General features: G+C 40.2%; 1 protein-coding gene across 1 annotated transcript; it reads right to left on the reverse strand.

Moving 5' to 3' along the window:
• Positions 1-23,965: 23,965 nt before the first annotated feature.
• Positions 23,966-35,088, reverse strand: RCN1 (reticulocalbin 1). Its single transcript, XM_063397956.1, has 6 exons — positions 34,798-35,088; positions 31,183-31,376; positions 29,457-29,635; positions 28,873-28,933; positions 26,075-26,274; positions 23,966-25,192 (listed from the first exon to the last, which is right to left on the reverse strand). Exons 1-6 carry the CDS (start codon positions 35,010-35,012, stop codon positions 25,085-25,087), a joined length of 957 nt encoding a protein of 318 aa, XP_063254026.1. The 5' UTR covers positions 35,013-35,088; the 3' UTR covers positions 23,966-25,084.
• Between the last annotated feature and the right edge of the window lie 37,001 nt (positions 35,089-72,089).

The following is a 72,089-nucleotide window of genomic DNA, read 5'->3' on the forward strand; positions in this document are numbered from 1 at the left end:
TATGCTCCTATTAGCTTTCCATCCCTAATGTTGGGTTTAGTGACCAGTTAGCAGTCTTCCCTTTGTACAATGCTGCCATGGAGGACATTCACACTGCTTCATTCTCCTCATGTGAATGCTTCAATTTGCCTCCTGTAGTTCTGCTGATAGTAGATAATGTTATTGTTATAAATAAAAAAAAAATTATATGTATTTGGTATATATTTGTATTTTTGTATATTATCTAAAAATATATATTTTATATACAGATATAATAAATGTTTACATTTGAAGCCCAGGCAGCAATGAAGCCCAAGGCTAGCCACTCACTCATGCCCTCAGGGTAAGATGGGGGACAAAATCAGAAGACCAACAGTGAGGAAACTTAGAGATTGTTATAAAGCCCATTTAATAAGCCAGACAAAGTAGAGCAAGGAATGAATTTCTCACTTCCCATTGCAGGCAGGTGCTCAGCCATCCCCAGGAAGGCAGGGTTCCATCACGCGTGACGTTACTTGGGAAGAGTCCATCACTCCAAACATCCCAGCTTTTCCTTCCTCCAGCTTTCTATGCTGAGCATGACACCAGATGGTTTGGGATATCCCTTGGATCAGCTGGGGTCAGCTGTCCTGGCTCTTTCCCCTCCCAAGTCCTTGTGCACTCCCAGCCTCCTCACTGGTGGGGTAAAGAGCAGAAAAAGCCTTGGCTCTGTATAGGCACAGATCAGCAGTACTGAAAACATCCCTGTTTTCAGCACAAATCCAAAATGTAGCCCACATCAGTTGCTATGAAGAAAATTAATTCTACCCCAACCAAAACCAGCCCAACCCATCTTATATAGTATTGATCTATGTGTAATTTTCAGTGTGAACCTATGGGAGTCCAAAAGCAAAATTGTCCTGACTGAAAATAGTGCTGATATATCTGAAAAAAAATGCAAAGAATATGAACACTAATCTCCCAAATTAATATAGATATATATATAAAATTATTATAAAAGCTAAGTTCTTCCACTGAAATCCTCTGAAAACAAAGCAAAAAGAATGACACTGCCAGGAAACAAGAAAAATTCTATTTGATACAAAACAGAGCATGCAATTGTTTTTAATCCTATAGCCTTGCATATCATATATGTATAAAGTTAAAAATTCCTTTGTATTGCACAAAATAAAAAAAGAGAAAGGGAAGAACTTTAACAGAGTTTCCTAAAGTAAATTTATATTACTCTAGTAAACCCGGAATTTTTTGCTGTGTATTTTATCACAGAATGGAAGTAACAGTCAGCCTTGTCATGCACTGCTCATTTTGCACTTTAGATTATTGTCTTTTCTCTCCCCTTGTTGTTTTTTTAATTAAAAAAAAGCTCTTTTAATCTGTAAGATATTCTTGATGTTGACACTGTGTGTGCACATTAACTGCTGTTGCAGGTCTGGCTGAGCTCTTTGGATGCTACAGCTTCCAAATGATTAATACGAATGCTGCTGGGGAGATTATTACAGCAAAGGCAGCACCAGATTAGGGAGAGAAGTGCAGTAATGGCATCCAGGAATTCCTGAGCTTTAGGCTCAGCCTGGCTACCAGCCCCCTTCAAGTAAATTTCTTCACATTGCTGCTCTTATCCTCATTACTTACAGAAAATAATACTTTCCCAGGATAGTCTAAGATGACGATGGATAACAGAGAACCTCTATAAGCCTTTAAAAGACAGAAACTGCTATTAAGCAGGTTTTTTACTATCATACACGTTTTTGTTTTAAGTCTTATTTTCAGGGAAAAAACCACCACATTGCTTAAGAAATGACACTCACTGTCTTCTGAATGAATTAGTCTGGCATTGTTTAAGCGTGAGACTGCCATTAATAACCTGGGGTGTGGTTTATAGGTGGGCACTACTGCACACAGTGGAGCAGTGAAAACAGAGGAATCCCCTTCAGATCACCAGTGAGGACTGGAGAGCAGTGCATCCTGAGCAGCACATCCAATATTCTGCTCGTATGACTACATCAAATATCTTGTGGTCAGCTGCAGAGCAGCACAAGTATCCTCTGCTGATTTCCTTTCTCTCTGCCCCCAAAATGATTTTGTACCACTACCAATGTGGGTATGGTGAATTTGAACAAATATATACATTGTTCTTTTGCAAAGAACTTCCATGTACCATTTCTAATTAAATTATTTTAATCATTCCAATTCAATCAACCTACATAAACATCAAATATTAAAAAGGAATCTCTGTTTCTGTAGTCCTTTGCTACCTCCACAGAATGGTTCTCAGCCATATAAATGATGTTTGTTCTCCTGTTACTGCATCTCCAGATAATGAGCAGTTTTATTATAGCTGAAGCATTATCCCAGCAAGAAGTATATGACAATGAAATAGTAAATTTTCATTATTTTTCTTAATACTTTTAGACCGTCTATGCCTCTGATAAATATTTATACTCAGCTTTGTATAGAAATATATTCCTTTTTTCTAAATAACCCTCAACAGCAGTTGCTTTATATGACTTTTTTTTTCTTCTTTTAATCTATTATAAAGCTGTTTTTAAGGTCATCTCAGTATTTTGCATGAATGCTTTTTCTTCTCTGTGTTTGTTAGGAATGTGTGCTATGGACAAAGAAAGCATTATTTATCCAGGGTAATTTTCAGTTTTACTTTAGATCTGTTGCAGGCTACTGCAGAGCATTTTGTTTTCTTTTAATCTATATCTTAGTGATGAAATTATAATGACACTTTTAGAAGAATTACTTACTGATCTTGTTTTCAAGTAGACTGTATCATAAAAAAGGGGTATCATGAGATACTCAAAAGGATTCTGTTTCTTACACGATTTGTCCCATTTTTGTTTAAATGTCCCCTAGCACACAAGGTTCTTTACAACTAATTATTTTGGTTACACTTAGAGTTATGATGGTCCCAAAAAGAAAAAAAACCAGCTCTATTTTATCATATTGTTTTCTTCAAAGAGAAAGTTTGGCTGATCTGGTGGAGTGACTACACCAAAACACTTCCTGTAAATAATAATGTCTTCATCATTTTCAGGAGTAAAAAAATGAGAATGAGAGTTGAGTGCCAGAGGGATGTTTGTGAATCTCCTTTTTCTCCTTATTTTTTAACCTATATCCTCTTTCACAGCAAATGTTGAAGATGAAACCAGTTTTGATGTGGGCATTTTTTCCTTTTACTGCTTTGTTACATTATATTGGTGATTGTTAGACATGAATTCACATGAAATGAACTCTCCCATTTTAATTTTGGTCTCATCTAAAAATAGAGATTCTGTATCAGAAGAGTGTAATAGAGGATAATGAGATGGTATGTAGAAGGGAAACACTAAGCAGCAAGAGAAAGACCAGAAAAAAAAATCCATGCAGCACTTATGTCCTGGTTTAGGGTAAATTTGAGAGAAAATTTGGAAGAAAACCTCTGGAATAGCAAATCCAAGCAGCCCCTCCCCCAACTTTTGGGAAAAGATTTTTGTTTTCTGGGGAACAGACCCAGGTGTGGAAAATCCTGAGTGGTGTGGAGAATGGGAGAGAATGGGCAAAACCTTGAAGGAATTTTCTGATCCTCCTGCTTGGGAATTTTCGCATGAACAAATTCAGAACCCAGATCAAGTGGGGATACAAGCGTCATAGTGTCACCCTAGGACAACTTAGCAGTAATTTTGAGGAAATAAAGACATTGCCCTTTAAAATCTTGACAGTTAACATCCAGCTCTTTGTTGCTGCATTCTAATCCTTTTTGCTTTATAGGTTTCTGGAATGATGGAATTTGAAATTTAATGGGTTTTTAGTGAGTCTGTTTTCAGAAATGTGAATCTCCCTGTCACAAATCTTGTTTGCACAGATTAAACTTGAGGAACTGCCTTAGTGACCAGAACAGAACAGGCTCACTTGGCTGCCCCTTGTTCCACACAAGGAAAGAGGCACCATCAATCTGGGCAATATGGAAAATGTACATGCAACGGACCTGTTTTCTTTCTAATTTAAGAAAGTTAAGAAGTGTGTCTTCATTGCAGACCTTTTCAGGCAATTTAAACTGCAAGATGTACGTATCTCATAAATATTTGTGATAATTTTCCATATTTTTTATTAATATACTCTTAATGTTTGGATAATTCTCAAGCACTTGTTATTATCTTTTCTCCTCATGTATATGTTAAACATGGCCTTGCACAAATCTTGGTACATTAAATATAATTGGCAGTATTATTGATATTTGCAGGTATGCACTGTTTCAAAGGATTGCATTATAATGAGTAATTTTTCACTTAATCACCCTTTTTCCTCTGCCGGTGTAGGCTAAGTTAACCCCACTGAGCGCAAAATGAGAATTTGAACCTGCATTCTTAATGCCAGTGATGTCAGAATTCATATGAAAGAATTAATATCAAGCCTTTAACATACCGAGAAGAAAAATATAGTGCAGTGAAAGCGACCTGTTTACATGGTGGTCTTGGTATTGAGAAAAATCTGTTCTGCTTCACAACTTCTTATTGGAGTTTTTTATATATATATATATATATATATATATATATATATAGGACCCAGGAGAGTTTGATTCCATTAGCAAGTGTAGGAATAAATGCACAAATGTTTCAACAGATGTCAGAATTGTGCATTGTTTTGTATTTCTGCTGTTTTCAAATATTTTTCATTTAACAACACCTTTGTTCTGCCAGGAGAAAAAAAGCAAATGGGTTTTGTGTGGAGGTACAGTATTCACGTACACGTTACAAGGCAGCCTTGTCTCCTTCCATGGTGCGCTTCACATGAGCAGCACAGAGCTCTGTGGCAGCTGTAGTGACACAAAAATAGTTTAAAACAACAGCCCAAAGATGGGATTTAAAATTCCCAACAGGTGGAGCAGATCTTATTGCATTTACCAAGGTATTTCAAGGCTCTCTAGCTACTGTAATGAAAATCCTTTTGTTCCTATTTTCAATCAGAACATAACATTTGCTAAGGAGTTAATTGTGTAAGAAACATCAGTAGTTACTAAACAGAAAAAAAGTCTAGCTGTGTGGCAACTGTAAGTGAAGAAAGGAAATCATGTTAAAAGGTGGCAGAATAACTTGGCATGTATATGGGGAATATTGCGAGCCTTGTATGTGGCACGTTTAACAAATCAATAATTTCCACATTTCCCAAAGCACATTCATTTTGCTTTAGTCTACTTTAAAATAATGAAAGTGTCATAATAGTTGTGATTTTATTTAACTTAAAACGATGGCTGTTAGCAGAATTATCTTAAATCAGAAGTTTGGAGATGTTGAACTGATGTTTTATAAGTCATGAACCTGATTTTTTGTTTTGCAAGGAGAAAGATTTTACATCAGAAATATCTTCATTATTATAGAAGACAATAGGATGATACATAGAAATACCAGGCAGAAGGAGAAGCTTTATTTTTTAAAAGCACCTAATTATAAGCTGATGTTTTTATGAAGTTGTATTTTGTCTATAAATTCATGTTACAAAAAGTTATGGCCTATGCCTTAAAGAGAGATTTTTAGGTTCTTTTGGAAATGTATTCATTTTTCCTTTTGTGCTTAGATTTGAACACGGTGTTGATTATAAAGTGTATTTTTATGTTTTTACTTTCTGTTACAGGACTGGGTGGCTTTTGCTTGTGCTGATTAACAGAACACTTCAAGGTTTACCTTCATTCAGAATTCTGGTTACAGACTACGAGTTTATAGACTTGAAAATTTGAAGTAAGGATATAGAGATTATTGAATAGTTTGAAGCTGAAATGGTACCATTGACTAATATTACCTCCCTTTCCTCTTGCTGTGTCTATCAACTTTCCTTGAAGAGCTGTGTGTACTCTTGATGCCCACTGCAGAACATGTTGAGGTATCCTTTGCCTAAGGCAAAAACTCTGTAGTTTTTGTTCTTTCAGGCCAATGCCTCTAGCTCCAGAGTAAGGCTTAAGATCTGAAATGAGTTGCAATGATCAATGTTTCTTTCTTCCCTCAATAATTCTTACAGAACTTTGAAAACTGAAAAACTGACTCCCAAAGGCAATTGAAACTTGTAATTTAGTTTTGCTCAACGTGAAGTTATATAATCCTTCAGCACATTACATGGTTCTCCCGTGGCATTAGGGTATTAGTACTAATGGAAAGACATAGTTATTACAAACAATTCCAAATTTCACGGTGTGTATCTTAATAGCAGAAAGAGATTTTCTCCTGATTAAAAGGAAAAATGGGTGGCAAAATAAGGAAGGAATGCTTGTTACATAGGATGATCCCCTGGGGGCTTAATTACTGAAAAAACAAATAGGAGGTAAATGTTCAAGATGTTTACAGGTTAAACATTCCAGGAGTATCTTTTAAATAAGAGTATCTGCAACCTTGGAGCAGCTAATTGCTCAAGAATCACAACCATTTGTGCTGCCTCATTTTCCCCTGGGATCGACACTCACAACAGGATAATTCTTACCCTGATATAAGTGTCACAGTAGGGACTCAGTGTAATTTGCTGATATGATATCAAAAATAGCATTAAGATAATTACATTTTACACTTGTAATGTTTCACAGGCGATAATATAACTGAAAATTACTCTTTTTTTTTTTTGCTTAGAGTGACCTGGCCATTCCCCACCAGAACCACAGTTTTCTTCTCCTTTTCCTTCTAAGGTTGAGCAGTGAAGTTACTCAAAATTTTGGTGCTTTTTAGCATCTTCAACACAGAATTGTATCCAATAATCAGAGATGAAGAAGAAATTGGAGTAAGTATTACACTGTTTGACTTAGGACATGTTCTGTAGACTAAGATGATCCATTGTGTGATCTGTCTTCAGTACTCTTCCAGTGCGGTTTAAATTGAACTCTTTGTTACTCTCTGTTTCTGGCGAAAAAGTAAAACAAGTAGATTGTTTTGTTTTTGTCACTTGGATGTATTTCAGTTGATAAAATTAAACCTTTTTTGTGTTGAAAAATTTAATTCCCTGTAAGACTAACCTTAACTTGTGAATTGTGAAACCTCTGCAAGGAATATCAGTATTTGGAGCTCTTGGAATTACCTGGTCATACAGCTGTTGTAACAGTCCAGTGGAAAAGTGACTACAGAAAGAAAACCAGACCTTAGTTTGTTGGAAATTACCACAGAGATCTGGATTTAAATTGAGCTCCTCCTGAATTTACATCAAGTGACAGAATGACCCAAGTGCTGCTCACCTGGGTCACCAGAGAAAAAAGAAATGGATTTAATTGTGATATAGACTCAGCTCAACCAGAGATTTTGCAAAGCTTTGTGATAAGTTGGTGGTGTTTCTTTCAAGTCTTGTACCAGTTTCTGGGAAATGCCCAAGTCCTGGGAAGCACTTTCTTATTTCCATGTGATATCTTACAGAGGTGGCGCCTACCATCTTGTTTAGACATTTCAGATTAGATTTACAGCTTTGGAATTACAGAAAGGATGATAAATCCTAGTCCAAACAAGCAAAGGTTTCCCAGAGATGACAAACATGGGGGATCAGAATTTACGCTTTTGTAACTACAAACTACAGTCAAGTTGAACTGATGGCAGCTTTCAAACCAGCTGGTGTAACTGGTATGGAGATTGGCCCACAAAGCCTCCAGAAAGCTGCTCTGCAACTGTTCTGTGACTTGGCTCTGCTTCACCCACATCTCCACTGAGTTCTTGCAGGAAAAAGTTTTATTTGTCTACCTGGCTTTGAGGGGCTCCCTGACCACCTTGCCCATGAGCGAGTGTTTACTGTTAAAGACTGGTCATGAAAATGTGTAGAGGAGCCAAGCTGGACTGATAATTTATCTTTGCAGCTGTTATAATTTCAATATACAGAAGCAACCATTTAAACAGAGATTTTTCTTCAATAAAAAAGGCACTCTGAGCATCTCAGAATTAAAGCCTGGAAATGAAGGTGAATTCATTGAGGGCTCTCCTGCAATGGGCTAAATCACACAGAGTAAAAAAAAAAAGAAAGGCACATTTGAATATAATTTTATTTTGCCATTGAATACTGCTAGAGACCCTTTTTTTAGATAGACAAATGCTTGTCATTACTTTATGCTCAAAGGCAACATTGAAAGTGACCTGGAACAGGCAGGAACTGACTTTTTTCTACTAATATGATATGAAAGTTTTATCGTATTAGGAATTTTCTGTCATGGTGGATTAGTATCAGGTCATATTAACGTTTGTTTTTACTAACTTACAATGAAATGTGCTAACGTGACTACACTTCACTATCACATGAGAAAAAAAGCAGAATGATTTTATATTAATGTGATACCATAGAAAGATTTCAATACCTCTGTCCCATGGCAAGTAGGAAGAAGTTAAAAATAAAATAAAATATAATGGTTTGGGACAAGGAGTTTGTGGGGGGTTTTTTTCCCAGGGATGAAACTCCTTCCCTCATCCTCCCCACCCCCAACATCATGTCTATATTTGTTTAATGGTTTCTGGATTTCTGAAGTGATTAACTTTGAAGCAGTTTGGGCTTGATTTCATAATTATGGTTGCTCTCTCATTTCTAACTAAAAGTCATTGGGAGCAGCAAATACTGAATACCTATATAAATCAACCCAGGATGTTCCAGGCTGATTATCCCTTTATTTTCAACAAAGCAAGTGTTGACTTCTCAAAATGTTGATCTAGAAGCAAAATTTTAAAAAAAAATATAGAGAAAGTGTGGGAAAAAATAAGTGGGAGGAGGGAAAAAATGGAAAAAGAAAAGCCATCATATTGTGTCCATGCTCGATTATGCACAGAATACTGTGGCCAGAAATAATTAACAGGCACAAAGGGTGGCAGTTAGTCATTTGGCTGTATGATTGTACCTGCAAGGTTTCTTTCATCTGGAGCCAAAATCTGATAAAAATGGATAATGTTTGAAATGTTCAGTCTTATCTAAATTATGACCACAAAAAGCTGGGTTAATCTTGGCTCCAAACTTTTACAGGACAAAGCAGATGAGTTTGGCTCCTAGATTCAAGATTCAAGAAATTCAAGTCATCTCTAATTCTGTAAATCTGTTATGCAGTTTTCAATGTTTGCTTTTTAACGCAGTTAACATTCCTAAAAGCCTTGGTCTAAAATAAAAGGGATGAAAATCTTTCAAAAACTCTAATGAGGCGATAAATTAAAGCAGTGTTACTTTTAAAAGGGCAGGATTGTTTCATTAGATGACACCCATGAAGAAGACTGGGTTCCCTGCTGCAAGGTGATGAAACATTTACACCAGGTCAGAGGACGTGTGGACTCTTCTTGCTGCACGTACAGCCCTTTGCTTCAGGCCCTTGGCAGGTAAGGGGAAGAGAGCAGACCCCATCACGCTCCCTTTTCCAGTGAGAACAGTTTTATTTTTCAGTTGTTACTCTAAGCAATAGCAGTGCCCTTGTGACTGGTCTGAAGCCCCTTCTCCAATTGCTGTTTGTCGTCCTGGCCCTGCGTGGGTTGTGCAGTGCCGGCTTCCAGGAGCGCTGTGCAGCGGCAGGGCTGGAGATGTTGTGCCAGCCTTTTTGTTTGAACAAACACCTACAAATGAGACAGGCCTTTGTACTCCAAAGCGCGGCAAGGGCAGGCAGAGGTGTGGGCTCCCTCTCTCCACCACTGAAATAGGGAATTCAGCGCTGCTGTCAAGCTGGGGAACAAGTCTCCCACTGATCCAGGTTGTTAATGACTAGGTCATGGTTTTGTTGATCTGACCTGCACTCAGAGATATAAAAAAAGGTGGACTCTACCCCAGGAATTTGGAACCTGAAATGCTCTGCATCATTCAAAATACTGATTTGGGAATCTAGCGCAAGCAACGTTAATCCTAATCCATGGCTCAGCACAACAGTAACAGCCAGCTGCTAATGGATACTGGGGAGAAAGTGTGGCTAGCCAAGTCAAGCTTGTTCTTTCTGAGACCTGCAGAAGAACATTGTATTAGGAGGAGAAACTCTGAAGCTTTTATGTCAACATATTAAAAATATGTTTGTTAATCATGTGTAGTCATTTAAAAGCTCCTGTAGGTTAGAGAACCTGGGCTTCTCATCCTAATGCTGTCCCTGTGAGGTTCAGAAGCTACTCATCAGAATGGCCTCAATTAAAACAGCAGCACCGCTATCTGTAGATTACTGCTCTCCATCATTTATATTGTGTTATCTCTCTCTTCAGACTGGTTTTTAATTTTTATGTTTGCAATTATAAGTGATTTATAGGAAAATTCATTGCACGACCTGTCCAGAGTAATTAAATTCATCTAGGTTGAATAACCTGATGCTCACCTGGAAATAACCACATCAGTGACATTATCTTACTGAATTTTCAGCTAACTTAGAAGTACAGCACTTATCTTTTCTTTCTTTTTTTTCTTCCCTCTCAAGTGTAATGGTGGGGGAGGGGGGAACATTTTTAATTCATAAGAGATAATTAGCCAAGTCTGAAAGGTGTGCACTAATTACAGAATGCTGTATATCTCATGTAGGTGATTGCAGCACAGGTTTCTGAATAGTAGATATGATTTTTTCCAAACACTGTTCAGTAATTTGAAATGTTATTAGGGGATTAACTTTCCATATGAAAAGCTAAACTAATACTTATTATACAGATTATAACAGCCAGCGGCCTACGAAGCTGCTGAGGCCAGCTTTGCAGGCTGCCCTCACTGCCAATGACCGAGAAGAGTGCTGGATACCCATCCCAGCCAGGGGAATACGCAGAGCAGCATCCTCTGCTGCTCCTCATCCTTCCCACCTCTGCCAACACAAGGCAAGCTAATGGGCTCCATCTAGGAACGTGACTCCAAAATGAACAGCCAGAGGAGAAAAGGTGTGGGGGTTGTTTTGTGCTGCATTGTTCTGCTATGGTTGCAAATCAATCGAATCATGCTGATTTTCTTGAGTTATTCTGAAGCCAATCTTTGGGAAAAGGCTATTATACATTTACTATTTTGAGGAAACTAAGCAGTACACCTTTAAGTATCTATTTTAGCTTACTGGACATAGTGTAAAGTTAGTTTCTGCATCAGTATTTTTTGTTTTGATTTACTGTTTATGGTGGTAGGTACTAGTTGTTGTTGATTCTTCTTCCCTCCACCCCAGTATTTATGCTCTTACAGAGTCACATATTCTCTCTTTGTGTGACTCTGATATTTGTCCAACACATGGGAAATCTATCTGGATTCCTGCAAGCTAAAAGCATGAACCTGTGCCTGGAGCTAAAGGCTTGTAGTTCCAGTGAAAACCTCCCATTCCCTATGAACGAGGCAACAGCAAATGCAGACCTGCTTTTAAATGGAGGCCATGCAACTGTGACCATGGAGAATGGGTGTGTGGGAGTATGTGGAGCAGGAGAAGGAAGCTCTTAGATTTCTCTGCTGAATAAGTCATCACTTAAGTGTAGGGCTCACACTGGAGCTGTAAAATGCACACTAATAGTGGATGGAAAATACCTGTGTACAATTTGTGCTTCTGGGGGAAATGTAACCTTGTTTTGGAAAAGAAAGAGATAAATGATAAAGGTTGCTTGTCTTTTTAATTCTGTACCCTGGTTTAGTGTTAAATTCTAACGCCAACTTCACCACCAGCACCAATGCCCCTGCAAAGCCCCCCAAAAGAAAATAACCCTTCCATTGTTTTAAAAAAAAATATTTTTATGTAAAAGTGTACTAGTTGCATCATATTATTTACATTGAGTTGTATTCTTTGCTTTGGAAAGTACTTGGTCAATTTTTCATTAATGATTTAAAGCAGATTTCATTATGACTTTCTTATATGCCTTTTTGTCTTCATTTGGCATTCTTTGAGAGATCAACCAGAAGAGTTCTTCCTAAGAAGACTTGCATCTTCTCTTTAACAAATGTCCAAATTATTTATTGAAAAACAAATTATCTGTTCTCACATCTGCCTACCTTATTAATCAATGCTTCCTTTGCTTTGCTTTTTAGTGCTCTTTCTGTTTGTGAAATTATAGCTTCAGCTCCTCTGTTTCTGCTGATATGATTGAATAGCTTATTGAATGCACTTTGTCCACATTTCTGGAATACATTTGCTGTTCTAAATTTTTTAATGCATTTAGCTTTCAATATGAAACTTGGGGAAATGGATCTGAACATCTCCACATCAGGTTCCCATTGCGTCCCTTTGTCTATCCTAGCAGTAATATCCTCTGAGATTTTCTCCTACAGGCATCTCTGAAACCCTTAATTGAACCACTAGTGTGCTTGTTTAAAGTGTTTCCCTCACTTGGCTTTCTAAAATGATTTTTAAGCTTTCCCTACACACATTTTCAGCTTCCCCAGCCTTTCCCTTAACTAATGGCATCATGATGGTCTCCTGCCTTCAGGGATCTCTCTTGAACTATATGAATTTGTGAAGTGTCAGTGAAGACCTCTCTTAATTTCTGTTCCCTTTTATTTCTCTCTTGGATGTCTGATGTCTGGTCTGTGGGCTTCCTTTGGGCTCAGCTGTGAGTAGCTGTGCATCCTTTTGCAAGACAAGAAAGGTGTGTAAGTCACCACCTTGCTCCCTTGCATGGGCTGCCACTGAGCCAATAGGAAAACTGTGTTGTACGAGGAAAATGCAGCACTGATGCCATTAACAGTGGATCAAGCAATGAGTTCTTTTGACTGTTAATATCAGGATATGCCCATATGGTAATTGCATCCTTAGTTGTCTAACCAAAGTTAGAAAACTCAGACTAAAGTGCCAGTGAAGCTTTCAGGTTATAGCTCTGATTTACACATAAAGTCAAAGATTTGGGAAGCCTTGTAGGAAAGATTAAGGAAGATCTATAGAACACCAGTATGATGGCAATTTTAGTTGTTTCTCCTATCAGTTTATTTTGATTTAGAAAAAGCAAGCAAAACCCAATTCTATCATAGGTTTTTTACCTAAGATCAGCCACCATGAAACACTTCACCTTTGCAGTTTTGATCACTTTGACAGGGTAAGGAGCCAGACAGGACAGAGAAAGCCACTTTGACCCAGTACTCTGATGCTTGTTCAATTTACCTGAATGTGAGCCAAAGTACCTGCTTGGGGAGTGCATAACTTGCATTCATACAAGAAAGTAGTAAAGGTTGGCAAGAGCTTTAAAACTGCTTATAGGAGTATTCAGGTAGGAGGCATCAGATACAGTTATGTCTTGGAACAGTTCAATTAAGGCAAATTAATTCTTTAAATATTCCAAGCACTCATTCATTGCATTTTAGTTTGATGCATTTCACTCTCATTCTGGAAAGTGAATTCTTAAATCTTTGGGTTTGACCCAAGTTTAAAAATAATATTAAAAAAAACCCCAAATCAGGAAAAACCTCACACTGAGAGATTCTGACTGTCTGATTCACTTTTGTTTTTGTTTCATTTGGTTTAGCCTTTTTGTTTTAATACTTGATCAAATCTTTCACTTCTGATATTCTATGGATGGGTTCAAAAGCAGTTTTGTTTGTCTTACATATTGTTCCATATAGCTGTCTTGAGCTATGCTGGCTTCTCTTGTCATTTTGACATTTATTTACTGGAATGAACTTATATTTTAAACTCTGTTACTGTTCTTTAAATGCCTTCCATTCCACATTAACATTTCTCAATAATAGTTAGGTCTAATTAGGTTTTTTCCAGCTTGTTGGCAAATCTAGCACAATTTGGCAAATCTTGTTGGCAAATCTTTTGAAAACAAACTTACTGAAGAATATCAGATATTTGAAGAAAATAAGTGATCAAGTGACTTTCCTGCTAGTAGTTCATCTATGTTCTGTGTATGCTTGTATCCAGTTACATAAATGTCTAATAGCCATTTAACTCCTAAAGGAAAAATTTAATTCTATTAAAAGGTCTGCTGCAGAAACTCATTTTTTCAATTGACCTATAGCAAGTAGAGATTCAAAGGCTTGTAAGTACGTCATAGATTTCTGTTAGGGAGTTCTAAAAGAGCTCACATGTTCTGTCAGCAGCTGAGCCCCAGAATTTCACTCCCACCACATTGTGAGAGAGTTGGAAGAGCAAAAGTGAGAAAAAATATGGATTGAGAATAAGGATAGTTCAACAGGGAAAGCCAAAGCAATCCACACGAGTAAAGCAGGGAATTCATTTCCCCTTCCCACAGGCAGGCAGGTGCTCAGCCATCCCCAGGGAAGCCGGGCTCTGTTCCACGTAGCAGGGACTTGGGGAGACAAACGCCACCGCTCCAAACATCCCCTCTTCCTCTTCCTTCCCCCAGCTCTACAGACTGAGCACGAGCCATGTGGCCTGGGACATCTCTTGGTTGGCTGGGGTCAGCTGTCCCAGCTGTGTCCTCTCCCAGTTCCTTGTGCACTCACAGTCCCCCTCTTGTGGGGGGCGGGGAGAGAGGCAGAAAAGGCCTTGGCTCTGTGTAAGTTCTGCTCAGCAATAATGAAAACATCCCTGACTTATCAACACTGGTTCCAGCACAAATCCAGAGCATAGCCCTATACCAGCTGTTATGGAAAAATCACTCTATCCCAGTCAAAACCAGCACACATTGCTATTGGCATGTTTTGATGGCTTTCTAGCTGCCCACACATGTGTGTGCCAGTGTTTGTCTTGATCTAAACAGGTTTTCAGTTTTTCTAGAGAAAATGGAGAGCTAGAGCTATACCAAGATAGCTTTATAATTTTCACTGAAAGAAATTTGCATATAGGTTAACATTTTTGTTCTGTTTTAAACCAAACAACTGAATAGTTTGCTTCCACATCTGTCTTTCATGTGCTGCTGCACAGACATCCATTACATGTCCTCTACAGTGCCAAAAAAACCTGTGCAGAGATGTTTCATTCAGTGTTCATTTTTTTCTTGGAGGATTTTTTTTGCAGATAAATTTATTTTAACTTTATTTTAAACAGTGCCTGGGGATAAATCAGCATAGGTACATTGAAAGAGAGACAGAAAATATTCTTAGAACCATACAATTAATACGAGCTGAGGGTTGATGCATTTGTGGTGTGCCATTCTGATCCATGTGATTATTTTATCTCCCCCTTGTATGCCATTTCTTCATGGTTTGGTGCTCTTGAGGTATGAATTTCAGTCAAATAAAGATAAAAATGTGGTTGTTTTATTACTTGTATTACTGCAATTCTTAGGAATCCAAGTCATGAGGCATAATTTCACTGCCCTAAACACTGTAGCAATGCTGAACCAGAAGAGAGTGATGAAGAAATTACAGCACAAGAAAAAGGAAAGCACAGGAGTAGAGGCAAAGTGGGGACTGCACAGCCCGAGTCCAACACCCTGGATGGGACTGGTGGGAGTCTGAGGAAATTCCTTCCTCCCCACTCTGCAACGTCAATTGCTCTATTAGGTCTTCATTTTTTCCTCTCTGTTTAGTCTTGCTGACAGAGGAAACGTAATTAATGTGCTGGTTGGCACATTATTTTATAATAGTTATATTTTTTGAAGATGTGGCTGAGAGGAGAGCATTGGGAGCTAACTAGAACTTTAGAAAACCCTCTGAAACATGAGGAGCAGCATAGGAGCATATGCACTTTTGTTTGCTTCTTTTTGGTCTTTAAAAAAATTACTTAAGTGAACAACAGTTATAAAACTTTCAGCAGTGAGTGAGAGATCAGCTATATTAGGGACTGTGAGGATTTTTGAAAGTGAAGATGAGTCCCATGGAATTGGATGGACAGGAGCGAGGGAATTACTGCTCTGCTTTGCAGTGTTGCTTGGAGCTGTGCATTCAGGAAAAAACCACTGTAGTAATGAAGTTATAGGTAATAAGGCACTGCCTGGCTAAAAGGCTTAGATGTACATGCACAGGAGAGGTCTTGTATGAAAAGAACCTTCAAGACTTCAAAGTTTGCATTCCAGAAACTGGTTTTGGATGGATGTTTAAGAGAAGTGCAAGTGCAGCTTGATGAAAGCACACAGTTAGACCTCATCTGAGCGAACATTTACGATAAATTTGGCATTCATTTTGGTTTTAATATTACTCAGATTTTTAAGGGGAGCAAAGCACAAAAAGTGAAGCAGATTTCATCCGTGCTTGATTTCCAGGTTTGATTGGAGAGCAGTGGGACATGGAAAATTTCTTTGCCCTCACAGTACTATTGCTGTCTATCCATCCCATCTTTGTGGCTGCTTGTTCTACCCTACGCTTTAATGCCAATTTCATAACACTTAGGTGACCTTCTAACTGTGGACTTTGGCTTGTTTCCTACACGCCAGCAGCTCAGTGAGATTACGAGGATGACACATGAATGAGCAGATCCCTGAGAAAAGAGGATTTTTGGAAAAAAGAGCTGTGACAATGTCAGCAAGAAAACTGCTCTGCTCAATTCCTCTGTGTTGTACCACTGTATCAAAGAAATGCTTGGCACAGCTGTCACATTACCTTTCTTCCCAAACAACCTGCAGGTCCTGCAATTTTGGCAAAGTACTCAGATTAAAGAAGCAAGCTAGGCACCACGCTGCTCCTTAAGCTGCTGTTAGAATTTTATGCATTCCTATCTGCATCATGCAGCCTCATCCCTGTGCCTTGTTACAGCTTCACTGTGCTCCACCACCGGGCCTGTAAGAAACGTGAGTGGCTCCTTGTGTCACTGCTGAGTGGAACTGAGGAGGCAGCTCAGCTCTGAGAATATCCAGACAGAAAAAAAAAAGAACAAAAAACAAAACATAAAACAAAACAAAAAAAACCCCACACAACAACAACAACAAAACACCAAAAAAAAAAAACAAACCCCAAAAACCACAAACAAATTTAAAAACCAACAAAACCCAAAACAACAAAAAACAACAGGGAAGGGATGAGCATCGTTCTGGTAGTGCAGGGCTGACCTTTATCTGGGATTGTTCCAAGTTTTACCAGAAGCAGGGAGGGATGGTGCAGAAGTGAAGAGGGGTACAGGAGATCTGAGGCTTTACTTGCCTCCACAAGCCTGTCAGTGTTGTCTTTAACTTAAAAATTTGCTCACAGTATATGTAATCTTTTCCCATTATGCATAATTTTTAATTTCATTCTAGAATACATGTTTGGAGGTAGCATAACCCTGTCTACAAAGCACATCTGAAATTTCAGCATGCAAGGGAGTGTAAAACATTTGATTTGATGCTGTTCAAACCAATGCTTGTTAACAGCATGGCATACAGGTAGAGAAAGTATAAAAATATGGTGTAATGCAGTGGAATGAAAAAGTATCTTTCCAGTTCTATTCTGAGAATGGAGCAAAAATAGCCCAATGTCAAATGCTATTTGAATATCACTTCTTAATGTGTCTGATACACTTATTCTTTATGTGAGCCCACTGCTATCTTGCTTATGCTGCAAAAATTCAAAAATACCTATATTATTTTTTTTCCTCTATGTGTACCAAATTAGTTTCTTGGTTTCATTCTCAACTCTTATGTTTTCACATTGACTAATTGTTGGCATTCCTACCTTCATGCTGTAGAAGAGAATTTGAACTTAATAGCTCCATGTACTGTTTACAAAAGCTTGTCTCTCTGCAGGGGAATGAATCCCATGCAGTTTCACTTCTTGCCAAATTGAGAGAAGATGACTGGAAGGAATTGTAGTGCTTGTATGTCTGCTCTGGCACCAATGCTTCTCTGTAAACCCTCATAGACTCAGCAGTGGTAAAGGTGATCCTGTGAGAGGTTGGATTTTATTCTTCACTATCAATGTGCGGTAATTGTAAAACCAGCAGTTAAATGGGAGCAACAGGTGCTAAACATACTGCATATATTGAAATTGAACAGCATTTTTAGCTAAATTGGTTGATCTGTACCTCCTAGTAGGACTGTCTTGCTATGTTGTCTCTAACCTTTAGCCACAGCTGGGATTGCAGGCCTGAGTTACGTGCTGACAATAACCACACTGTCTCGCTGACTTATTTTGACAGTTTATGTCCGGTTACTTTCAGTCATTTGCAGAGCTGACATTTCCCTTTAGTGAACCTGAAATTCCTTTCTGCTGTATTGCCCAGATATTTTTAACATACCAGGCAGTAATGAAAAGCAGAGAAAAGAGGGCTCCATTCTTGCTGAACCTGGGGAGGGGTCTTACAGCAAATTTGAGGGGTGAAAGGAGCTGGAGTTTAAATGACTTGGCCTCAGATTAGTATAGTTGTGATCAGAGGCTTATTTCTATTAATTTGTCATGCTATAAATGCCACACTACTGTCCTATTCCTTGTGAATATTCTCCTGATCTTACAATATTTTCTTTTCTTATGGTAAAGTGTATCTGATTGAGCCAATTTATAGTGACAGCTTTCCTAAGTTAACTTCTCTGTGAATTCCCAGTTCATTTAATATATTTTCCTCATGCTTCCCACATTTGAGTTACCTTTGTTCTGTGTCTGAAAGATAGGAAGCTGATAGTTATTTTATATTTATATTTCAAGGCTGCTTAATGTTTAATGAGGCTGAATATGTTGTAAAAAGCTTCAGAACACTCAGGCTGGTTAATATTTCATGTCGATCTACAGAGACAACTATATTGATCTTTTAAGCATCTGCTAAACAAGACAAGGAATAAATTAGATTTTGGTCAGTTTGATTTGGCCTGTGAGTTAAATAGCTTTTAGAGCATTATCACCTTTTAAAATGTTTTGTTTCCAGTTGAATAAAGTAGATTTTAAAGGCAGTATTTCATGTTGTTTCTCATTGCTCTTCATCTTGCTTGTTTCATTTCAGCTGTGTTTGTGTATGTTATGAAGGGATGCAGAAATATAAAGAGGGGGTGTTCACACTGTCTGCTTTGTGTACCAACAATTACACCTTCTGAAGCCACAGTTGAAGGTGAATGCATTTTGGACACAGGTTCCCACTATTAAACTAATGTTGATTTACATCACAGTTATATGCCTAGAAAATTCTCTGCAAAGCTGGATCATGAATAGAGTCTGATTCAAGGGAAAATCTACTTTATCTCCAAGTTCCTTATCCCAGAGGACCTAATTTAACATCTTGTTAAATGCAACATCTTGCATGCAAGTTTACTTTTTACCAGCTTTGGGTGCAGAAAAGTGCAGAAATTGGATTTCCTTGCCAAAAGAGAAAAAATAAATTATGGCATCCATTCTGATGTCTACAGAATTGTCCTGTAAACCTACTGCAAGTGGATAACAAGGCTTTTAAAAGGTCCCTTTTATACTGAAATAATTTCATAACGGTTTTGTGATGATTGCAAGTTTCCAAACTCCACGCCCAGAGCACGCAGCACGTGTAGAGCGGATCTAACATAGACATTTCTATTAAGAGTCTGAGTAGGCAGCCTTGGCACGCAGCCATGGGCTTTGACTGTTAGCTCAAGAATAGGTCATGCAGCTACCCTGGAGAAAGACCCATGCAGGAAACATTTGCCAGTCTGACTAAACTCAAGGGTTTACTGCATTTATTGTCTCCATGAAAACAGTACTCACTAGCCTGCAAGTGTACAAATACTTTTCTGGTATAGACCTAACTTTCAGATTATTTTGTAGTAAACTAAATATTTCAACTCAGTATAACCCTAAATAAGTCTGTTTCAGGCTAGATATATTTATAAGTATATATGGGAATAATGGAATAATACTTTTTTTAGTCTCTTGCATTTGTGGAGACTTTTTGATTGTTTGTTTAACTACTTTGCTCTATCCAGTTTGGAGCAGATGTAATAGCTATGAAAACTTCATTTCTTTGGCACAAAACATTTCAGTTATCAGCTGTTTGGGGAGGTTTGGGGGGTTCCCAGAAATGTTACAACTGTACTGCTAGCTGAATTTAAAACTCAAGGACAAAGAAAAAAGACAGGTGAAGGAATTGATGCAAAATCTGCTAAGCTAAAGAAGGAATGAAGAGAAGGTTTTGTTTTTGTTTTTGTTATACTCTAGGATACCTCTCCAGCCACTCTTTTTGCTTCGTTCCTGCTGCCCGTGGAATTTCCTTGTGAATTCACCCATTAAAAAAATGCACCCTATGATTTTAAAAATGTCTCACCTACGTGTTACCATGTAAAGATTTCAGAAAGTTTTAGCTATCTGAAATCTGTTGCACCTGTCATTTGAAGGGTTTTCAACTAGGATTCCTTCCTTTTGTGTCCCAGCAACCCAAGTCCTGTGTGGTGCAGTAAAAGCCCTACTTAAATTTAAAGCTGAAGGGGGGCATTGGGAGTAAATTGGGAGGATCATCTCCTCAATAATATGTTCTGTATGCCTGTGTTATCTTACAGTTGATCTAATGATAAAAGCTCATCACCACTTTTATTTCTTCCTGAAACATTAAATTCACAGACTTTTATCCAGACACAAGGTATGTCCTGAGAAGCCCTGAGAACATCAGACTCTTGGGAGGTTCAGTAAGTAACATACTCCAAGGTATGTTTTCAAAAGCTATACTAGTTTTTATCTTTAGTGCTCCCATTTGTCGTTTTTAAAGGCTGTCAGGCTATTCTCATATAAAGAAAATATTTCCTACGCATCTCAATGCATATCTAAATTCTTGTTGATATGATGGAACATTGCCATTTCTAATGCATGTGTCACCCTTAATTAGTACTCAGATTCGAAATCGTGCCATGACTTGTTCTATACAGCAGTTCTGGAATTTCAGGTATGTGGCAGTTTTAGACCACAAATGAGGCCAACTAAGAAACACTAAAAATAGTAAAACTTCAAGAGTTATCCAACCAGACCATATTTGGACCCTTTATGATTATGAAATAAATTCTTCCACAGGGAAAACAATATGCAGTACATGAAACTGAGCTCTGTTGCTCCTGCTGCCCTCAGAGCCAACACTTGTGCTGAGGATGGCTACCCCTTACTTATCAATAGGAATAGTAATGCATACCTAGGATAATTCCATTCTTGGCTCTGCCATAGTGAAGAAATGCTCCCATCTGTTGGAGATGTTTTCATTTGTCTTGTGGAGAGGCAGAACCCAGGTGTGAAATCGCCTGTTGTGTCACATGCACATGCACCCCTTGTTCACTGTTTCACATCAGGGAAACCTAGTAACTTGTTCTTCTGAGGTTACTTTGGAATTCATCATGACTGGGATAGTCTATACAGCACTTGAGTCTCCGGGACGTCAGCCTCACTGGTTCCTGAAACTTCAGTGGGAAACAATCCTCAATTCTCCCTTTGAAATTAGTGTATATGGTTGATATGCTGCTTGCTGGACATACTGAATGGAACACTATATCCCCTAAACTGGAGCGATGAAAAGAGAAGTGGCGGATGCTTCCAAGTGCAAAACAAGTCAGGTTTTGCAAAATTTTTAGCTATGAAATCTTTTATCATAGGTCCTTCTGTCGCTCTGTAAAACTTGCTTCATTTGCTAAGAGTGATGCTACCATGACTCAATAAGATGTCTCAGGCTCCCTGGACAGACCAATAAGAATTTACACACTGCCTTCCATGAACTGGACTTACACCCTAACTATCTCACAGGAGTATGAATCGGTCTAACTCCTAAATGTTAGTGCTCAGTAATAGTAAGGAGATCCCAATCTCCTTATTGGGATCTGATGGCTGTAAGGTTATTTCTGACCTCCAGTCCCAACATCCCATTGTTCTACTTGCCTTTGGGTGGCCCAGGCCTTAGACTAGGCCTTAGAGTAGTTCTTATCCTTCTTAGAACTAGGAGTTCATGATAACTTCTCTGGAATCAAGATCAGCTTCTGCATGGCAAATAATAAAACATTATGAAACTATTGTAAGATACTTGTGTGAGTGTAACAAGAGCAGGATGGGCTGTGATCTCCTTTCTTTAGGAAGTTATGTACAGTACCTTTTATTGGAATAGGAGACAGATTCAACCTGATTGAACCATTAAATGGAATTATAAGACAATGAACATTAGCCACTTAGCTCATTTCATAAATTCCAATAATTAAAACTGCATGGGCAATAATAATGACTATTCCAGATATCTAAGGAAGAAAAATTTACCTTTGATGTATCGTGGCACAGGCATAGTAAAAACACTGAGTTAATGGAGTATCTGTGTAATAACTTACCATACAGAACCTGCAGTTGGAAATACATAAACATGTTTCCCAACAGAATTTCACTGTGTCACAATTGATTAAGAAAATCGGCAATAACTGACAAGATAGGCACAAAATGGATTTTCATGTTGCTGGGATGAAGTATGGCTCCCAGCAATTAATGGTTTTAGTCATATTAAGCAGATAAATAATGCTATCTGACATTACAGTATTTCACATTACACTAAAATTTTGTAACATTTGCTCATAATATGAGTTGAAATATGTTACCTAGGAAAAAAAATGTTGTCTCTGGAACAGTCAAACCCCATTAGAAACCTTAGGCTTGAAAAATCACAATGTTAACAGCTATATCCCCTAGCAAAGGTTTTCTTTCCTTAAATAGTGTTAAATTTAAACCCAGAAGCTCTAGTCTCTTTTGGAGTTACTCTTCCATAGTGCATTGAGCTTGAAAGGGAAATTTAGTGCACGGAATGTAGTGTGCCATAACTGAATGTTGGTAAGAGAAAGACCATGGAGAACTGCAGAAAGAGGGGAGCCTTTAAAATGAAATCACATCAGGGATACTTATGTTCTCTTAAACTGTTTCTATATTCTGCTTTATTAAAAAAGCTCCTTATCTTACTATGACCCCATTACCCATTATTGATAAATAATTATATTATTTTAAACCTCATTCTAATTGGTATGTTTGCCTTTTTCCTAGCTGGATATATGCTACCTGAGGTTTTGGGGGAAAAAAAAGCAAACCATTTTGTAGATCTAAATTTTCAGTTACTGTTGGTGTGAAAAACTGATTTCAGCATTCTTACTCATGTATGTATAGTTTTATCCTAGCAAATACCAATGTGTTCTAAGCAGCAACGGGAATCAAGAACAAATATGAGAACATGATTTTTCTCTTCCGTGCTGCTAATTCTGTTCCAAATTCATTTAGTAATCTGGAAGAAAATGTGATTGCTTGTCAAAGCACAGATGTGGTTTTTTGTTGGGACAGTGCACAGTGCATTTGGAAGTGTCATGTTTAGCTGAGGGCAACAATGCTTAGTGTCTCAGCACCCAACTCCCACTGAATTTCAACAGGAGTGAGCAAACAACCTTCCCCTGGGCTCCAGCGAAAATCCTTGGCTTAGTCTGAGCTGCAGTTTTACTTGCAGGAAATGAGCATTTTTTTGAAGTCTTTTAAGGTATTATTTCCTGAAACAGCAGAAGACAATGAGTACATAGCTCTCCATGTACTGAAAATCTGTTAGCAAAATGTTGGTTTGATAAAGATTGTCAGGATTATTGAGTACAATAAACCTTTCCAAGTCCAAGCTATAAACAAAATGTATAATCATCTGCATGTGCCAAGATGCAATTTTATTGCTTCCCAGATAACACTGCATTTAGGCTTTTATTTAACTTGAGGGTACTGTAAAAGCAAAACCAGTTCACTTTTATGACATTTGCCCTACTGTATGTTAGTGGGAGAGGTAGGGATTTTTCAGATTATTGCTGGCAATGTCATAAGAAGTACACCCCAAAAGCTTAGTAGTGGTGCCGGCAAGCACACACAATCTCTGTCAGACACAGCGATCTAGATTTAATTATCTTCAAGTGCAAGGTGCAAAATACTCTACCACGGTTTTTCTAAGACCTTATAAAAATGACACTGTTTACTGAGGTCACAGCTCTGCACGGTCTCCTGATGATTTTCACAAATGTGTTGAGCTGCTGAAGTGTCTCACATCCAGGGCATCTCAGGATCGTTATGGGAACAGGGTGTGATATTTTAGACCAAACCTTCCAGGAACCTCCCAGAGAACGCTGCTGTGGAGTCCTGATCTCCCCGTATTAGTGTCCAGAACAAATTCTAGTTATAGCAACTGTGTATACCACACTTCTTTTTGGCTTTTCTTTTATTATTTAATGAAGTGACAGAGAACAGTTGGAGTTGTATGTCCAGATGCTTTTGGAAATGACCACCCCAATGCTTTAGGGACTACTGGCTTTGGAGGCTTGGTTTGTGTTTTCACATCATCTCTCTGGCAACCTGTGTTAAGTGTTATTGCATCTTCACAGTATCAAAAAGAAGTATTGGTTTTATTGTGCTTATTTTAAAACCAGTACATTTAAAAACATCCAAACTTAGATAAGTCAGCTATATAAAAATATCCATGTAACAACTCACATTATACAGCAAAAAAGAAAGCACCTCTGTGGAAAGCTTCCCCCCATTCTTGGAAGGAGAGCTGTCTTTAGAGTTGTTTCAGTAACATGTACTTATACGTATACACACACAAACCCAGAACTTCAGCCACAAAAATCTGTCCTCTTATGTGGCAGAGGAGACAGAAGGCCCAGAGGGGTGATATGTCTCATTCTTTCTCCATCACAGAACTGCTGCCATTCACACTGCGTGAACAAGAGTAGGGCTCAGATAAAGTGTGAAAAGCAGGAGATAAATTAAGCTCCATGTGGCACAATTCCTCCCAGGGAGCAGCAAAGCCAAGGGCCCACAAACAGATGTACCTTTCCCTGTTGACAGAAGGAGCAGCTGCCACACTGGACTCTGCATCCCTGGCTGGGAATGCCGGGGTCAAGGACAAGGGCCACCTGTGCATCTTGCACATTAAAGCAGGAGCCAGGGGGCTGCTGGACACGCCTGCAGCACCACGAAACCAACAGGGACACAGAAACTGTGTGGAAACAAAGCTGGTATCAAACTCTTCTCTGGGCAGGGGGCTCAAAGGGTTACCTCTAAACTGTCACATGCTATTAGAAAAGACAACTAAATAACTTAAGTCTGTTTAAACATTAGTGTTCTAATCTTAGGTGCATTTCACTATGGTAAAAGTGGGTATTTGAAGAAAATACTTGGCTATTAAAGATCTTTGCAATGGTTTTAGAAGCACCTTTTCCATGTCAGGCTCTAACCTATTCAGAAAAGTTAGCTTCTTATTCTTCAAAAATGAAACTGTAGTAATTATATACTGTATTTAACCATGTGAAAAGAGTAAAAAAGCTATTTCTACGTGGTTTCTGAGGTAATAAGCTGGCATGTTAAAAATAATATTAATGCAAGTCATTCAGTTGTGAGTGTCCCTTGCCCATCTTCCCTCTATGAGGGGGTGGACACGGTGATTTCAGTAAAGTGGAGAAAACATGTGTGAAGCACTGGTTGGTACTTTGTATCATAGTTCATCATGGTTTCTCGTGAGGTCCTCCCCATAATTAGTAGCTTGACTTCCAACAAACATATTCCAGTTGTCTAGAATTTCCTCTTTTGTTAGTTTTTGATCCTGGTAGGAGGAAAACAAAACATCTGTAAGAATATTTTCAAAACTAAGTCAAAGACACACCAGCACAGACTTGCAAGAGCCCTGGGAAGCAGGTTCAGCAATCATTTGTAGCTGCCACAGGGAGTGAAATCTGGACCTCAGTGGAAGACAGAAGTCCCACAGGCTTCAATTGGGTCAAACTGCTACATGAAAGTTCTTTGTAATGAACCCACTGCCAAGCAGTAGGAACAGTAAATTAACAGTGGATTGATTACCTGGTACACAGTTTTGCCCTGTGGTTTGGTCCATCTTCCTGACAGTAAAAATGAAAATCCTCTTGTGCACTTTGTGGAAGATGGTTGCTTATGTTAGCAATCTACACTTTCTGCATTAAGAGTATTTTGGCTTTCAGGTTCCAGCTTTGCTTGCATTACACTTCTGAAGACTACCATGTGGAATATAGTGTCCCTCATCAGAGTCAGTGTTTAAGTGAAAGATGTGTGCCTGAATATAGAACTGAGAGTGGTTTTGCTACCCCTACATTTGAGTACAAGAGGTATCTAAATGTAGCTTTATTTTCCTCTTTTAGTCTAATTTAACATGCAGAAGTCATGACCACTCTTAAAGGAAAAAGTTTTTTTGCTGTGTTAAAATGTCCAGGCTTTAGGTGATAGTTTCTCATCTCACCTAATGAAAGCCAAGGGAACTTCTAGTGTGATACAAAGTCATAAAATACAGTTTAATCTTAATACTACCAACTGCAACTGGCATGGAAACATTAATCCATTAGCAATTCTAGCCTCTCAAGAAAAGTTATTAGGAATAAACTCTTCCAAGCGGCTTTTAAAAAACCCACCAGACCTTATATAACTTCTTTAAAAACGATACTGGAACACTATTTACCTTGTCTACATCAGATTCGTGGACTAAGTGCCTGGCTTCAGCTAGTGCATGATCATAGTCTTGGGGGAGGATCCAGTGCTGGATCTCATCTTTGTCCATCTTTCCATCCTTGTTGAGATCACGAAAATCTGAAAACTGCTCACGCTCTGTAATTACCCAGTCAGGCTCTGGTCCACCCTCTTCATTTGCAAACATATCAGCTGGAGAGGAAATAAGGGTCTTACTTGAGTCCTATTTACTTTGCAAATTAAGCACAAACTAAAGATATTTTTGACAGTGTTCATCAGAGGAGACTGAACTTTTCACTCTTTGCATAGTGTCTCTGTACAGAAAAAGAAATGTGGGGTATAAATAGAGTAGCTGTATCTTTTCTCAGGCCTATTTCTTCACTGCTGGTGATTCTGCCCATTCTCACACTACCTGGTATCATACCTGTGCACTGCTGGTGGGGCTAACAGGAGAGGTGAACATGCTCAAAGACCATCATCTGAATTTCAGAATGAACAAAATCCTCTATGGATCTCTGGCTGAATAGCAGTCATAAGCTTTAGTGCTAGCCTCGGTCACATGGGGAGAAAGGAACTTAGCCATTTTATCTTGTCCCTGCCAGCAAATGTCTTTGTGGATAAGATCAGACTCCAGCCAGCAGAATGATTACAGGAAAAAAGGCACAGGGGGAATTTAGGCAAACAAAAATTGCTAAATGGAACTTGCATGCATTTGTACTGCTTTTAGACAAGTCTGTGTAAGAGATATTCAGCTTAGCGGATCAGTTCTCTTTTAACCATGCAGTGCTGCAGCACACTCCAGTAGAAGACACTCTTCCAGAAAGACACAGCTGGAGCAGTCATGAATCATGGTGCGTTCTGTGAGGAGCCACAGGCACAGTGCACTTGTCACAGACTGGTACCTGGGGAGGGAGCACCGTTTGTGACACAGGACGCAGAGTTCACACACACACGAGCTGCTCTGCTCGTCACTCCTGTGCTACACTTTGGAAGCATTGCTAGGACCACGCCGCAGTGGCAGCTGCTTTCTGCATGAACACAGCAGAGTACCAGTGGTTATTAAAACCAGCTGACTTTTAAATGTTCTTTACATCACAGGGCTTTCCAAAAACGAGTGGTGTACTCATGTCATTCTTCTCATCACAGTGGCTAATCCTTTCCTGCTCACCAGGACTGCTTATTCCTCAAGCCTTCTATTTTTCTATTTAGAATTAAAATCTGCTTTGTGATACTATTCCTCTCCTCTCCAGTGCCTTTTGGATTTGGTTTTCAAGGATATGCTAAGGAAAAGTGTACCCACATGGATGGTGTGAGGGTCAGAGGCTGGCTGGTATCTGAGGGAAACATAAATGCTGAATGGAGAGGCACAAATAAGCCCCTGACCCTGCAGTGTGAGTGTGTACACTGGGCTGAGCTTCTCCATTGTCACTGTCCCCAGTGTCCCTGAAATACTCTGTTACCTGCCCATGCACAGTGAGAATTTAGTTCTCTCCGCTCAATATTTTTATAGATATTTTGCTCTGCTGCTTGTATAAATCTAAACCAAATTTTGTAAAAGACAAAATGGGAGGAAAGAAGAAAAAGGAGGGTGGAATCATTCTATAAGATTCAGCAAATCTCCCCAATGAATACTCCAGCTACAGACTGAAATGCTTCTTTTTGTAATTCCTTATAAACTAGCAAAGAAGAGAATTAGTTCTCTGTTGGTTTCTTAATCCCAACTTCATCAAAATTTAAAAAAATTACAACTGAAAAAGGAAAGTAGGAGTATTTTAAGCATAGTTTTCTCAATTCATGAAGAAAACTTCAGACAACACATTCACTTTCTTTTTTCATTTTTTAAAGTGCAAATTATATTGTTTATTTGAAGCAACTGACATGTCCTGTCAATTTGATTTTTATCATCCTTGCCAATGTGGGGTGATCGTGACTAGAACATTCTATGTTCCTATCTATAGAAGACAAGAAAAACCAGCATTCACATGGTAACAAATGTTGACAATTACCTTATAATTATATGTAGGTAATGTCACTGAATGAACTGAAATTACTGTGGAAATTATGCTGCTCTGTTATTTCAGTCATAGATGAATAGCATTCACTTTCTGGGCTAAATATAATTTACAAGGAACAGAGCCCCCTGCCATTAATTAGCATGTGTATATTGTTCCTGATTCTATGTGAAGTGATCTTTATAGCACCACTAGAAACAGAAAGGTTCATCCAACTTTGCACTAATGCCTTCTTAGTGCTACTTTCTGGATTTTAAACTCATCAAAATATAATGGTATCATCACTACAGAAGTATGGGCTTTACTTACTAATTAAACTAGGAAAAAAACTAGGAACAATGTGAATGTTCTCTTTTTGCAATGGTTGCTTCCCAGGTGTTTTGGATATTTGAGAACCATCCAAACTTGGGAAAAGATCAATTAATTTTCTGATCCTCCTGCATTTCTAAACAATGCCTTCAAACAGCAGCTAACATGGTGTAATACATGAAGAATATCTTCACCATTAAAAACATTATTCCAGATTCTCTTCTTTTGTTTCTCATATAACTCTTAGCTATGAGAATAAGAGGAGAATTTTGTGCTGTGAAGCATGAGGAACTTTTCCTGGTCATGTTGCAATCCACCCAAAATGAAATTAAACTTGCTGGGTCGGATGGTTGGTGTAAAATGGTTGAACACAGAACTGTTCATTCTGGGTTCTTACTACTACTGCAAATTTGAGAGAAGATGGAAAAATGGACTGGAGATTATATAAGAAACAAGTAACGACACTTACCAATGTACTCATCTTGATCCACAAAACCATCCTCGTTTTTGTCTATGTCTTCTAAGGTTTCCTGGAAAACAATTTTGCAATAAAGTAATCAAGAAAAAACTGAGAGCTCTGACTACCTGCCTTTGATCATTTAATGCTCTGAGGCTTTGACCTGCCCCTGTACACAAATGAATGTAGTGTCACTAAATCCAGTTTGACTGCTGTTTACACAATGAATATACAAGTATCCTTTCATGTTGAAAAAAAATCCCTGTATGAATGAACTGCTTACGTTAGGGGCAGATATCAGCTTGCATGAAACACTCAGCTGCTGCATGTCAGTGCACCCTCCTTTTAACTTGGTTTAAGTCTGTGCCCCAAGCTTGTTTCTTGATTCCATTTAGGAGCTATCTAAGTGGCACTTAAAAACTCTTTCTTATATTGAGATTTCTAAACCAAATGAATATCATGAAAGGCACCCTTTCTGTTCCCCATTTAGCTATTATGTGTGTGTCTCTTTCTCAACCCTGCCTGGAAAGGTTAGAGAAGCCTTCCAAGTTCATCCATAAAAGTAGAAACAATGGCATTGATTTTGCTTCGCTTACTAAGACAACAATGTTTTTCATGTGTTCAAACTCCTCTGGGTGAAGGAAAGCAGTGAATTCTTCACGAGTGGCAGCCAAGTCTCCATCCAGATCTGCAGTTTTGAATCGTCTTTCATCTCTGGGCAGCATTTTCTTAAAACTGTGCTGATCAGTGGCATCTTGGAATTCTTCTGGATTTTCTGCAAATGAATCAAAATTACCTCAGAAGTGTTTTCCTTTAAGACATACTAGCAAAACAAAGCTGTCTGAGTCTAGAAATAAAAAGGTTTATTGCCAGAATAATTGTTGTTCTAAACAGAAATTCTCTTCTCCATAAAGTTTTAAATTCACGGGTCAAGTACTTGGTTTGATTTTTAAAGGTGACAGTAGTAGGGATAAATTTCTGAACATGCCTTCTGTTGCAATGCAGAATAATGGATTTTGCAGTATTGTATATTATCCATCACTGATTTTTTTCATCTGCTTTTACAAGCACCACTTGGCAGCATTTGGGGTAGACTTCATTCACAGAAGTTTTCTTCTTTAGGAATCAATATGATCCACACAACTTTTCAGTTTTAAGAAGAGCAAACCAAGGAAACAGTTTCAGAAGGTGGCAGACTGACTGAAATTATCTGAGTGCTACGCCTCTGCTACAGGGAACCTAACAATTATATTCAGTTTAAAACAATGACATTTTTTCAGGTTGTTCAATGGCATAAAGGAACAGTATTTGATATAATTTTTAAAATAGGATCATTAAACTGACTTTAAAAATGAAAAATGCTCGTAACAATTTCACAATTTGTATGTTGGGAGACAAACACATGTGAAAAAGACTAGGCCAGGAATTACAGATGGGAATTTTAAGTATAGATTAATGCAAGCCCACAATGCTGCTCTCCAAATCTTGGGGCTCAGAGGGAGCAAAGACAAAGGGCTGAGAAGGGTTCCAGGGATAATTCTGCAGTGTCAAATATTTCCTTTCACAAATGTAACAAGCTCCATTTTAATCTAAGGTAGACTTTGGAATTATTATTGCTGCAGGAGGCTTGCTCTACAAATTGCCTCTGTGGTAGGTAAATATTGTCTTCTCATTTCCAGTAAGTATAAATGGTCAATTAATACTGATTTGTTGCTCTGTCAGTATTGCCCTTTAACTTAAGTCATCTCTTCTCCTCCTCTTCCTTCATTAACTTATAAAAGCAAAGGGAACGTGGAGGGAGGCGGGCAGAATTCAGGTATATTTTTCAATAAATGTTTCTTTTGCCTGATTTGTTAGGGATTTTCATTTACAGTTGATCACAGTCTGAAGCATGTTATTCTGCAAGAATGATTTTAATCAATAACTTGGCTATAGCTTAGACACAGACTAAATTTTTAACATATAGACTTAAGATTTTAGAGACTAAATTCACAAATACAGTTAATTAGACAATATATTTTTTAATTAAAGTACCCTTTTTAATGTTTAAATTAATATATTTCTAACTGGAGGAGACTTTAATTCAGCTGTGTCAGTATATTTAATGATACTTCTAGAAAACTTCTGTGTGCTAGTGTACCATGTGCAAAGGGCTGCAATAAATAACTAAAAAGTGCTTTTGACCTCTGAGCATCTATAAAATTTAATGCAAGCTTCAAGAGTCCTAAATGTGACACCAAACTCCTGTTGACAGCAAGGCAATAAATCATATTTTATAATCTCAAAAATCCTTGATCATACAATCTGAAGATGTTCTCTTACCTAGATAATAACCATATGTGGCTTGTTTGTATTCTTCCCAGGCAATTTTATCATCCTTGTTTAGATCATAGTCTTTCCAAACTTTAGCCACATTTTCATAGATGTAGCGTTTCTGTACTCGTTTAATCCAGTTTTTTAATTCCTCTGTTGTGATATAGCCATCTTTGTTGTCATCTATTCTATCCACAATCTTCCTGCAAAAAGAGATCAGCATCTTTAAATGCTGGCAAAAAACCAAACTGCATGTCAGGCCAACTTTAGTAATCTTTATCTGACCCTGATTTTCCACAAAAATGGAGTGCCCCAAACTTCTAAAAGCCGTCCTACTGGTTAAGGCTTTCCTGCATTTTACACATCATCTTAAGGAATATGCCTCTAATCATTATTCAGCATTGCTGAAGTAATTCAAAAGGAACTTGCACAACCAAAATTAGTGAGCAGAGAATTCCTGGCTTTCTTATGTTGTGTCTCCTAAATTACAGGGATCTGTTCTTCACTGCCTATAGGGAGTGGCCATGCTGGCTCAGAGCAGGAGACACCAATTTCACTTCAGGACAAGGCCTGCACTCAGACTTGCTGGAGGCAACCAGGGCAAAAATCCAGGACTTGGTGGACACCTGCAGTTTCTCCTTTGGCTTTCCCGCAGACTGACACCAGGGTGAAGTGAGTTCTATGACTGTGTAATGCTGGGGATGCACGCCAGGTACAGTCTCCCCTTCCATGCCTGTCCCTCCACTTGTTTCTTTTCTTTCATTCCCAATGGAAATCAGTACTGCTGGGGCTGCCAGGAATGCCTGTTACTCACTAAGGCAGTATCAAGTCTGCAGCAGGTCTCCAGCCATTGCTGACGGCTGGGCTATAAACCTCTGTCCATTGTAAAGGTGCCAGCCTCAAGCACTGCTGAAATCAGCAGGAGTGAAACATTCTGCACACAGCTGCAGTTAAAACAAAAAGGACAATATTCTCTCTACCATTTATGTTCTCTGCAACTAACCTCTCTGCAATTAATCTTTCTGCAATTGATAAACACCACCATTTTGGGGCTGAGCTTGTAGAACTGGCTTCTGTCCCTGCTCCTGGAATTGAGCACAGCCAGCACATCCACCTTGGTTCTGTGGCACATCCACACTGGCTTTGGGCACATCAGCACCCTTCACCCTGCCCATGAGGTGCAGGGCCAGCCTGTCTGCAGGTGCCCTGTGCCTTGTCCGGTGGCCAGCTCATGCCATGCCTGTGGAATACTGGCGTGCCATTGGAGTGCAGGGGTAAGAGCAGGAGCTGACTTGTGTAAATCCTGACTTAACATTCAACAGGTGAGTTCCCTAAGCCTCCAGGCAGCCATAGGACACAGGGAAAAAGATCTGCACTTTTAAACATTCTTTTCAATTCCACATCTTGTTTCTCCAGAAAGTAACCACACTTGGCCAACTGGAACTGCTCAAGTAGTGAAACAGTGTCTCTTCCCAAGCCTTTGTTACAAAAGTGGCTGCTGAAATAACAGCAGCAGCTTCTGCTGAACTTCTCTATCAGTGAGTCTGATAATATCCGACTGAATTTATAAACACGCTGTTTCTGAGTTATGGGGATAAAAAGGGGCTGCTGAATTTCCTTTCTGTAAAGTGTGAATTAACTGACTAGAAAACTTTTTTTATTTTGTATCAGTCAGTTGCCAGTGGTTCCTTTCCCTGCATGATGGACTCTATTTGTCACCAGATTTTCCCCATAATTAATTTAATCTGTTTAACTCGTATTTCTTTCTACTGTTAAGGTGTTAAATGATTATGCTAGTAGCTCTTGGCAATGTGTAACATGAAAGAAGTCAGGACTGTGTACCAGAAAATGTTTCATGCCTCCTTTCCACCTGTTTTTATAGGTTAATTGGATCCATGAGCACTATTCCACCCCACTTCTCAGCTGAAGATGGGGACAGTGAAACAGCGTTACCTACAGGCTCCCAAAGGCACAGATAAAAAGCTGTTGTATGGACTGTGGACCTCACTTTTCTGCTGTTATTATTGGGATGACCAATGTGCTGCCACATTTCCTAAGCAAGGTAAAATGGTTTATAAATAGAGCAGCATGCACTCTGCTTAGAACAGCAGACAATATGTTTCTGTCTTCTCCCAGAAATCATTTAAAAATAGCTTTTAATTAAATCTGCCTTCCTGCCCTCCAGTCACTTGTTGAGAAGTGACTCTAACTCACTGCAGAAGGTGCCCATAACAAAAATGGAGGGAAGGAGTTCGGTGTATCTGATAATTAAGCCACAGATGTTTTTTTAATATTCTTTTTACCTCCTAGTGTGCTGCTATCCAAAATTACAAGGTTTGGAATTGCTGGAAATTATGAAACTTTCCCCAAATCCCCCAGGAACCACATCCCTAATGTTGTGATGCACAGTGCTCACCCCACAATGTGTCCTCAGAGGGCCACTTCAGTCACCTCCATTTAAAAGGTTACAAACTGTGGCTGTACTTTAACATGCCTGTGCCACCCCTCCAAAGGGCAATCACTGAGATCACTGGAAGTTAAATCTTCCCTTGCTGTGTTAACTTTTGTAAAAATTGCTTTAAAACAGAGGTATTGTTAAATCGTTATCTCCAGCTGAATTATCTGTACTAGTAAGTGCAGACCAATATTAGGAGGGCATGTCCATGACGGTGATACAACCCATAAGAATCTAGGTCATAGATCACGTATGCTGAGAACATGGTTTCTTTTGCTCCTCCTTGAAACAATAAGGTTGTAAATCACTTCTGGTAATCACTTTATCTGTTTACTCACTGAGACATGTAAACAGTAGTGACAACTTTCAGAAGGATCAAGAAGTTACTCTATGAGATTACAGTGCTACTGCTTACGGTAGGACCAGACAGAAATTTAGCAAGTGCCACTCCCCGTCGAAGGGAAGGCAGGGGGAATCTTAGTGAGAACATGCAGGTATTTTAAACAATCTTCTTTGTGGTAACTACATTATAGGATCTTTCTTTAACTCCTATTAGATTTAGTTCTTCTTAGTGATCTGGCTTCCTTTAGGTGTAAAGGAGTGAGAAGCAGTAAAGTAAGGCATGGTCCCTGTTCTTTGCATAAAGAGCAGCATGGAAGTAATAGCAACTGAAACACTGTGAGCAAAGAAGTCACAAGTGGAAAAGCTGTGGGAAGCTGCTTGAAGTAGACCTGTACACGTAGCTGTAAAGAAGGAATGGTTTAAACTCAATTAACACTGATACGGTGTGGGCAAGTGTCCCAGAGGCAGGGAGCTGCAAAGCCCTCCGGCTGCAGGTCCAACACCCGGTGCAGCGGCTCCCTCCGCGAGGCTTATTGCTGTGGGGCCAGAAAACGCAGGAGAGAAAACCACCAAAGCCATGAATTGTTGGCTGCTCCTTTGCAAAACCTGCGGGGTGTGAGAGAAGTCGAAACCCAGAAGTTCGACCCGCAGGCCACACTGGGGTTCAGGGCACCTCTCCGGGGTGCAGGCTCCCGCTGCACCAGCCCCTCAGGGCGGGAAGGGTCCCGCTGGCCCTCGCACCCTCAGGCAGCCCCAGGCCGCTTCCTCCGCTCCTGCCACCTCGGGCCCTCCCCCTGCCACGTCCCCCGTCCGGGCCGGGCGCTCACCCCAGGCGCTCACGGCTCTCCTCCGGGCTGAGCTGGTCGAAGCTCCTCGCCTCCTCCTTGCCCAGGAAGGCCTCGTGGTCGTATTGGAAGCCGGGGCGGTCCTCGTGCTGCGCGGCTCCGGGCCGGGCCCGCTCCTGCCGCGCTGTGGGCTTGCCCAGCGCGCCCGCCGCCAGCAGCAGCAGCAGCAGCGCCTTCAGCGCCCCGCCGGCCGCCATGCCCCGCCGGCCCGGCGCTCGCAGCCCCGCTCCGCTCCGCTGCCCGCCCGGCCCGGCACCGCCCCGCCCCGGGCCCGCTCCGCCCCCGGCCTGGCCATTGGCAGCGCGCCCGGCCCGGCTGCGCCACGTCCGCACAGGGGCCCGGGCGGCGGGGCCGGGCCGCGGGCACAGCCCTCACGGAGAGCCGCGGAGGGGCCGCTGCGCCCGGCCACCGCCGGAGCGCCCCGAGCCAAGCCTGACAAACACCACGGCAGCTCCAAACAGCGGGTCGAGGCTGTCCCGCCGCTGCTGCTCCTTCATCCAGAGCGCCGGGCTGATGATGGTTTCTGCTGTCATCCGAAATTGGCTGGGAAAGGACAAAAGTGTGATCTTAACACAGACGAACAAAACCCTCCACGCTGTCTTGAAAAAAACTGTGGGGGGAAAAGGTTGCCAGCACTCTCACAAAGGGTATTTATCGTGATGGGGTCACTGTTACCTCACTGCAAGAGAATCGAACTTGGGATCCTGAAAATGTAAGAGAGGGGAAGCCCAAACCATACAGTAAAGAAAAAAGTTTCGGTTTGTTTTCCCTAAAGTGAAATTTATTTTGATCACAGCGGTGAAAGTGTCTAGACAGAGGTAATTGATTCCCTTTCCCAGTATGATTCTTTTTCCTGTGTTACACACGTCATTCACAACTCGAGAAATAGAGTATAGCTAAGATTGTCATTGTGTGCAGTACATTGCAGGGTAATGACCCTGTTGCTAATGGGTCCTGTGGTGAACTGTGCTCCACCACCAAGGCTGCTCTGTCCATTGTAACTTTAGACCTGAGGGTGTTACTACTCCAAATTGCAACCACTGGTTTGTTAGCCCAGCCCACAGGGTATATGAACCACGCTTGATGGGGCCTTTGGGTGTACCACTAACACGGATGTGTAAGACGCTGCACCAGACAACAGCATTCGTTTGTGCTGCTGTTATACTGGCAGACCTCCTCTTGACCTAAACCTCATGTGTAGCTGAGCTGTGTTTGGTAGAGGATTTGGTGTTTGTGCTCGTGCAAAGAGTAAATAACAACCATGCAGGGCTAGTGGTGATATGCCTTAGAACCTTTGGCAACAACAGCAGATTTCAAACATTAAAACAGTCAAATATGTTTGCTTATTATTAATGTGAAAAATACGGGATGTTCACTTGTGTTCTTATGGGTTATGGTAGGTTAAAAATCATAAAAACCGCTGTATATATGTCATATGAGAATGTAACCTTAGTTTCAGCCCGCCTTGGAATTCCCTGATAGGGATGCAGGCAGCACCCTGGAATTTCCATTTAGAAAAGAGACAAAGAATTGACGGGAAACCCTGGCCTTCTCTTTGGCATCAGAAAGAAGGACCCATTAAGCTAAGCAATCAGTCCTTCCCCCCATGGCCGACAGAGTCTTCAGAGCGCCATCATGGTCAAAATCTCCGAGAGGAACTCTTTCCATTCATGAACTTCAGTGTCCATTCACCCACGGCAAACCAGAAAGGGACACCTTGCAACACACCGGGAAACTCTTTTCAGCTGGCCGGAGACCACTACGAGTTCGAATAACCAAGCCCGGAAACAAAGAGACTGTGGGCAAATCTTGTGCCAGAGGCAAAAGAAAGTGTATCAAATCTGAGCCCCGAACAAGGCCAATTGGTGAACTTTGGGGGAACGGCAGTGTGCCACATACTGCGTTCCAGTTCACCCCTGACGATTCCCCGGGTCAATCGTCAGTGGAACTCTGCAGGGTGAGGGGAGATGTTGCCGAAATTCTGTCCTTCGATTCTTTTTAATAAAGCAAAATTATATTTCAAAGTGTGAAATCAGGGTCTCTATATGGGGCTGGAACAAAGCAACGTATGGTCGAACCAATGTGGTTATAACATATGTTCTCCTCTTTATTCGCGAAATGTGTGGTTTTATACAGTGTAAAATAATTTACAGTTACAGGTGCATTCTTACTGGCATTTAACGTGAACTAGTATGTAAACTATCTCAGTTTAAGGCAGCTACGGTATCTTCACTCTGATTTTCCTATACAGTCTATGCCCACACCTTAACCTAATTTCTAACTGTGCCACAGGTTTATCTACTTCTACATGGGCTCAAATCTGAGGCCTAGCAGGCCCAAATCTGAGACCCAGTTTGGGATAGCTGAACCTTCATTCTATCATACATCATGCTCTTGCTACCTATGTGGACTACTGGATTGGCAGTTATAACACTTAATTATACAGAGAGGAACAGTAATGCACCCCCTGGAGCTCAGTCAAGCGAGCTGCCCCATAAGCCTGTACAGTCTGTCCTCTGGGGATGTCTGTGCATCCACAGCTGAGCAACTGCTTCAGTGCCGTTTGGTGAGAGCTGTAGTATGCAAGTGGCAGCATGAAAATGGCTCAGCTGATCAGACCAGCTGTGTTTGAGTTTCTAAAGCTAGTGAGACAGTAATCCTTCTACTGTGTTTGGGTGTGTTTATTTGTTTGTTATTAGACATATACCTTCCAAACCAAGTTTTCCTTAAAATATTCGGCAATCTCATAGTTGTGCAATAATTCAAATATGGCTCTCTTTTGTGTCTCAGTCTACTAATATTTCTGTCTCTGCTTCCTACATCTATAAGACTGTTTTTAACATTATTCCAGAGGTGGGTTTGTGCTGAGATGCTGAATTTTTACCTTGCATATCCACAAGTGCCGGAGTGTGCTGCTATTTAAGAGACGAGTCATTTGCATGGGTAACAGGTAGGCTTTACTGCCCATTCACCCCATCAGTGTTGCAATCAAACATCAGCTTCATGCTTGATCTTAGCAGCAGAAGGATATGAAGTTATTTGAGAGATGTGGGAAATGAATTTCTATGTTTTGTTGTCAGAACAATTTGGAGGCGCTTCTGTGAGGAAAGCTACAGTAAGAGCAATGCAGAATGGGCTAAGTGCATCCATGGTCATTCACTGGAAAGCCTCCAGACATTAGGAGGCTTTGCCTCAGGGATAGAGGTTCTGCCTGTCTTAACATTATAATTTTGCCCTGTGTTTGGGTTCCAGTGAGAACAAGTCCTGAAATGCAATGGTCTTATGAAAAATAGGAAATCGTGAGTCTTCTGATCCCTCCAGACTCAGTTTGGGACCATTTGTAATAACAATAAAGATGTGATTGATCCAATATGACTTTTTGTGGAAAACGAATAATATTGCCATTACTTGTCCTTAGAGGGCTGAAGTCTGAGACTGTAATGCTGAGAATAGGCTGCACATTCAGTCAGAATAGTTGTTGATCTGGTCAGTCTTAGCATTGCCAGATCTTTGTATCACTTAGATTAACATTTACAGATTTTGCTGCTGGGCTGTCGTGTCCTTGAACTCTCAATCTTCTGTGAAGAGATGCATTTAACTGCGTTTACTCAATTCACAAAATGGTAGTTTTCTCTTAAATCCTTTATGTACAATGCCTGTTTTTTAAAATATTTGTATTTTCTGGTTTAGAGATATTTTTTCAGCATCTCTGAGAGGAACTTGCTGCTGCTGATTAATTAGATTAGTTTTAGAGTTTGTGGGGCTGTTTTCACCGTCCACACTTCTTTCAATAATGCGTCTGAGTTTTGTACATGTAAGATTTCTTTGAAACATTGCAAAATACCAGATCTGCAATACTGACAATGTTTTTTAGGGATACATTTATGCAGGAGCAGTCATGCTGGGTAGTTCATAAGCTTTTAATGAAACGCTGGCCGATATTAGGGTTTTATGGGCTGGAAAGTAGTGCAAATCAAAGAGCTTTGCTTACTGTTTATAGCATTTTTCCTCTGAATCTAACAATATTTATCTCATTTTTTCCATCTCACATTTTGCTCTTCACATATTTACTTTCCCTTTCACTGATATATTTAAAGCCAACAAACTATTTTGTATGAAATATATTTAGAGTTACAATACTCCTGTCACTGTGGGCATCTGTCACTGGGATAAAGCCTGAGATGACTTATTTCACGTCTCTCTTTGTCTTCAGTCTGCCTTTATCCTAATGAGGTTACACATATCTTGCATCTTTAGCCAGTGTTTCTGGACATCATTAATTGTGACTTCCCAGAGGCCATGCAAATGGTCCCTAAGGGTTGCTGTGCTTTCTGACTGCTTGCTGGCTCATACCTGCTCTTGTCATGCTTCCAGTGGCAAAGCTCTTCTCAGCATACATCCATCAGTATGATTTTCTAGTTCTATCTGCTAAAATAGTCAAAATACTCTATGGCATTATAGTATCCTGGTACTATTAGGAGGTAAAAATATATGTCTCAGAGAAGCAGATGATTTCTTGGTAAACAAAAAAACTTGTTTTTAAGAGAAGCTACAAATGGAAAATATAACATTTTTTCTCCTTAATTTTACTGTAGTTTGTCAATCCAGATTAATTTCAATATTTCTCTGTACACAGAAAATGTGGTTGGTTTGAATGGATATGAGACTTGTGTATGCAACCTCAAATTAGATTACAGAAATGTATTTTGTTCTTTTCAGAATTATACTTTACATTCCAGTTAGCCTAGTGGTTACTCAGGTCACAGTATCAGCACTGTTTTTTAAAGCTTTGTCTTTTCCTGAGGACACTGAACACCTTCTTCAAGCTTGTTTGAAAATTTTCATTGACACCAATAGACTGCAGCTCAAGCTGTTTGTTTACAGTGCAGCTGTATTTTATTGGAAATGTAACAGTATCAATATTTCAGAATGAGCTGTTAATGTCTAAATTGGTTTGTATGACCTAGCATCCTGTATTTGTACTTTTATCCAAATTCTGCTGGGTGTTAATTGCTCTCATCAGCTTGGGTGTACAGCTGTAGTTGGACTGTACCTTTTGTCTCAGCTCCTGTGGGAAACCATTCAGCACAATCAGATCCCAGCGTGCAAACAGCAGCAGAAACTTTCCAGAAGAGGAAATAGGGAAACTTTCAGAGAAACACTTTGATTAGGCTTAGTTTTGGCTTGTCCTGACTAGCTGCTTCATCACAACACTGTATGTCTTGTCCTTTTTTTTACCATGGGTGTAGTCTACTTCACTCTCTCCTCCTTCTCTTCTATTCATCTTTTTGTGCTTAGTTGACAGAATAAAGTTTCGTGACATAATCTACCCAAAATAATCATGGCCTGTGCTATCAACGAAGCTGACAATCTCATTTGCTCTGTCTGATAAGCCTCTTCTTCTCTTTCTCATCTGCTTATACTGTAAACTCTTTGGCAGGGATTTCTGCTGTTCCTGCTGATTGCTTTCTGCTCACTACTACTGGTGACTGATTTTCTGCTGAGCCTGTGCAGTGTCTCTCTTCACTCGGACATGGTCTGGCTTGGTCCTTAGGGTGTCAATAAGCACAGATAACAACAATTTTGGAGCACTCATAAAGTTTTTCTCCTATCAGGATCTTTGTGATTAGTCTTTTTTTGAACATGTACTTTTTCAAGTGTATAAAAAGATCCCTTGCTGCTGACAGCGTGAATCCATGCGCTGTATGTGCAATTCGCCCTAGTAATTACTTATGTATGGTGATAACCATAGCAACATCCCAGGTAGATAATGTCATGCAAATTACTGCAGCTCCAGGGATGGGAGATGTTAATACAAGTATGTACTTGCACCCCTGGTCTTCAATATTTTGCAGTGACTTTTCCTTTCCCTCCCGCAAAACATGTTAGTTTAAAATTTCCTTTCCTTACTATGACTGGGAAGCAAAAGAAAACCTCTTGCTATGTTTCCCATCGGTATTCACAGAGGGAGAGGGGACGATGGTCCTTCAGTGTTTCTGTCATGAATAATTTTGTATGCACAGTGGAAATTCCACAGTGTATGTAAGGCATAAAAGTCTAGAGACTTGGATACACTGCTGGGCCAGGTTGTGTTTGAACCCAAGTTCCTGTGGTTGCAAACATGGAGTGCGAGCACATGGGGATGGAATTGCAGCCACAGATGTTTGGACTGAGGTGTAAACATCCTCAAATCAGTGACAGAAGATACGGGAGAGCAGCTTTGTTGCTCAAAACAGACACTGCTGTAGCTGAACAGAACTTATCAGAGCCTGTGCATTGTTTCTGAAATGAGGAAATAGCAGAGAAGGAGCTGGTAACAGTTATCCCTTGTTTGGTCATAAGCAAGAGCAACAAAAAAATCTGTACGAGAGCTGATCTGCATATACACTAGTCCTTGTGTAACCTTAGAACCCTGGATGTATGAAAGTAAGGAACAACTCTAACCTGTAATGGGAGTTTTTGTTAAAGATACAGAAAAACAGACAGGGAAATTGGTTAAGTAAAGACTTGGCTTTTGTTGGTGAAGAATGAAATTGTTGCTGAATTTGTTTTTCTTTGGAGTTAAATAGTGAGAATGTTGTTTTAGTGCTGCAATCTATGCTGAAGTTGCTGATTAGCTGCACTGCCCCGGCCTTTAAATGAGGAAATACCCTGATAAAAGAGAGTGGAGATATGTGGAGAGTGACAAAAAGACTGGGGCAGGCAACCACAGGCACAGCTAGATCACAGGTTGTAAAGGACATGATCCCAAAGCAGGCTGTGCTGCTCAGTGGGCCAGCATTGAACAGTCTTCATCATTAAAACATGGTCTGTCTCAAACAGAACCATGAGGGAGAGTGCAAACAAAATAATTGAAGTCACTGGGAAATTTTATTTGTGCTAGAAGTAGTATTGATTAACTGGAGATTATAATACTGCTAATCTGTATCCCTTGATATCTGTACAGGAGAGTTTACCACTCTTACAGGTCTGCTGGCAAATCCCAGATTGTAAAGTGTAATCTTTCCCCCTCTAATTTCTCTGTGATTTAGCAATTCAGTACTGTGCTCATGGTAGCACTGACAGCACTGTTCAGCGGTGCCAGCCTCCCAAGCAGTGCACTTTGAAAGGTGCACGTGTTCAGGTGATCCAGTTTGTTGTCAAACCTTGCCACAAGTTATGGACACCCCTGATTTACACTGGAGTATTTCTTTCAGAGGAAACCACCTGTTAGGATGCCTACCTAAGAAAAACAAACTGCACCAGAAAGAAATATATAAGGCCAGGCTTTTTAATCATCTGGCAGAAACTATTGAACCTAATTATCTTCAAGGGATCTTGCCTGTCTGCCTACTTTGCATTTAATGGATATTTCTTTGTCATTTCTATTTTCAGCATGTGATTGTCTGAGAATGGCCTTAAAACCCGAATCACATCAAAGAGAACAACAAGTGCCTTGGAATTACAGGGATAGCCTGAGGCCCTGACAAATTAAATACATACTTCTTCAAAATAAAATTTATAGTAACTGCACCACTAGACCTACTGAAAACCTGTTCATTGGCCAGTTTCTGATCAGTACCAGAGTAAGAAAAAACACCTGACTGCACTTATCCAGTCCTCTGCTTCCCATGGCTGGGATGTCTTCTTCAGGACTGAACTGACCTCCACCTAAGTCTAGAGGATAGTGGGGATCAACACTGCCATATTTTTTGTTTCTGGTGGCTTTGTTGGTAAAGTGCATCCCTCTGTGGTTTTGATTTATTGCTTTTATTCACAGAGCAAGATATGATTAACAATGTTTAAAAGCAAAAAGGCTGCAAGCAACCTAGGAATGTCTGAGCAATGGTGTCAGCTGTTAATGAAACTCACAGCAATTGAAGATCTTAAAAGTTCATCGCAGAATCTGCTGACATTGCAAAGCTTCCCTCAGAGCTGCAATACCATTCCAATACAGAGGAAAAAAGTGTGCATGAGAAAAGATCTGTCTAGATTAAAGCCACATGTAGGGCTAGTGTTGGATTTAGTGACTCTGGTTCCCTGCTCTAGCAAGGGTGATGCTTTCCTCCACCACATTTTTTGGTTTGTTTCTAGCTAACCACACTAAGGGAAGCTGCCAGCATGTGAAACCCTGCTATATTAGCTAGCTGGGCAGTTTGTATTTAATAATTGTGTATGCATTATCAACAAGCAAAGGAAATAATAATGTCAAATTCATATGTCAAAAAGGTAAGTGTTAAACAAGTATTATTTGATGTACATGATTTTGTTTACAGCCTTTTCTCCTCACTTTTTCTGCCTCAGATGTTGCTCACCTTTTCTACTTTATGGCACAAAGTTCAAGGATATATTGCATTATCACAGACATCAGTGGAGAGAAATTGGCTTGTCTTTAATAAAAATTGTAAAACCAACCCTACAATAAACCCTGCTTTTGTCCACGACCTCTTCCTCCTGGATGCAGCAGTGAAACACAGCCCACAGCTCTTGCTGAGTGTTTTTAACCCAGGGTTAAAATCTCCGTGTGCAAAGGTCAGGAGTAGAAAGGACTCATCACTGAGAGATGCATAAGTGCTGTAACTGCAGAGCAGCCTAGAATGGAGATATCCAGGGGAATGGAGGAACTTGGCTTTCTTTCCTGGCTCTTTCATAGGGCAAAAGGGGTCTGTTCAATGTCCACCAAAATCAGCTGAAAGCATCTTAGTAACTTTATTTTGTCAACGATGCAAAGCAAAGCCACACAGCTTTTAGGTCAGGAAGTGCAGTATGCTGGAAGCAATGTGAATTCCTTTTGCTCCTTTTTGCATCACTAATTTTTATTTATAACACAAAATCATAAACTGCACATAAACTTAAATGCAGACATAATGTACATTACTGTGATAATAGAGAAGCAGTGCTCCTTTAACCAGACAGATGAAATAGAAATAGACATATTGAATGAGTTCTCCTCAGTGGAATGTTCAAATTCCTTATTTCTTCCAAATCTTTAAATTCTAACTTGTCTGTTAAGGATAAAAAAGTATAATTACACTAAAATGTGCTTTCAAAGGACAACACATCAACTAAATTTCTTCAGACAGCACCATATGAATGTCCAAAGACTTGGTTGAAAGCCTTTCGTACAGGACCTTGCACTCAAGATCTTTTCCAAGTTTTTTGTAGATTAGCTATTTGGAATTTGCAAACCATTCAAGCAGAATACAAAACAACAGTTTTGAATGCATATAAATAGCAATCCTGCAAGTTAGGTTAGCTGATTAAAAATATTAATTAAGGGAAATCTACGTTTCCAGTTATTGTTTTGCTTTGAACAAGGTCACAGAGCACCAGGGCTTAACCAATGACAAGTACAGCCAAAGCAAATAGGCAAAGCCAAAACACCTGTGGAAAAACATATTAACTAGTGCCAGAATTGTGAAGTGCAGATTTAAATAAACTGAGTTATGAACTGAAACTGCCTGCAGTTGCAGCTGTCAGTGAAGCAAACAAGCTTTGCCTGTGAAGTAGCAAACACATACTATATACAGTCTACATTTAAATGTAAATATGAGGTTACCTTTTAGGCTGTGAAACAGAATCATACAGGCAACAAACATTATGTCTTGGGTCTTCTGTGAGTGAAAACTGTTGTGTCAAATATGGTTGGATTAGTAAGGTTGATGGGCTTTATTCAGGGTTTCTGGAATTTATCTGCCAAGCATAAATAATTATTTAACAACTAATAGGGCGAGGCCAGAAATATAATAGCTTTTATGTTGAAATTAACATCAAGTGATCTGTAGACATCTGCTAAGCAAGCCAAATGTGGTCTATGTGCTGTATGTTTTGCCTCACTGCCTCAAAATAACAAGCAGTGCTTATATTTGGAGGGGCAGTTTTCCTTGTTGAAGTGGAAAAAAAAATGTTCTGATAGAAAATCACTTGCACTGTTAGGATCAAATGTGTGATGAACATTAAATAGCCCTACAAATTTAAATAATGCTCAGTGTTGAGATTTCAGCCTTGCAAATGCTCATTTCCTGATGTGTGCTTACTGTGGTTTGGAGGGAAACAAAAGTTCTTTCTTGTTAGAAAGAAAACAAAGTATCACCCAGTATATTCCAGCTCTTAACTGTTTCAGCTTTCTGGGGTTAAGTAAGTGTAGGAGTCTGGGCTCAAGTGATTTTATTTTTTCCATAATGACCAGAAGGGTGAGGGAATCCTAAGAAAAGCCACAGCATTAAGAAAGCCTGAAAACTTTCCAAACAGCAAAGAGCCTTTCCAAGCAGATACTGGCTGTTGCCTTGCAAAGACCTGCATTGTGTGTGTAAGTGTTTGGGTGCTGTGGATGCCAGAACAGAAACTGTGCTTCCTTTCCTTGAGAGCACCACTGTTGGCATGGCCTCTTTGCTTTGCTGCCTGTTGCAGTTTGTCTGCTTTCAGGGCCAACCATTCAATCTTTGGCATCTTCTCTAGAGGTCTTGGCCTTTCCTCTGTTTTAAAAGTATTAGAAGGAGGTTGAATTGCAGAGTGGGGAGTGTAATCTTTGTGAGGCCAAGTCTAAAGATATTTGCAAGCTCAAAGGGCTGCACTGGCAATTTATCGTGTACTATGGAGGAATGAATGAGACACTCATATTCATTGTGCTTAGGTATGCTCAAGTTCTTTATGTCCATATTTAGATCTATTAACACAATAAGATTAAGCCAACTTGAATTTCTTGACTGAACAAAGCACTAAATGGCAGAGCCTAAACAACAGACCCCATAAATGTGTACTACCACCAGCAGCATGACTAACACTGGACCCGAGATCCTGTGGGGTTTGGCAGTGACACAGAAGACGCTGTTCTGAACAAGCTGGATTCCCTTTCATACAGAAGCCTTGGCACCAACCTCCCTGTAAGCTGGCTTGGGCTTTTATGGGGGCACTGAAGGCTAGGCTCTGTGCTGGACTCAGTGTCTCTGCCCCAGGCGTTCCTGAATTTCGGAGTGCAGCCTCAGGCTGTTCTGGTTTACCCTGCCAGGAGTCCCTGGGAATTTGTCTGCCAGTTGGGTTAGCCAGAACACACAGTGCTCCAGCCAAAGTCAACTTCCCCCTGTGAGGGTGACCTCAGTGAGGAAATGTCAGATGCTGCCTGGGCCGGTTTTCAAACCACACCTCACCCTTCCCAGCAGGGATTTCCCCAGAAGGTGACAGAAAATTCTGTCCTCTACTGGCAGCTCCAGAGGACAGAGTTAGTGAAATAGCACAAAACATCTGGAGGAGGAGAACTGTTGTACTGGCAAATCATGAAGCAATAGAAGCATAGAATAGTTTCAATTGAAAGGGATGTCTAGGGGACCATTTAGCTCCAAACCCCTGCCATGGGCAGGGACACCTTCACCAGAAACCAAATTTAGACTGTGATATTTTTCTTCACTTCTTCAAAGCACAAATTATGAGAAGGAAGAAATTCTGTTTGCAAAGGCCTCATCTTAGCTTTCTGTATTGAAGTTGTCCACAAAGGAGTTTGGAGTGTCCTAAGGTGGGAATGCTTCAGGAATTGTTTCCACAGAGGAGGCTCCTTGTCCAGCACAGGCAGAGCAAGCAATATGCAGGCTGAATAGAGAGTGGACAGCCAGGTCTGTTGTTTGGATATGGTGGCTCTGACTGCTGCAGGGACTAAGTATGGACTTTATTCTAGGTGGTATAGTTTGGCTTCATTGCAGGCATTCATCTGATGTGAGTGAGGAAGTTTCTCTGTGCCCTTTGGTCTTGGTTTTCTGAGGGAAATGTCAATTATTGATTCCAAATAACAACATGTAAGAGTTCCTGTGATGAGGGTGTGTAACAGCCCATTCAGCTTTACTTTGATGATTAGGTTACTGCTTTTAGCAAAAAATACATAGCAAGGCAGTCATTTCCATGCATGTTCTAGGGTGGTGCATTATTGCATTTTAACACTTCACATGAGCATAATTTACACACAGTCACTGCTTTGTTTCCCATGAAAAACAAACCATCTACCAGCAGATGCAAGAAATCTACCAAAAGATTTCATGTTATTAATGTTTACAGCATTTGTTGAAGTGCTGCCTGTTAATTACCACATTTATGAGTGTGCCCTTCTGCTGTGAGGGGTAGGTGTCTATTTGGAACTATGCTTCTGAAAAGAATGTTGACACTAATTCAGCATTGCTACATCTGGAAAGATGCTGCTCTCAAGCAAAGTGCAAACTGGGACTAAGCCTGCTGTGAAAAGTGACACTAATTTGGTGTAAAAATGGCTGTGAGGGAGAAGTAGACCCCCTGGTTTCAGAGGCTTCTTGCAGTCCCTGTGCAATACAAGTTAGTGAGAAAATAGGCCATGTGTTGGAGAGAGCATACTTGCTAAGGCTGTGAGGCAGACACTGGTCAAAGGAGGGTGTATGCAAATCTGAAACTCTGTCTCTAGCACTTGCCATCCTCCAAAGAGCAACTTCTTCCTCCTCTCCCAGAGGAGTGCCTCTACTGTAGCCAGGCATTTTACTGGAAGTGCAAAGCTTGCTGGGTAAGGAGCACTGCTTTCTTCTGTCTCTTTTTCTTCTGAAAATTACTCTAACTCTTTATTTCTCCTTTTGGCTGCCCTTCATGCTTCTCTCTGACCATTTCTTCCTGTGTGAGTGGAAAACCCCACTGTGTGTCTAAGTTCAGACACTGTTGTCATCAGGGAGTTGTGCATGGCACTGCAAAGGGGCATCACACAGGTGGTGGAATGGTGAGGAAAGGTGGCATCATTTGATAAAAAGAAAAAGCAAGGAGTCCCCAGTCTGGCATCATGCCCTCTTACTGTTCTTGTTCCCTGCATCCCCTTGCAGTCCTGTGGCTGGCAGGCAGGGACCCTGGGCCTGATGAGGTGCTGTGCACTTGTTAAGAAGCAGCTGTAACTACCTCAGTGGTGTCTGAGACATGGCCAGCCCCACTCTTGTATATATTGATTCTGTGTGCTGCTCTTCAAAGAATGGAATTATTAGGTTCTCTGGGAAAATTACAGTTTGGCCTGTCTTTATGCATCTGTCTCTTGCTGTGATCAGGGACTTTTTTTTTTGGTTTGGGTCTGTCTTTATCTCCATAGGTCTACCTGACAGAATGGAGGTGTGATTGTAGCGTGTTGACCTGTCTTAATTTAACCATCAAAGGTAATAGCAGCAGTGAGGAGGCAGCAGCAAGGGCCAGCATCCAACTTATGAAGTCTCCAGAGACCTCATGTGTGTATCTCAGGGTATGTTGACACTGCAGCAACTGCTGCTTGCAGAGATACCTTGAGATAGCTGTTCATAATTTCACAATGACTCAATGGTTACTTACCAATGACTGAGTGTTACAATGGTTACAGAGTTTATTCTGTGCCTTGGGTGAGTTTTGCAGCTTGTCCTGAGTACTATGCTGCTGTGGATGGGATGCACTCATTTTAGGTAGCAGGAAACAGGGATAGTGTTTTACATGAGCAATATGAATGTCCATCCAGACACATCCTCAGCACATATAGAACCAATGCTAAGAGACTGAAGATGGAAAATAAGGTAAATGTAGAGAAGACTAGCTCTATCTAGAGCAATTTTCTGTCAGGGGAGGGATGGGGACAAAGCAGTGTTTCCACTCCTGTGCTGGAAGTATGAGGCCACACCAGAAAAATTATGACCTGAACTTTTGAGACCCTCCCATGGTGCCTGATTCTGGAAGATACAAAGTGCTGGCAGAGGCTGTGTCAGGCTGCCAGTGCCTCAGAAGTGGTAGAAATAGAGCATGAAGAGTGGGCCTGCAAGCCCACCTGAGGACGTGTGGCTGTTACCTGCCACAGAGCCATCCCCAGGGCTCTCCTGGTTTACCCTGTGGCATGGCTGATGTCAGCTGGCAGGCTAAGGAGGGCCCACAGAGCTGAGCAGAGCTCCTGGGCTCTGCTCTGCCAGCCAGTGCTTCTCACTGAGCTCCTCCTGCCTGCTCAAGCCTAGAGCTTGGTTCTCTCGTCCTTGCAGGTGGGTTTGGGTTGCTAAACCAGGCACTATCTTTCTTTCCCCCTTCTCTTTCCTGAAAAAGGGCTCAGCTTCCCGTTCAGTCCATCATAACTGGACCTTTGGACTTGAAAATAATCTCAGTCTTTCAGCTAACAAGATTTGTCCTCAGGACTTTTTCTTGCATTCTACTTTAAGCATCATTTTTACACACTCCTAAATGCAATAGGGCAATGGGAATGACCTGCACATGGAGATGACCCTTGTATTAAAAATACAAATAAAAAAACAAAACTGGCTTTGGTTGCTCTACAGTGTGAGATGAGTGCAATTCTTCAGGAGTCATTCAAGTGTGCTCCTCATGGGTGCAGGCTGGCTGTGTATCGCTAGCCAGTGGAGCTTTACCACAGGAGATGCGATCCAGATTTGGGACGAGTGTCTGGCCTGGATCTTTCCGAATCAGTGTTTTAGCCACATCTAGAAAAGAGCTCGGGACCTTGGGTAAAGCACTCCGAGGCCAAGCGGAGCGATGAAATAAGCGATGTGAAAGGCGGCCCGTCTGCCCGCGGTTCTGCCGGAGCCGTGAGTCTCCTGTGGGTGGGTTGGAGCTGCCGAGCCTCCCGCGCTCCTCTGCCGTCCCTGCGAGCCGCCCGCCCGCACTGCAGCAGCCCCACCTGCTGTCGGCCGGGCAGGACGCGCTCCCTCCTTCCCCGGCGGCTGCCTCTGCCGAGGCACTGACTCACTCCCATCCCTTATCGCCCTCGTTCACCTCCTGGCTGGCCCCTTTCACCTCGGTTCTTTGCGCTCCTCGTGTTTGTCATCTCTTGTGTTGACTCTAAGGATATCTTATCTCTGCTTGGAAAGCGCTAAGTAAATTTACACACGCTGTGAGTGCTTGATAATAATAACAACGCTAATCTTTTGCTTTTACTAGCATTTGATTTCGAGAGCTCTCAGTGAAGAGAAAGTTACAAAGGCAAAGATATAACTAAGTTCTTGAGATGGTTTTATTCTAAACTGAAGAGGGTGACTTCATAGGTTTTGAAGTTTTTTCTCTTTAGAAATGAGAACACTACATACAAATCTGCCCAGAATAAGAAAGAAAATAAATGAGACTTTTTAATTGACAATACTTGTAAAAAGGACAGGGTGATAGACAATGCATTAAGGTACTTTTTCTTTATACTGCTGCTTTTATGAGTTTGAGATAAGCACAGTGATGAAGAGTAAGGCTTATTTACACCACAGATTTACTTTGAGATGAGGGTGCTTTTGGAGGAGGAAAAGATTTTTATGTCTAAAGTATTTTTTAAATAACTATATATATATATATCATGTATATACTTAAGGACAAATTCCGCAACATATTTCAGCTCACACCTGTTTTCAACAACAATTTTATTTTAGTCAGTGCGGATGTTGCTGAATCGGGATCTAGACCATCAACTTTACTTCCCCTATAAAAGCTCCTACAGTTCCAATGATCATTATCTCCCTAAGTATCTTATTTTAGAAGAGTTTTTTTCCCTACAGTGTGATATATTGCATTTCATTTGAGAGTAGGGAGAAACTCAAACCAGCAGAACTTGCCTCTGGAATGAGATTCCAAACACTTTGTTTTGAGGATTCTTTAGATTCATGCATTAAAAATGTGGAATTGAGAGTGCATGCACGTATGTGTTGTTATTCCTTCTTATAGAATATGGTATGCACGGGTAGAAGTAGAGTGAAAAGTGTTGTTGCTTAGTTTGGGGGAGTGTAGGGATAATTGATATAATTTGTTTCTAAAGCAAGTAGAATTAAAGATCAGGCATTATCTGAGATGGACGAAGTTTCCTCCAAGATACCTACTCTGCAAAAACCCAGCAAAGCAAGCTCCAGCTGACATTGGGAAACATTTTTTGTTTGTGACATAGCATGTGTTTTACACCTGGACTTATAAAATTTTTATTACAAGTTTGTTATTAAGCCTTCATATGGCATTTTGATAGGTTGATAGGACAGTTAATAGACAATATTGAGCACCTGCTCATTTCCGGCATATTGAGAGTTGGATTCATCAGTGAGGTAAGATTTTAAAATATTATAAAACAAAAAATTAACCACACATTCTGATTGCATAACAAAGGTGTTTCTTTTATTCATGTATATAAGACACTTCCTCTCAAAAGATAGTTTAGACCTTAATTTTTTAAAAGGATGTTTGGATTTCTTAGATGAGTAAATGTTTCTGACCATGCCTCTGCCTGATCTGCTTTGTGCCTGTGTAACCCAGCAGGGAGAGCACAGCACTTTTTGATGTTCTCAGACAGGGTGAATGTACCTTGCTTTGAAGAGGAGGGAGGCACAGTAGTGGTTCATTTGACATGTGCAGGTTGTCCACAGAGGTTACACTTTACTCCACAAGAACTTAAAATGTCACAACTGCCACAGTGTAGTGAGTCCAGAAACTCAGTTCTTTTGCAAGATGTGCAAAATAAAGAGAAGAAGGAAAAATCTAGCTGCTGCTTTTCTTGGTGTCTTTTGAAATATGACCATAGGTTGTATCTACACATTAGAAATTACCTTGGATAACCCATATAGATATACATGATGTTTCACTCAGTAGTAAGTAGCTGGAACTTGAATTGTTTTCTTTGTATAAAGCATCTTAGTGGGTGCCTCTGATGCCAGAGTCATTGCAGTGGTGTGTAACAAGTAAGAATGTGCCCTGGCTTTACCTTACAGGTAGGACGGCCCTTCCCTTTCTGGGAATATTGGATTCATTTATCTTGGGATCCAGCAGTATCCAGGCTGAGACATCTGGTAGCCACAGCTGTGAACCAACTCAGTGTTCTGGTATCTGTAATATTCCTATATGAGTGCAAAGTAGATTCAAACGTTTGGAAAATTGTGAAAGGGGGAAAATGTAGATTTTTGTGAGGAACTCAGTAGGCAAGTGGGTCATCCTTTACTACAGTTCTGTTTCCAAGTAATGTAGTAAAGGCTGATGGACAGAAATCTGGACTGCTGAAGGATGGAGCTTCATGACAGCCTTGTGGAAAGTCTTGTTTCTCTTACTAGGCTCAGCTCATAACCAAATAGAGCACTCTGAAGTGATTGATTAATCTCTTCTTCAAATGCTTGTTAATAAGTTGGAGACCTTTTATAAACATGGCAGTTAAACAAATGTATGATCATGTCTATGCATGGGCTCCTGTCAGTCTGCTCACTTCAGAATGTGGCAAAGAAAGCGTATTGAGTGGTATTTCATTGTTTACCCAGGGTTTTAGCTAAGCATGTTAGAAAGGTCTGAGTTAGCCAACAATCTGACTATCCCTAGATTACATGGCTGAGGTAAGATTTGCAAGAGGAAGTTTTTAGTTTATTAAATCTACAGCTAGAGTTGGGAAAAAAATACACAGCATTCTGGGCATATGAACCATCCTTTGGGCACTTGAGAGGGATTGATGGCAGCATTTGCTACGTTGAAAGCTCAGTGGATGTGAACTTATGTCTGTTTGGCTCAATTACTGTGCTCTGAGCAGTGTAATTTAAATATTGTGTGTTTCCGGAAGGTTAACATTGCTGGTACACTTGATGCTCTTCACTGTAAAAAGCAAGCACTTTAAAAACAAGTGACAATCTCCCATTTGCCACTATGCAATCAGTGAAACTGTTCTGTTAAGATCGAAATTTTCAAGGCTAAAGTCAATTAGAGGGGGGAGAGAGGTTTCTTAAATTTGTTGGTCCACGTGAAACAGACACAGCAATGACAGAGGAAGTAAGGCTGCTGATAAGGGATAGGCAGCACACCAGCCAAATTGGGGGCTAAATTTCTTTATAAAACCATACGTTCAGCGGAAAGGCTGTGCCCTGGGGGCAGAATTGCCCACCCTTGCGTGGTTTAGAAACTTGTCAAAGACCTACTGTCACTGAGGCAGACACTTTCTGAGTGGTGTGACACAGACATAAAATCTGCAGCTTCCCTGGGAGCTTAGTGGTGCCACTTTCCCGGTAGCAATATCCCGTGTTCAACCCAGAGCGAGCCATGGTTTTACTGGCAAGGAGGAGCTCAGTGTGCGTGCCCTGAGGTCAATGTCTGTCAATGTGATCACGGGGATAATCCCTCCTCCAGGCACCCTTACACATTGCTGTGCAGCAGGGAAAGGTATGGAGTTAGTATACATTTATCTATACATTTATATATATTTGTAGGGCAGTTCTAGCACAATTCCAGAGAGGAAGAGTGGGGCACAGACAGCTTGCTGTGCAGCTGGTTGTTGCACAGTGAATTCACCTGAGCTATTGCAATAATTTTTTCCTATAGCTGTGTTTTAGGATACAGTCCCAGTCTTAAATGTCATCTGAAGTTGAAGTAAAGCTCATTTTTAAAATTTTAACTATTATTTACAGTTTCCAAGCAAAGTTTTGGAAGTCCAGCTGCGAATAGCAGACTCCACAGAGTGGCTGTGTGTATATATATATATATATTTAGATTATCTTCTTGACTTCCAATCACTTCAATGAAGTGGCCCATGATTTTTATGTTATAGGACATAGCAAAAGATGCACCTGCCAGTTTTATTTCTGTTTTTATATTGTTGGAAGAGGTTTGGAAGTTTGATCTAAGTATATTCCCAAAAGTTGAGATGCTCCTCTGAATCTTTTCAGTTTGCTGGAGGAATATTGTGATGGGGGACTTTTTGCTAGAGGGCAGCCAAGGGTCTTAAAGGTCAGTTTGAGACTTACAACCTCTGATTCTTGAAATCGAAATGTAATCCCAAATTATGAGCACCTATATGGGGGTTTCTAGTGAACTCAGTGAAGGTCTTGTATGAAATATGTACTGTCACATGCTGTGTTGTCTTCTGGGCAGATCAAAAATATAAACATTTCTCATGGAGTAACTCTATTTTTGACTCAGTAGCAAATGAGCAGGAGCTGGACATGACACAGAATGGAAAAGAAATTGAAATATGAACAAGAAGAAGTCTTTCTTTAGCCATTTACAGGGTAGCCATTTGTCAGCAGCTGGTAATACATATCTATTTTAAGGAGTAGAAGAACATTTGAAATGTGCCACTCGAATATGATTTGAGTCCTAAATGTAGCTTGTGGCTATGAGTCTGTCTTTAGCATATTGCAGTGTCCTGACCCAAAGCCTTTTGGTCACATAAACTTATCTCAGATTTCCTTTCACTTGTAGCATTAATTCGGGGTTTGTTACAGTTTGTTTGTTTTAAAACAATGTGTCTGATTTTTCTTTGCATTTTGCAAACCTCATCATTTTGGAATCCTAAATGAACTGTTAAAAGAACTATTTGTTATAACCCTATTATGTGGATGTATTTTGACAAAGAATGTGCATGAGCTTGATGGTGCATCAAAACAAAAACACCAAAATGGGCTTTAACTTTAAGGAAAAGACTTGAACCACTGTCAAGATCAAAGTATATTTCATGTACTGGAGTCCTGATTCAGCAAAGCATGTAAGAAAGAATTTCAGACACAGTGAGCTTTGGTGGCAGCCCGTGAACATGATTGAATTTACTTCTGGGATTCTTGCTTCTCAAAAATCCAAACCAAACAATACAATTGCCAACAATGAAACCATCAAAAATATTGTAATCTTTCTTCATTTTCACATCCTCGCACGGCATTCCTTACACAATTTGCATTATTCATAATGAATTGCTTTAATCAGAAGGACTTAAAATTTTAAAAGTTCCTGCATTTGTAGATCTGTTTCTCTTGGTAATGTGGTTGGGTGACAGGAAGGAGCTTGTGTGCTTTTCCATGTCTTAGTAATCTTTTAATCAGATAGTAATGTTTCATGCAATAGACTTACTGCTCTTCTCCATCACCAAGGGTCTTAGGATATGTATGCTGACACCAAATAAATGAAAGCAGTACCTTTTTTCTTAATGGAAAATGCCTAGTAAGACACTCTGGTTCCCTACATCCCTTTTTGTTTCTTGAGCAGACCAGTGAGGGCTTTCAGCCAGACAAATGTTTTATGGCAATAGCGCTTTATGTTTTCGTAACACCCTTCTTCTAAGGGTCTAAAATGCTTTACAGCACTAATAAATTAAGCCTTAGCACATCCTATGTGGTAGGTAACTATTATGCCCCTTTTTATGGGGGTCAGACTTTGTGGAATAAGCTGCATTCAACATGCCAGCACACTGAGCAGCCATTTGGGGTTTCATCCCAGAATGATCATGTGAGTGCTGTCTACAATGGAGTCAATAAAAGAGGTGTCTACAAGGCAAAGCACTAGGACTTTTAGAAGCAGTGTTTGTCTTTGGACCTTATGCAGAGAGCTTTAAAAAAAAAATTGTGAAGAAAATTGTGATTAGACACCAAAAAAGGTCTCGGAAATAATTCAAGATGAAAAACTGTAACAAATGATGAAATTAAGGTTCATCAGTCTGGAAAGAATAGTAGTGTGGAAGATGGTATGGACAATCAAAGGAAAGGTTTTAGAGTGGAGGAACCATGACTAGATTTTCTTGGCTGCAATTAAAAATGTACCGAAGCATCTGGTCACCCCATAATACTTCAGCTGAGATAAAAAAAGTCATGACACTGTTAACCATGCTCATTCCCAGCCTAAAACCTAAATAACTCTAGGCAGCTGCACTAACTCAGTTTTTAAATCACTACCACTGAGCTGCAGCTCTGGGTGGTTAAATGAACAACTAAAAGACTTTCAGCAATGTGTTTGTGTCTGAAATCTGACTGGTGAGAGCCCACAAGCCCATGCAGGTGTGCTAAACATCTCACCACCTCTTTTGCTCATGTCCCTTTGGAGGTTGCAGGAACGATGACCACTTAGGTTTGAGGAAACAACAAATCATGGAAAAATGTGTGACATCAAACATGTAAATCCTCAGGAACAGAAAAAACTAAATTACTTTCAAAATTTAGCTCAGTCATTGTATGGACAGGCATGTGGGGTGTGATGGTCTGGATTAGGTGGGCTCAAGACATTGATCAGGGAGGGACCTCTCCCAAGATAAATTAACATCATGAGATAAATTCAGTGCTTCATGGCATGCTTTTTGTTAAGTTGTTAAAAAAATCATATCATACAGGGATAACCTCATTATTGTGTTAAGCTGAAGTGGAATACAGGCACCAAGGAATATCTTCTGTTCTGAAATATTCATAAGTTTTTTTGTTTTCTTTTTCTACTGACACAAACAGTCAAAAAGCAGCCTGGAGGAAATGTCCTTCGCTTTTGGAAAATGAGTTGGTAATTTATTCACATAAGGCCATGTAGTCATTTTGAATTAGCACATTGTGGAATCTACTAATAAAATGAAGTCAGTTTACATTTTAAACAACCTTTAATATTTGTAAAAGTAAATATCCCTTAATTTCTCAGCAATTTAGATGTAATGGAAATTGTCAGAAATTTTAATTTCTCCCCGTTTAGCTCACTCACAATGGCTGTCAAACAGTCAAGTGATATGACGTAAAGTACTGCTAATCGTTTCAGCACAAGACAGTACTTCAAAGGTAAGGCAAAGGATGTGCAGACACTAATGAAATTTTATTATCAGAACATAGAATTAGAATTGTGACAAGAGACAATGGTTGCAGTGACATGCAGCTAGAATGTTAAGCTTCTGAAATCTCCAGGCTGAGTCTCGCAGACAAAAATAGCTAAAGCTACAGACTTCTTAATAGTCTTAAATGGAAATTGAATGGGCTCAATTAATCAAATGAGCAAACCGTAGGAGATTACAAAAAGGGCTCATTCTATATATTCTATTCAGGCTATTAACCTGCATGGCCACTGTGTTCTGTTTATAATGATGTGGTTTGCAATCTATGTGTTGCTTCTCTGAGAGTACATGTTTTTGTAATTCATAGGAAATCATGGAAAGCTCATAAAACAGCATGGCATGATGATTTTTGTAAGCACCTGCTTTGGCAGACCCTGCCTAAAGGGAGTCTTATTTTACATGATCAAGCCAATTCTGTCTATGAAACAGGACTGCGTGTTTCTGGATATGTGAGCATAAGGAGTTTGCTTCAGAGCAGATCATTGGTGCCCCCCAGCTTATCCAAGGTAAAATGATGAACTTAAATGACCAATGGGCATCTCTTACTATTTTGGTGTTCACTAAGAGTATCTACTTTACAGAAACCTGTGAGAGTCTCTCAGGTGTTAAAGAAAACACAGGTTTGATGTTAGGGGGTCCACTTGAACTGAGTCCTGAAGTATTTGTAAAGTAACTGGCATTGTCCTCTCATTCTTCTAATTGTCTGAACTGTGCTATGTGTCCTGTTGCCTTGTGAACTTCGGCAGCTGCAAGGGGAGGTAAAACATGCCACATGGAATCTATTAGATCTTGGGTAAGAGGGATCAAAGCCTGTAAAGTGCTCTCTCCTTTGGAGGGCACCTGCACACTAATATTGGGAATTTGGTCTCTGATTCTCAGATTAGTCCCATTAACAATGCCATGAGAGATTAAAAAGTATTTGAGAAGGGTTTCAAAACAAAAGATACCCATCATTTTATTCTGTAAGCGTGTTTTTGGCCCTTTTAGAGAATGTCAGTTTCCTTGGAGTTCCATGCAAATATAAGGGATTAATGAAAACTCACACCCAGCGTGGACAGGACAGTAAGGAGCTCTGCTGCAACTTGCACAGGACAGAACCCTGCAGGAAGTCCGCAGTGTCAGGCACTGGCTTTCCCTCCTCCACCTGCAGAGTAGCTATTGGCATCGGGGAAGGACACAGACGTGTTTTGAGTGTAGAGCTGAGACTGGAAAATTGTTAGCAAACTCCTCTAGTTGCACTGGTGTCCTTATAGTACAATTTCTAGCTTCATTTTAGATGGGGGTGGAAGGTGTACTGTTCTGTTTAGGAGATAATCCTGCACTCGGACTGATCTCTTGGCAAGAAGGGAGACTTTCCTCTGCAGAAGAAAAATGTCACAAAAATAATGGAATTTATTAGCCCTAACATAGAATTCCATGGCACTAGCAGTAATAACCGCTTTCTAAATAAACAGGCAGGGCCACAGCCATCTGTCAGATGTTGGTTTGGCATGGCAGGAAAGTCCAGATTTTGAGTCCTGGTCAAGACTGCCTGTACTTGGGGCTCTCTGCTCAGAGCTGCTGCATTTTTGTTCCAGGGAATGGGGCTGTATCCCACTGTGCCTTTCCTTGTCCTCTGCCTATGGTGGCTGCATTTTATTTTTCCCATTTTCTCTTAAAATTTTCCAGTTTCTCTCTCTCTCTCTCTCTCTTGATTTTCTATCCCTGTAGTTTTTATTCTTGCAAAGGCTATCTCCAGAGTCTGAAAATAGATAATTCACGTTCCCTTGTGCTATTTCCTGTGCCACACTGCCACTCCCCTGCCAGTGTGGAGTGTAAACATGTAAGGATTCAAGCTATGCTAGTACAGATGCTTGCCAAGGGCAAACTGTAACCCAGAGTGCTTGATCATTAGCTGAAAGCAAACTGCACATCGTACATGCACATATGTTGTCTGTTTACAGTTTTGATTCCATTGCTAAGTTATGCAAGTCTACCAGTCGGGGAACAAAACCAATGCCACATATGTTCGGTGACTAACCAAAAACATGATTTGTCCTCACAATAAAAAATGTGTGGGGGAGAAGGTTCAAAAGCTTGTATTCCACTTAGCAATGCAATCTGGAACAGAGGTGGCAAGTGGTTTGAAAATATTTTGGTTGTTGTGTTAATAGTGAAAGCAGAGCAAATTCTGAATGGGCAACACTCAGCTGTGTTGCTGCAGGGAGAGCAAACATTGCCACATGGCTCGTGCAATGCAGCCAGCGCTGTGCCTACCCTGAATATCTGCACCAAACCCCTCCACAGAATTTGCCTGCTGAGGAGCAGCTCCCGCTGAGTTTCAGAGTCTCACAAGTAGTTCATATGCAGTGGAATGCTTTAGGAAAATTGGGCAGAAAAGGAATCCTAATGACTTGCTTGCTCTGGAAAGAAGTTCTCTCTTCTCCTGACCTTATCCTGGAGCTGGAGGTTCTGGACCACAGTGACATGGCCCCTGTCCCTCAGCTCCAGTGTGCTGGGGCAGCAGCTCTCTCCTCACTGATGAAGGTGTTGGAGGATTAATGAATTGGAGATTATAATGTGCTTGTGGGGTCACAAAGATGTTTAAAATGGATGGATCCGTAGTGCTGCCTGCCGTATCCACTGCCAGCTCCTCCAATACCTTAAAGCCCTCATCAGTGATGGCAGGGAAACTTTATGGGAATGTAGAGTCTCACCCCAAGGGGAAAGGAGAGCGTGACTGCCTGGTAGAAAGCTTCTTATCTTCCTGTGGTATTCTTGAACAATAAGCTTCCCTTGATCTGCAAAACCTCTTTCATGTAAAATTCACTTGTATCTTGAAAGGGCTTTTAATTAGACAAAAGGTTACGCAAGGAAAATTCAGATTAAAAATATTTTCTTACTGGGAGCAAGAAATTGTTGTCGTGGCAACAACAAGCATCTGTTTTTCTCTCCTTTTTTTAAAAAAAATCTTTTTTTCCTCCTTTTTTCCCTTTTCCCTCTTTTTTCTTTTTTCTCTTTTTTTTCTTTTTCTTTTTTTTCCCTCTCTTTTTCTTCTCTCTTTTTTTTAAGTCTTTTTTCTTTTATCAGGAAGGACCTTACCTTGTATATGCAGTACCCTGCAAGAGGACTTTCAGGTTTTTGCTATTCCTGTGAGTTGTAATGGTCAGGGTTAGTCCTTAAAGGAGAATTTCATGCAGCACTCTGCAGGGGAGGTCTTGACACTGATTTTTTTCTCATGGGAGTCAGATTGGTATAAAAGTGGCCTTGCAGAAGCAAGTTCATTCTTGGATGAGAAGGTCTGTCTTAGACAATGAGCCGCTACTCAAATTTTAGTTAAAATGCACTTACACACTTCATGGAAACAACAGTTCTTGGAAATGAAAAGCTTTATATGCAGAGGGAAATTATATGGAACATGTTTATGTTCAAATTAGGGAGGCTCTTGGCAGGTGAATAGAAAACTGCAGAGCTAACAGGCTTATCTTAGTGCACTGGTACTAGTATTGTGTATTGGATTGGGATAAACTATTAATTATAAATCCAAACCTTTCCTAACAGAGTTGGAAAGGCACAGACAATATTTTGGTAAGGGAAAAAACCTTGAAATTGTCATAAACCTCCTCTCTTCACCTTTAATACAACCCCTTGGTTTTTAATTACTCCTGTAAAGTGGAGCAATCACAGGATCCTCCTGTGACATTTTCAAGTTTTCTGTCTGCTCCACTTACGAGAAACAAATGGGTCTGCTCAGCTCCATCTAGATTGAGTTTTTCATGAAGTCATTACTTCTGTCACAGGGACTATTTTCAAATTGAAAAATCTGAAACAATAAATGATGGTGAAGCAGTTAATAACTGTTAAGAAATCACATTTGGAAAATTGCATTTAAGCAATAACCTTTCTCCCTGTAATTAAATGACAGAAAGGTCCTGGTTTTAATTAAGTCAGCAATTTATAGTTATGAAGCTATACTTCACTATGCAGATTAGAAGATGATAGGTCACAGAACACCCTGAGTGCATTTTTAGCAGAGCTGATCTGGTAATTACTCCACTGTTCAGTGGTGACCACAGTGAACCGTATCTCTAGATTAAACAATTTTCTTTTCCCTGCTCCATGATGTATAACCAGGATGAGTAAATGTACCACTAGGACTGCATCGAACATCTTTAAATTAAAATGGATTTTAAATGAGGGGGCATGAGTGAAGAAAGTAATGTTTGAAGAACAGCGGTAAAAATGAATGGGCCACTAGGCAAGTCTTGCAAGCAGAGAATATATCATTGTTTTACAGGGCTTTCTATCTTGTGCCTGAATGTTTGGTGCAGATTTATGAGGAAGTAAAATGCTAATGTTAGTGTATTTATAAACATATGATGGGGGTTTCATCTATAATTTATTCCCCAGCCCTGCATTATGCAGCCTATGAAAGAAAATGAAATGCTGTGTTGGACAGCGAAAGGGTTCATTAATACAGCTTTCACATTTTATTTAACTAACCCCTAGCTCATATTACACATTGATTATTACATTGTGAGATGGTTTTGAACGCTTATTGTGTTCTGCTCCTCAGGCCTTTTGCTAGCAACTTCAGTAAGATTTCAGCAGCATTCCACTGTCTTATTTCAAGGAGCACTAAGTATATTCACTTGGCCTTCAGGCATATCAACAATGTATGTATATTTATGGAATTTTTTTTCCTTAAAGATTTGGGGGAAAAGAGGTAGAGTACATTGTTACGGTTTATTAGTAAAATGTGTTATTTTAGTTAGATACTTACAAAATAGCCTGTACTCAAGTTGCACCACAGAATCAGTTCCAATCAAATGTAACCAGTGTAAGCTTTGCTGAGCCAGAGTTTGTAAATAAAGAATATTCAAATAGCACTTTAGTTCTCAGTTACTACTTCCTTTTTCTTGTAAACAAACTAATTCATTGACCAGAATAACTTCTTTAATGGTCAAATTAGCTATCAGTGTAAATTGCCAGCACTGTGTGGAAATCTCTTAATATTTGCCAATACAGTCTGAAATTTACTTACCAAGATCAATTTTCCCATGTATTACAACTGAGTGCTTGTTTTGGGGGAGGGGTGCCTTGTGTGGAAAGGGATGAAAAGCCAGTTACAAGATGATATTTATGAAAGTGGACATCAGTAACTACTGACATTAAGTGAAGACAGCAGATGATGGTTTTCAGGTTTACTGATACAAATACTTGCTTGCAATTCCTTTTTACTGATTGCTGGGTGATTGTTTTATTTTTATTCCCCGTTTTTTTTTTAAACCTTATTCTGATTCTCTCTGACTTAACAAAAGTGGCTTCAGCCAGCAATAGGCAGTGGCAGGATTATATCAAGGTTGAATTTGTCTAAAGAGGGCAAGAAAAAGGCAAAACTGGCATCTCTCAAGCACCGTTCCTTTCTTCCAGGTCTTACAGGTTTTGAGATGGATTTTTTCCCCCCTCTTTGTAGGGGGGAGGGGGGATTTTTTTTCCCATACAGTCATATCTTTATATTTGCTGAGAGCATCAAGGAATATTATACAGCACAGAATGCTAGGTTTCTAAAATACGCTGTTTCTTAACTGAATGAGAAATTGTTTAAATAATGATAAGCCTGAAAAAGTCCATAGAATCAGATGTCTTAGGAAGTTTCTTCTTTTAAAAAGGGTACATCTCTGGCATGGAAATGGTGGAATTCTGGGAGAATATGAAAAAGAATGGAAAATGTTTTATTTATTTTTCCTTTCCATTTTTTTTTTACTGTTGATGGGACTGACATTTAGAGAGAGCTTTCCCCACCATGACCCACACATGCACACACTCCTCTCTATACAGGTTGTTTAACTTGTATGGAAAGAAACAAGCTTAGCACCTCCTTTGTACATCTACCTGTATACAACTTTATTCTGAGGCACCCATATGTTTACAATGAAGTTTAGAGGTGATGGTTGTTGGTTTGGTTTAACTGTGGGAGCAGAGCAAGAGGACAGCTCAGTGAACAGTGGGAATTTGGCCCACTGCTCATCCAGTGCACAGAATGTATTTTGTACACCCTACACAGTCCTGGGCAAGCTGGGCAAACAAAGTAAGCAACAGAGGATTATTTAGCAGAGGCATGCCTTGGCTTCAGTGACCTTGGCATATTTTCACACTGCTCAGTTGTGAACTCTTGTCAGAAGCCCCCAATTTATCAGGGTAAGAACACCTTTCCTTGTTACAGTTGGTTTGTCCTACTTCCCTTCCAACCCACCTTACTTACCCTCCAGCTTTTTCTCTTAGTTTTTTGTTCAATATTTTTATAGTACTTTTTTTTTTTCCCTTATCTCTATTGCTGTTTACAATCTTCAGTGGATACCACAAGCATATCAGGGTGAAGATATTTCAGAAAGCTGCCATCTAGAAGCAATCTGTGCTTCAGACCAAATTTTAGGTATTTTTAAAGTTTATATTTAGCAATGGGTGACATTTGGGGTTAAAAGGGTAGAGGTGCAGAGCTGCAGAGCCCTAATCTCTTAAGATGTAGCACTAATAATGTTTTCTGCATAACACTGGGGACAGGGTCAGAATAACCAAAAATCCACACACATCCAAACTCCAAAATCTACAGTCTGTTAGAGCTCTATGAAACTTGAAGCACAGAGACGAACACCTACTCTTTTCTGGCAATTACTGTCTGTCACACCAAGTTGTTATCAACAGAGCTTCTTATCAGCTCACTGGAAGTTGTTAAAGACAAATGGAAATATGTGAGATTGTAACTGGATTCCACAGAAATGTGAAGTTGTTCTCAGCTCCTGTGCTAAGACAATTATCCAAATCAGGATTTGTTTTATTGCTTCTGAAGAGCATGACATTACCATTTTGCTTTCTCCTGAAACAGCTGGAATTACTTACTCTTGGAGGTAAGTAACAGATTTCCTGTCGCTCCTCGCAGTCGAAGAAAGTTCATGGCAATATTCCCTGTAGACAAGGCCTTTAAAATGGCTGTCATGAGGCATGGAGATGGAAAGTAAATTGATGACAGAAGAATTATGTGTGGGCCTTACCCTTCAGTGATCATGTACACCTGCCTTATAAGGACATCCAGGGCAAGTCTCCCTTCGAGACGGCCCATTCTTCCTATGTTACATCCAGAAAAGAGACACACAGTTAAGGCGGGCAGGAAAGCATTTGAATTATGGAGAGGTACATACTTCCTGATGTGTTTGACAGCAAAAATCAGATAAGGAAAGCTGATGAATTCTTATACTTCTCAAGGGAAAAAGTGAATTTGAATCAATGTGACAAAAAATTGTCAAGTGATGCTAGCATGCTTTGGAAAAAAGCAGTAAAATCCTTCCCCCTTCGCTTTTACTATGGAGCTCTTGAAGAACACCTTTTGAGTTCACTTTAGGTGTGGCAGCTTTGCAGAGAAGCCTACTGGAAAATGCTGGAATACTTTTACCCTGCCATGAATCAGGATATTATCTTCTCTCTCAGCACTTTACCTACAGGCAAGGATGGTGATACTTACACTGATTTTCCAGCAATCTCTGCAGCTGCTCAGATTCTGAACTGAAATTCTGCATCTAATGCTGAAACAATTACAGTGATCAGTTTTAATTATTCCACTGGCTCACTGTGGTGTTAAGGAGAAGCAGAGTGCACAGGTTAGCATGATGGGTATTAGCACTTACTCATTTCTCTCCTTTGGCCAGGCTCTCTTTAATGATGTGGAGATCACATATTTACTATTTCAGTTAGGAAAGCCCTTGTAGGAGGTGCTGTACAAGCAGAACAAACAGCTGTCCCTGCTGTCCCTGCTCCAAAGTGTAGGAATACTGAACATGGAGGTTGCAGGACCACAGTTGTTCATGAGGAGTAGAGTCCCAAGTTGGGACGGGGAATGAAAGCTGTTATTAGGTAATAACATTTCCCTGTGTGTGTTGTGGGCTCATGCATACTTGTCTCCATATTTAAAGGCTGCTGGGAGCTCTGAAGCCTTACAGCATTTTATTTCCAGGATTGCAATGTCACCACCATGGATATTTTGTTACTGTCGGTTAACAAATTTTGGGATTTGAAAGTAAAATGAGAAACATTTAGAGTCAACATAAAGTAGATTATGCATTGTGGCGAGATTCTGCCTGAAACATGAAGTTCAGCTTTGAAAAGCAGGTATTCAATCAATTCTCTTCAGGAGGTCAGTCAGGACATGAACTTGTAGAACTCTATAACAATCTAAGCCTTGGTTCCTACAGTCTGTTTGGGTCAGTGTGTTTTGGGGAGTAAATTAGAACAACTTTGCAGAAACTTCAACTTTTGATGCTGAGGATCAAAATGGAAAGCCACAAACATCAGAGCCCTGTGCACTCCATTCTGTGCTGTAGTGCACCTAGAGCTGTCAGTCTGGACTGCTAAATCTGTACAGCAAAGTATTGGATTTCTTCTCCTTAATTTTGATGGGAAAAACGTGAGGTTTGTTAAGCTGAACCATCCCAAAATTTTAATTATTTCTTCTATCAAAGAGAGTCAGTTTTCCTTATGACTACAGAAGTGTTCAACCTTCTATTCTCAGACTCATATTTTTTTGGTCTGTGCTTAAAAGCTGGAGAGCCGACAGTCAGTATAAAAATATTGTGTATTTTGCTGAGCAGCCTGACAGTGCCACCAATAGATCCCTCAAATTCCCTCAGATTTTTGAAATCTCTCTTGGAGTATTTTACTGAATTTTCTGTTATTGCACTTGAAGAAAAAGTGGTCAAATAAGCCATGACACAATGCACTTTTCTTATGTACTGTTGAAAATTGCCAAAGTGAGTCACTTATACATCAAAATCCATCTATTCTTAACTGCATTAGTTTGAATAAACAGCAGATAGCAGTATCATACTGATATTATAATAAGACAGTATGTAAAATTTTAGAAACAGTCCATTAATGAGGAATTGTTGCTCCTTGTTCATCCAGAGGGGTCTCTGCCAACCTTGTTCCAAGGGCAGTCAGTAGTGTCATGTTGTGTAAGTGGTCTCTGTTCCATTGTGCTCCCTGTATAAGCTGCAGGCTTCACAGCAGGATACTTTATCTTTGATTGCATCACTCGTGTCTGGCAAGAACAGGACATCTCAAATGCTGTTTTTACACTTTGCAACACCCAAAAGGGAACTGCAGATTATGTTTGCTATGTCTCACCTCAGGTGTGGTACTAGAGTGCAGTTGTCTGTGCAGTCTCATCCTTAGCTGCAGTTTTGCCTGGCTTAGGGTGGGGATTACATGGCCTTTTTTATCTGGCCACAAATCTTATCTGAAATGGCAGCATGTATTCTCAACTGAGCTTTTTAGTTTTTAAGTTTTCTGTCTGTACTGTGAATGTATAAAGAACTCTTTAAAGCATTTCTTCTGCAAAATGCCTGATGTGGGTAAAGATTGAGTGTTAAATACATTCTATAAGAGATGACATTCACCTTTGTTTGTCCCAGCACCTTGCTGTGTCTCCCCACCTACTCCCTGGGACCTGGTGAAAGTCACAATGCCTGAGTCACCTATTGAAAAGTAAGCACAGCAGCACACTGGGGGCATAGCAAAACTGGTTGGCACTGGGGTGTTCAAGGGGTTTTAAATGTTAAGGGAAGGGATGCCATGGCAGTAGCTAAGGAAGTGACTTGGAGGCAGTATTTTTGTGTGGTATCTTCAGGAATGGGTTGCCTGAAGTCTACAGGGTGAAAAATGGTCTCTGCAACGTTGCTGGCAGCAATTTGCAGTCATTTCTGGTACAAATGGACACAGCTCTGTTCTATTTATGGAGGATTCCTGTAATGTGCTCAGGCTTCCCGCTGCCTTCAGTGAAGCTGTTCCCACTTACAAGGCTGGTGAACCTGGCCTGTGAGCTCTGGCAGTCACTTATCAGGTCTGAGATACAAAGCCAGCCTGAGAGCTGACAGGATTTCTGTAATTCTGCCTGAAGACTGCTATCTTGGGGTGAACCCAGCAAAGAAGAGAAATTTTGCGTGCTCAGACCAAGAATCAAGTGCTTAATTTTTTTCGTGGAAGATTTGTCCATTAACTTTAATGAAGCTTTTTTCTAGGCTTACAAGTCTGAAGAGAGCTATTAAACAAAAGGGAGAGAGTTTGCTTGCCAGGCATTTTCTCTGCTGCCTCGGTTCTGTTTCTTTATAGCCAGAGAAACACTTTCAGCCATATATCTTTAGAGCAATGCTAACACTTAGTGACCAGTTAAGTAAATCCCACTTGTTAAATTCTTGTGGCTGCATTATGCTGGGAGCCTTACTCTAAGGGCCCTGTTCTGTCACTGCTTGTTTTTTCCACTTTAAGTGAAGTGACTTGGATGGGATACACAGATTGGTGATGCAGGAGAAATCTTCTTCTGTGACTGAAAGGTGGCACGGTGTGGCACTAGAACTATTTGCCTCTTCTGTGAAAGGTAAGCCAAGAAACTTGTTTGATTTCCTGGACCCCAGGCAAACAGGATAAAGCCTGAATGCAAGCCAGGCTGTACATGGGCTTCTTTATTTCTGACTCTTACCCCTGAATTAGGAGTCAAAAGATTTGTATGGGATTTGCTGTCTTAGGTCTCTTCAGGGTGTCCTTGGGCAAGTGGAACTAGAAAATTAAACGACAGTGAGTCACTTTAGAAGCAGTGCCTCACCTCTGTGACACATGCAGTGCCCCTTTCCCTTCACAGTGGTGGACATAAATGTCCTGAAAAATCTTACACATTCACATTTGGAATTCCAGAGCTTCCTTGGGACAAAACCTGCGCCTGCCCATGTCTTTCTCCCAGACCAAAGAGACAAATGACACCTCTGAACATTTGCCTGCCTTCTCCACAGGGAGTGTGTCCCTCCTGTAGCCCTTGCACTTACAGCCCCTGCCTGCCTTCACAAGCACCGAGGTACCACATTTATCTTTCCCTCTGTGGATTCCGGATGTGCTCCAGTTTAAGGTGAGCACCTTATCTGTACAGGTATCAGCGCTGTTGTAATCTTGCAATAAAAATGTCCTCAGTTTATTGGTGCACCAGATCTCTTATTTCAATTACAAAATACTATTTAGAAGTCATAGCTCAAGAGTTCTGGCCTAATTTCTCTTACAAATGGCTTATATGGATTTCTCTTGTTAGAAAATTAATTGACCATACAATAAACTATTTTCCCTTGAGCAGGGGCTATTCTGTTTCCTATGACGTTACAGTAAGCTGTCTTTGGGCCAAATATTTAAAGGTATTTAGGTGCTTAAAGATGCAGGTAATGTGAATTTTCCAAAATACCTAGCTGCCTAATACACAGCGATTTCAGTGGGAGTTGCCATCAAAGAGCTTCTAAAAATCCCACTGTGCACCCATCTGCTCCTTTAAGCACCTGAATTCCTTTAAAAAACAGGTCCTTCCCTCCATCAGTGGAGACAAATTTTATTTTGCCTAATGTAGATGGAGCTTCTTAATACATTTTCTCGGCTATTGCCTGCCACCTTTAGCTTATTTTCATTGTTTTGATTATGATGTCAAATCTAGTTGATGATCATGTTTATGCAGTTCCAAGCAGAGCGTGGGCACACAGCATCTATCCTTCATGACACGAACTTGGCACAGCAGCTCATGTTAATAAATCAGGGCTAAGAGGTTTGCAGGCAAGCAAACTGTCAGGAAGTTACTGCAACTTTTGCAGTGTATTAAATGATCCATGTTTTCTTCTAACTTTTCAAACCCTCTTTGAAAACCGGTGTTCTGTTTCTCATTAGTGTGTCTTTGATCCAGTGAAAATATCAGTCCCTTGAGTTAATATTTCATCTGACTATAGGGCCATGTAATTTGCTACGACACTAAGTCAATAGGTCTCTGCTGCCTTACCCCAGCAGGACTTGTATGTGAAGGCAAAAAATTCTCTGCAAAACATGAATAACGTGGGTCTAATCAAGAATTTATGTCTCTGGTTAACCAAAGGAAAAAAGTGGAGTGTGAACATCCGTCCATCTAGGCACAGAAGAAGCTTGAGGGAGAGAAAACATTTCACTTTGTATCAATTCACATTCTCAATTTAATACATAAACAGGAGTGTCAGGACATGTACATCTTGCAGAGCCGCAGAAATAGCAGATTGATCTATCATTATTTACTGGCTTGGCCATCCTATTTATGTGCTTTCTGTTATAATGTACTTGGAAACCTTAAATGGTCCTTCTGCATTAACCTCCACCTTCTGTCCTTATCTCTCCCTCTGGCCACCCCATTCTACATTCTGAAATTTTAATTTCATTGCACAAGGTGCTGTAGAATGAAAATAAACATTTGTCTGTGGAGAGTTTGCTGAGTCTGGAATATTCAGTGTGGCTTAAGCTAATTTAAAAACAAGTGACTAAAATTGTGCTTTTACTTTTTAAGGCTTTTTCAGCAATATTTCATTCTGTGGTTTCCGAAGGAGTGAAGCATTTACGAATATGCATTAATCCTCACTGGGAATTGATCCAGAGCTTGTTTTAAGCATATGCTTAAGTGGTTTGTTGAACTGGGGCCATGACTGCCCAGACCCATCTCTGGATGAGATTTAATTGAGCAATGAGAACATTTGAATTCATTTACTTGTACTCATGGGGTTTGAAATAGATAGATAGATAGATAGATAGATAGATAGATAGATAGATAGATAGATAGATAGATAGATAGATTAGATTGATTGATTTTTAAATATTTATTGATGAGATTTATAAGGATTTGTACACATCTGATACTTGGATTCACTGTGAGAGAAAGGATCTGATCCTTGCTATGACTCTGCAAAAAAAAATCTCTTTAGTGCAATACATGCCTGATGCTGTGTCTAAGGAACAAGGAAAGAGTTTATTATATTTTCACTATGCTGAAAATAGATCTTTGTTGTGTGGGTTTTGATCCTTGCTTGGTTTTGGCTTTAAAATAGAACAAATTTTAATATTTGTTTTATTGTATGGCTTCCGTTTCTGACCTGGGTGTGTGAGGAGGAGTGGCCCTGCTGCAGAGGAGCCTCGTGCTCTGGTTGATGTGTTAGCTTCTCACTGACCCTCTGCAGCTCATTCATGAGTTTTCAGCTCTGACAGGTTGAATGCCCAGAGTGGTCACTGATTAGACTGCCACTCCTAATATTCTCATCCCTGCAGTTATCAAGCAGGAAAATAGTGACAAGCAAATCTAAGCAGCGTGGGAAATGCAGAGTCTGAGAAACCAGGGACTTTGGCATCTTTTGGCATTTACTGAGCCTGCAGTGGCACTCAGTGTGATAGCACAGTAGTCTGGAGCAGAAGAGGAACCCAGAACTTAGCGAATAGAAGGCAAATCTCACATGATATTTGCAACATTGCTGCCTGATGCCTTAGAGGTAGGAGAAGAATTTCAGAGTCCTGGGTGGTTCCTTTGAGCTTGGTTGTTTTGTGTTCAGTTGTGGTACTGAAGAGGTCTGACCCTGAAATTTCAGGCCATCTCCTGAGCTCCAAAATCTCAATTCATCAAGACAAAATTCTCAATATAGTCACTGGGAGTTTTCCTTAGACTTATATCAGAATTTAATAGTCCATTTCTGTTTTGTTTTGTTTCAAGAGGATGGTTTAAAGCTTGTTTATCACTATAAATGGGGACTTCAGACTTCATGGAAGACATTCTATTTTACTAAGTTTTATAGTACAGGAACACAGCTTTTTACTGTTTTAGAGCATTTTCTGACTGACATGGTAAAATGAGATCTCTTTTATTTCATTTGGGCAAATTTCTTTTTGCACCTGTTTTTCTTTCCCATTCTTTGTGCAGGTTTGGATCCCACTCTTGCCATTGTCCTGACTTCTTGAGGAGTTTCCAAGGAATATTTTTAATGTCTCAGGCTCCCTGAATTCCCCAGGCCAGTACCAAAGGCTGAGATGTATGCATTTGGTTATGACATTCACCTGGGACTTACTGAGGCCAAAATTAAATCAGATAAAGCTCCAGGCTGAATCTGGGTCTTCTGTGTCTCAGGTGAATACAGTAATATCTTTAATCTCTACAGTTGTTCTTCTTACAAAAAGTTAGAGTTCCAAAAAATATTTCTCTGACCTTCTTACAACAACAACAACAACAACAACAACGAATAGGAAGGGTAGAATTCCATGGATCAGTATTTTCCAGAGAACTTTTTATTTGTCAGAATTCTCCTGATTGATTATAGTTGTTTTTGTAAGAGCATATTTGCTGAGGCTGATGTCTAAAAATACAAATTCTCCTTAGACTATGGGAAGTGCCATGTACCTTGAGCAAGCAAGGGACATGCCTGTGAAGTTACACACATCTGAACAAGGTGATCCAATAAATGTGTTATAGAGCAGAATTAGGAAAATAACCACAGTAGTAACCCCAATGGATAAATGTAAGTTCCCTGACTATGGTGAGCACTTCCCTGTAGCTCTTTGCTGCCTTTTTCCCCTCCTCAATGCAGTGTTTTTAAGCTCTCTGGCACAGAGAGTTTGAGAGCTATGCATGTTAATGGAAGACAGAGAGCAATTCTCTGTGTTTTACCACACACAGGGCAGCTCCCTCCCTATTCCTCTGAGAGCAGCAATACCTTAAGTTCCAAACAGAGTTGGTCAAATCTGTGAATATCTTTTTTTTTTTTGTGGAATATGAGGACCAGTGTCCAGGCATCCATGTTTGATTCCATATACAGATGAACAGCTGGATGTGTGGCTCTTGCATGTAAATCCCATCTATTGCACCAGCTAGAATCAAGGCTTGATGGAAGAAGAAAACCAAATAAAAAGAAAAACAAATAATAATTGGTCTCTAAGACATTCTGATATGAGTTAAGCCATTAACAACAACTTTCCCCTGTTACAACCAGAGATTTTCACTGTGTTTGAGGCAGGATGTTAAAGCATTAGAAAATTCCCCGTGTTTTGCGTTTGAACTAACCCCATGGTCCTCATTATAAAATCAGTTTGCAAAATCCTCACAGCTTTATGCCCAGGTTGTGTGATGTGCTCCATAGCCCATCCTGCCCCTTTTGCTCCCTACAGCTCTCATCCTTCCCCTCCCTCTACATAAGGCAAGGAAGGTGAGTCCAGTGATCAGGGTGGCAATCCTCAACTTGAATAGTAAAAAATGAAATAAACAGGGTAATTGATAAAATGTAGCAGGTCACACATGTAGTGCTTGCAATAACCATTTTACAATTACTCAGCTGTGTAGAGAGACATGGGGATAAAATAAGTATGGCTTTTGTTGATTTTGTGACTCTATATAAAATGTTATGCAATCCTTAGAATGGAGACTGCACAGTAAAGGTTGAGGGGGGAGAGGGGTGTTAGTGCAAGACTCAGATTAGAAGTGAGGAAAATAATGGTGCAGAATGTGATGGTGGTTTGTCTTCTCTTCCAGCTGTTGCACTCAGAAGGGGGGGAGTCCCCATCTGCACACGCCTCTTGCCTGGAATGTCAGGGACTTTGGACCCAGGTGGCTGAATTCCCCCACAAAAGCTCTGCTGTGCAGGAGGAACATTTCGAGATACTGTTGCAAGCGTGAGTGCATCCATAATTCTGTTTTTAAAGACAAATCATTTCAACTAGAGTGCATAGAGCTCATGACACAAACACATCTGGATTTCAGTTGTTGATCTGAAATATTCACAGTCCAATATGGTAAGAGCAGATGTTGGATTGACACTCATTGTAAATGTGAATGATCACATCACAAATCCCATATGTAGCTTATCTGAGAGCAGCAAAGCCTACCTGCCCACCTTGGCTTTGCTCTGGGGTTAAAATTATTTACTTGTACACTTAATGTTAGTCACCGTTCTCTTTTTAG

Source organism: Prinia subflava, chromosome 5 (genome assembly GCF_021018805.1).
Source record: "Prinia subflava isolate CZ2003 ecotype Zambia chromosome 5, Cam_Psub_1.2, whole genome shotgun sequence".
Lineage (NCBI taxonomy): Eukaryota > Metazoa > Chordata > Aves > Passeriformes > Cisticolidae > Prinia > Prinia subflava.

Coding starts and splice junctions, on each gene's coding strand:
- RCN1 (XM_063397956.1), bottom strand. CDS start 35,012: ATGGCGGCCGGCGGGGCGCTGAAGGCGCTGCTGCTGCTGCTGCTGGCG. Junction 29,636..31,182: donor CACATATGGTTATTATCTAG/GTAAGAGAACAT, acceptor ATTCATTTGCAG/AAAATCCAGAAGAATTCCAA. Junction 28,934..29,456: donor TGAAAAACATTGTTGTCTTA/GTAAGCGAAGCA, acceptor ATTGTTTTCCAG/GAAACCTTAGAAGACATAGA.